Source organism: Pagrus major, chromosome 15 (assembly GCF_040436345.1).
Source record: "Pagrus major chromosome 15, Pma_NU_1.0".
NCBI classification, from domain to species: domain Eukaryota; kingdom Metazoa; phylum Chordata; class Actinopteri; order Spariformes; family Sparidae; genus Pagrus; species Pagrus major.
In genome coordinates, this window is record NC_133229.1 from 30155039 (window position 1) to 30227127 (window position 72089).

Below are 72089 nucleotides of genomic sequence, written 5' to 3' on the forward strand. Positions count from 1 at the left end.
TGTGAACATCACGGTCTCAGTAGCTCAAGGTCTAACAGTGTTCGTTGGGTCATCACTGCTGTTAAAGTGAAAAACATTTAAATGTTCCTTCTATTGATGATAACTGAGGTCTGTAGATATTTTATAAGATTGTATCCAAAGTTTAAAAAACACATAAATAAAAAAGTAATCAGTCACAGTCTGAAAACCAGAAACAAGTGGAATTAACTTTTCTTTTTTCACGAGGATGAAAACACAGTCGCACAACTGCAACAGGTTTCTTGTACAGAACACTTGGGTTTGTTCAAGGCAGTTTTGTTTGTACAGCACATTTCAAACACACAGGCTGTTTTATAATCGCTCTGTTCAGACAAACGAGGGTGCACCCAAAAAAGATCTAATAGATTAAACTTTCTGAGATCCTTTCACTACCCTAATTGTTTTCCAGTTGCACTTTGGCAGGGTACAGCACTCAAAAGCTGAATTATTGTCAACAATTTTAATTTTTTGTCCCATGACTGAAAAAATCTGGACACAACAGTGTCTGAAGAGCAAACCCAACATCCCAACATCTCTTTACAGAAGAACTGCACAACCACAGTTCCCCCCCAAAAGTTGGGACTGTGTAAAAAAAACCTTAAGTAAGAATGTGATCATTTGTTAATTTGACGTATACCCAATTGAAAAAGACGATGTATTTAATGTTTGAACTCATCAACTGCACTCCCGGACAAATCTGGACAGTCTTCACCTACTTTAAAATCGGTCACCCTCTTATTATATTTATATTTGTATAGTTTTATTATGTCCTTTAAGTATTTTTAATGCTGTTGGTTGTTTTGCATCTACAGACCGCAGCAAATTCCTCGTATGTGTGAACTTACTTGGCAATAAAAGCGATTCTGATTCTGCAGAGATTTTTGTAAATGTATGTTTATCCTGAAACACCTGTACATCACATACATCTCTACCTGCTCAGACTCTGACCTCGCCGTGGAAGAAGTATCGTATCGACCCCCTGAGGATCGATACGGGACGACCAGTATAACTAATCAAACACACTAAAATAATACCACCTGTACCGACTGGCTGCTTATCTGTCGGCTCACGTGCCGGAGGAAAGAGCCGAGCCGGTCTATCTGATGACCTTTTGACTTTTCAACTTAAACAACATGCATGAAAGAGCCATGACACACTCAAACAGGACGTAAACAAAGTTCTTGTGTGTGTGGCCGTGTGAAGTCCAAGAACACACACACAAAAATATAAAGTACAGGTGTTACATTTCTTATGTTCACTTCTCATTAAAGGACAAGCACAAATGCACAACTTCCACCTGATCACCCAGTTTCCTTTTTCTTCTGTCATATGAGGAACACGTAGCTGCTGGCTTTATTTGTTTTATTCGAGATAACTTCTGTTCATTCAGTTCTGACAGTCTGATGTGTTTTAACCTGCACGTTGTGTCTCTGCTCAAGCTTGTCTACCCAACACAGCCTGTTCAAGACAGCTGTTTTACTCCTAAATATACCGTGTGTGTATTTCACATCAATGATTTAATGTGTTACTCCTGGACCATCGTTGCAACTTACCAATCACATTTTTTGTAATGCCGTAGTTTTGTAACTCGGGGAAAAATCGACCTGAAAAATACACACAAGTTATCTTCAACACATGGTTAATGTTGTGAAAGGGTGTATTTTAGCCCAAATCATGTTTTTCTAAACCTAACCAAGTGTTGTTATTCCCTTAACTTAACCAAGTGTTGTTCCCTGAACCAAGCCAAGCGTTGAGCCTTACCTTGATTAATTTCAATTATGTACCTTAGTAAAGTTGGTAGCGTTAAATATAAATGATGAGTCATTCAGTACCGTGTTGCACTTTAAAAACTGTTTTCCCAGTAAATCTAAGTGCTGTATCGTGGGCAACTGGACTTGTTTGGCAGGCTGTTAAAAGCAGAGTTTATAATCCTGCCAACTCTCCTCCAGTTAGTGAGAACTGAGGAAGCCTCTTTGATGAGGGATGAAACGTCTTCAACAAACTGAAACAAGTCCAGTTCCCTACGATGCAACACTGAGAGTTTCCACGACCTGATGACTGAGAACTTTCAACATGTTTTCCCAGTAATTTCACAAGGAGTTGGTCAGTTTAACTAAACAAGCTGCTTGTAATGACTCATAAAGCTTTTAGCCTTCTTAAATGACAGGTCTTTCTCCAGAAATCATGCACATTATTCACAATAACATCAATCTTCCCATGCTCACATTGATAACCTTAAAAGGACACTGAAACATAATCAGGTTTTTATCCCTGGTTATGTCTTTTTTTCCTTCCCTTTCTTAATCTCTGTGTCGTTCTTTCTTTCATTCAACGGCACACAAATAGCACTCTTCAGTCTACACTTACTGTGCATCGATCTTTACGGTCACTGACCCTTCATTGCGAGGGGTCACAGATCTGTTTTTGTGTTTTCACAGATTGTTCAGCACTGTGAATCCTCTGAGTCTCGCCCAATAAACAGTCAAAAATGAAACAAATTGTCCTCAAATGACTTTGTTTAACCTCTTTCAGATCTCAGAGGCTCTGATTTGTTTTCGTGACCTTACTATCACTGCATGGGAGTGTGTCTGTTCTTGCATCCTCATTGCATCATTACGGTCCAGTCGTTCTGTGGATGCAGCCCGCCTCCATTAATGTTTGACCGGTGTGAGGCTGCGAGCTGCACGTGACTCCAGCTGCACATTGATGAAACGATACCGTGAATGTGAACGCCTCCTTATTTTGTATGACTAATGCTTCAGGTAAGACAGGATTGGCATCAGTTAAGGGTAAGTGATCGATACCAATGGTTCTCTACCTGATGCTGAAATTTGTGACTTTTAAAATTCACTTTGTTTGGTCGACTATATCTTTTCTAAGCGTTACAGTCTTAGTTGGAATACCTGGCATTTTAATCTGTGCAGTAATGGTGGACTGTGCCAAATAAAACACTTCAATGGGAAAGGCAAAGGAAGTTGTATTCCCGTCTGTAGCACGACCTTAAACAAAACACTAAAGACAAATAACACAAGTTTGTTCTTTGTGTTAATCAAACACAAAGTGCAATGATAAGAGACGTACGTCAGGCACGTGACTTTAACATCACTTTGTCACTGAAGGGTGAAAACATCGGATCTGTGTGGAGCGACGAGGAGACTGAAACCTTCCTTAAATTAATATATGAAACAAACAATATCTCTGCCACGTGTTCTCTAGTTTAAGGTTTCATGTCGTGAAATTTTTGCATTAAAATGTCTGTTTATTTTGTTGTTGTGCACTTGAATCATCCCAAGTGTTTCCAACAATGTTCAAATCAGAGGTATCCAGCTTTACTAAAGGTAACGGCGGGTTTCATTTCTTCCAGGAGAGAGTCAGAGAGCGAGGAAGGACGTAAAAACTTTCAAAACACTACCTCATCTGTGAACATCTGTGCCTCTCGGACAGATTTTTATTTGCCATTCTAGTTCATTTCTAGTTTTTTTGGTATAGAATAAGTTATAAGTATACTTTGTTTGGTTAAACTGGAGAGACGTCCCTTTAACAGTGCCAGAGGGGAAACACTGACGGTAAAATGACTTGGTATTTCCTTCATTCTTCACTGACATATCTTTTGAATTCACCACCGTCATTTGAGCAGACAGGAGAGGAGGAATGTAAACAGAAAAAAACTGAGAAAAGGAAATGAGAGTGTGTCGTGCAATAAAAACGAAAAATGGTGAATTCATTGCAGAAACAGATTACCTCCATACGACTGCAGAGGGAATGAAAAACAGGGAGATGTAGAGAGAGAGAGAGAGAGAGAGAGAGAGAGAGAGAGAGAGAGAGAGAGAGAGAGAGACTGTTTACGGTGATCCATCAGGAAATTACAGGTATTACAGGAATGTGGATCCAGGAGCCAGCAGGTGGAGATGAGCTGGATGCCTGAGGGCAGGTTGATGTTCGGGATGAAGGTGACTTTGAAAAGCTGATATGGGATCACATTTTCCATTTTCTACAATAAACCCCACAGTGAGCGCACGAGGAGCACGATCTTTAACAAGTCCTGCAGGTCAGATTCACCTCTGAGGATCAAACTGGAATCTGTGAGGATTATCCGACATGCTGTTACAAAATGAAAAGCAAGCGCATGTACAGTATGTTTTACAGAAAGTGTCCAAGTTCAGCCAGTCGGTCGATGTTTGGAAACATTTTACTAATCAGTCGACAGATTAAAATGATGGCAGTTTATGTGTCTGCAAACCACTTTTACTTTCAAATGTATGTGTAAAATATATGTTTCATATCATGTTGACATTACCTGAAAACGAGCTGAAATCATGTCGGTAGGCTGAGGGGCTGGTGAGGGCCAGAGACCAGTGTTCAAGACTATGCTCAACATTTGTAAGTGTGAAACCACTGAATGTTTTTGATGAGATGTCTGACTGCATTTCAATCTTTGTCAGTATGAAACCAAAGGATATGTTTGAAGAGATATCAGGACATTTTCCAGCCTTGTGTGCAGCAACAACACGGTTTAATTTTGATGAGATATCAGGGAAGTTTCATGTCGCGTTAGTAGCAACAAAACTAAATAATTTCAACGAGACATTGGGACATTTTAAGGTGTGTTTATGGAAACAAAACCAGAACCTCATGTTTCTGATGAGATATCAGACTCAGTGTTTCAACCTTTTGAAATGAAAAGCATGAAACTACCGGATAATTTTAAAAAGACAGCGGGACATTTTCCAGCAATCTTTGTGGCAACGAAACGGACAACTATTGATGAGATGTCAGGACAATTTCTAGCCGTGTTAATGGCAACAAAACCGGGCGTTTTAACCCAAAACATGATCTTTTCCTAACCCTAACCAAGTGTGTTTTTGTGCCTCAACCTAACCCGACCAGAGAATTGTAACAAAAAGTAATGTACATTTTTGACCTATTTTTGTTGTACTTGTTTCTTTTGTTACAATGATCAGCCATTGACATTTTAAGACATCAATAAAAAAGGCTCAAAACATTGGCATCCCTCCAGATATATCTGAACACACATTACAACTGTGCAGAACAGTTCGGTGTTACATTTATGAAATCTGCTCTGACCCTTGGATGTTATGTCACGGTACTCTTAAGTGCTTTGAGTAAAGACTCTCAGATAAAACCCAAAGTTAAGCTTGTACTTTAAGAGTTAAAACTATGATGAAGCAAGAATTTCGGGCTTTAGAAGGTCATTCTGGTCCAGCCTGAGGTCCTTCCTTTGTGCATGCCAGAGAAAGGGAGTGAGCATTCTTCCTGCTGAATATGAATCCAGCATGGACGGCAGCGAAGACAATTGACATGAGTCGGAGCGAAGCAAAGAAAAGCGGCTGCGGGCGATTCAGGCTTTCTCTGCTTTCGTCCTCATTCCAGATAAATGGAGGGGGTTTCTTACAACTTTGCAGAGTTGACTGTTAAAGTGTGTTTTTATCTGCAGGGGCTGCAGTCTGTGGAGTTTGAGGGTTAATTATTTATTTCAAGGTCGTGCAAATTGAGGGGAAATGTGCCAGATAATTCTCGATGCATTCGGTAGACTTGTGTGTGCAGGAGGGATGTGAACACAGAAGTGCAAGACTTGAAATGTTAGCGGTTGTATTTGCAGCTCTTGTATCCGTGGGCGGCATCAAGTAGGTCAACATAAACTGACTGAAGTGTCCTGTTGGCTCCTGGCGTGTCCACTCCAGTGGACAGATACTTGGAAGCCATTTTTAACTATTTAAGTTGAAAGTAACGTGTCCCAATCGGATCCCCGAGGCTTTGTCCACAGTTCCAGTTAATTATTATCCTCATATCTCGTTGGCATTTTGAGATGTGGCATCGTAAATTTGAAATGGTGGATGGAAGAGGAGATGCCCCAAGTACCTCAGAAAACTAATCAACTATACATTTATCCAGATTTTAATGACATTTTACTTGTACATGTTTTTGGGTAAAGGTTCAGATTAAACATTAAATAGTCTTCAGATTCTGTCTCAACATTGGTCCATGTTATCTATAGGTCAAATAGGCAGAATATACCCTTTGGTACATAACGTCCACTGGGGTAGACAGATGTATTTCCAGTCAAAGGAAAAATCTTCAAATCTGATTAAAAGCAGGCTATTTCTAAAATCTGTTATTTAGTTTAAAAAATATTGTTTCTACCTGTCTGGTTTTCTGAGAATTAAAAGGAAAGGTCTTGATATTAGCTTTAGTTGTAGTCTGTATGGGCAAATAAATGTGATTAGGAGACTAGTATTGCAATGGCTGTCATGCTAAAGTTCAGCATAATGTACATATCCACAGTACCAATTCAACACAGACCTTAAAACTTGCTGATACTTTCTGAATGTGCTGTTTCCTCGTGTCTACAGTGTCTTGTTATTACTCCTGTTCTCAAAAATAATCAAAATACATTGCACAAAAAAGTCGACCACTGATTGTAAATATTAAGCTAAGTCTGACGTTATTTCCTGCCGACGTTTCACAATAAAGGCTCTGACGCATTGCACTTCCTCCTGTAAGGCTTGTGTAACAGGCGGAGGACGTGTTTGTTTTTGTATTAAATGTATGAGCAGCGCAGTGAATGATCACATTATATTCACAGTAATATAGACGTTAAAGCACATTCGTAAACAAAGCCCCGTCTCCAATAAAGGCCCGGTTTCCCCTTTTTGCTGAGGCCCCGCCCCCTCATTACATGTTCACATACATATATGATTAAGTGAAGTGTTTGTAAACATTAGTCTGTTTTACTCTTGTGTTTGCAAACATTACTTATGTAATCTCACCTTCATCAAAAACAATGAATACCTTTAGATTTGTTATGTTTATAAGTTGACCTGCCAATCAAATTGCAGGTAGGCGGTTCTTATTTTTGTGCAGAGTGCGTGTTTGGATTAATAATTCAATATAAAATGTTAATTTGATATTGCTAGAGCTGAAAACAATAAAGACAAGATACATTAAACAACTTCTGTGGTGTTGACTCTTACTTTTATTATCTTTTATTTCATGTGTATATTAAATATCACTGAATATTTTAGTGTTTGTGTTACCACAGTGGTACTTTTTTGGTATTCTTGTTAGTTCAAATCAATCCAGAATGCATTCACTATCCATAACATACATGAACTACTAGAGCTGCTTTTTAAAGGCCCAATTTGTAAATAATTCCCAACTCATCTATTACTGACGACACCACAGGGTCAGTGTTTTGACTTTCTTACACATTGGCTCTTTTAATCTCTGAATGATGATTGTTTTCATGTATGTTTTTTTTGTGTGTTTTGTAAAGTATCTTATAAAAATGTAGAAGAAAAGGCTCAGGAGTCATGTGTATATTTTAGCACAAATATATAGAAATTTATTTCTGAAAAGGAAACATATGACTGACATGGGCACATGTCAGCAACACACACCTTCAAGTGAAACAAAATGCTGGGGTACACACACTTCTTCTTTACCGTGAGAAAGAACAAAGTTTCAGAATAGATAAAAAATAAATCGCAATTCCAGCCACACATACTGTACACTCATCACATCATTGCACTTGTGAGAGCAAGCGAGTAAAAACATTCGATCATTGCATCATTCCACCTCTCGACATACCCGAACCACAGAATTTCTCAAAATGTCTTCCCAGTTCGACACAACCAATCACATGCAGAGTCCTTTCTTGTGACACACCTGTTGATAGCAGCTCGGTTCCTCAGCAAACTTACATCAAAAATTACATCAGCCAAACATTTTTTTTCATCAGATAAAACATGTGCAATTTACATGGAGGGAAAGAAAGGGCTGCATGACTCAACTTTAGAAAAAATGAAGGCCATTTTTTGAATCATGTTAAATTATTTCCTCCTTTTTGAAGGTGCAAAAAGTTAGTGTGCATTTTATCATTTAGAAAAGGAATCAGCTGGGTTTTCTCATGAAGCATTTTGTTGCCATGCACTCCCCCGTCCTTTCCCCTTCAATATGAAGGACTTTAATCAGCTCCACTTCCACGTCTTCACTTTACAGACGTCACATTGAGAGGGAACATCTCAATCAGTGCATATTTCACAAACAGTCTGTATTTAGTGGACAGGCACTCTGAGAAGGCACATTTATATTTTTACAGAAGAGGAATATATCAAACATGATGGATTCCCCCCCCCATTTCTCCCTCGTCCTCCAGCCATAGACCATCTAGTCTCTCAGGCAAAAAGCAGGTCAGTTGAACACATTAGTTACTTTTCTGTGTGGTTTGTGCACTTCCTCTGCTAAAAAAAAAAGCTGAGGTTGTTTGCTTCAGTTTAGTTTCTGGCTGAGAGCCTGCCTCGGATCAGACCCACAGCTGGATTCGTACTGAATGCCCTGTCAGTGTCTCTTATCTTATTTCAGTACCATTTCAACATCCTGATGTTTTCACCAATAAGGCACAGCGTTATCAATCTGACCCCAGCTCTGCCAGCCGGGAAAGAGTCCGTTGGACATGCGTGGGCTGCCGAACTGATCGAACTCCACCTCCAGCAGCTTATTCACACTCCCGTTTTTGTGTTCTGAGAGCTTCTTCTGCTCAGCAGAATTTGGGGGTATCAGACCATTCAGGTCCTCTCCGTTCCAGCCGACGTGTTTGAGAGCATAGTTCTTGCCGTCATTATTGTCCCAGAAGGTCTGGTCCTGGGTTTTGAAGCAGATGCAGAACTCAACCCGATTCTGAGGCGGGATGTTCGTGGGCAGCTCCAGGACGAACGCAAAGGTGTCATTGTCCTGGCAGCTGTAGACGTTGTTCATGAAGGTGCACTCGACGTCGGTGAAGCTCGCCCACGAGTCAAAAGTCGCGCGCAGCGTCACCGACTTCTCAAACCCAATGTTTCGGACCTTGATGGTGCCGGTCAGCGAGCGCTCCTGAAGTGAGCAGTTCTCCAAGCAGACTGAATTCTGAATCAGGCGGTTCCGGAAATCCAGGTAGTCAGCTGAGGGCTGTTTAAAGTCCAGCACCAGGCTGCGCGTCGAGCTGATCTTTAGGTCCATCGTGGCTGTTTCCAGGTCCGTCATGTCAAACTGCAGCTCCTCCATGATCCCCCCGCGGTGCTTGTTCCGATACGGCTCATCGTCGAACTTGGAGAAGACGTGGATGGCGGTGAGCGACATGCCCTTCGTGTCTGCGAACACCACCTTCTTCTTGCTGACTTTGTTGCTGTTCCAGCCCATGCAGCCGTCGTCATCCGCCGCTTTCTGCTGGTTGCTGAGGCAGGGCCGCAGGGGTTTGTAGAGCTGCTGGCTGTGGCTGCGGGCGGTGGATTGGTTGACCCGGTTCTTGGCCCTCTGCAGCTCCTCGTAGGAGCTGAGGAAGCCTCGGAGAGGAGGTGGAGAGTGGCTGATGTAGAATCTCATCGCGACGTCCATCGGCATCACTGGGCCAGGCATTGCTGATGGGCTGAAGGACCTGAGCACACTGAGGGAGGGGAAGAGAAGAAGGGAGGTGGGGTGAGAGAGGAGGAGGAGGCAGGAAAGTGAGAGAAAATTCGAGGGAGGTGGAAAGAAAAAGAGACAGGAGGATATTAGAACTGTGGCGAATGTACGCAGTTTATAAAAAACACTAATGACACAGCAAGATCTGACAAACTACGCCTTCTGTTTTAAAACAGCTCGACTGTGCAAAAATAAATTAAACACTTCTTTGAATCTAAATCATTTACAGTAAAACAAGTGATACAAGTGATATATCATGTAATAGTCTTTACGTTTCTGCACGACATGCGTCACTTTTGCAGGAACTAAACCAAACTCTCTGTGTGATTCTTACCTTGCAGCACTCATGGGGTAGAGAAAACAAACAGCTCCGAGGGGGAAAAGAAACGAGCTCTGTAAAAGTGTTCAGTCCCTCTGACTTTTAGAAACTGTGTTGGAACAGCTTTCTCTAACAGTGCATGCTGCCGTCACTCCCCCCTTCTCTTCCTCCTCTCTCTTGCTCTCTTCCTGACTCTCAGTGCTGGGGTTGCTCAGCACTCAGGGATTTCAACTGCCACATAGAGACCATTTGCATACGCTGTCATATGGTTTCCTCACGCAGCCAATGAAAAGTCTGTGGAATTCCTCGCCGGCCAATCAGCGAGAATTTGAACTGGCCGACAGCCAGCTGATAGGGGAGTGTCGCCTCATGGCTGGGATGCCTCGGCCTGTTGCTTCAGCTGCTATTTGAGAAACATGATGGACCCCTACTGGCGCTGCAGATAATCTCCACATTACTCACTGCAGAGTGTTGCATAAATCCTCCGGCTGGTCTGTGACATGACCGGGACCCCCGTCACATACCAGGCAACGCTATATTTATCACAGTGACTCTGTGGAAAGGAAAAGTGTGATCCACTGTAAGATTAAGTAAAACAAGTTCCTGAAGCAAACCAGACTCATGAACTGAAACACTTTCTAATAACCATCATTAATAACTGATACATTAATATTAATTAAACTTTAGTTAATAGTTTTTTGACTGTTAACAAACAATGAAATGCTTTATGATACATTAATACATGATTAATAAAACAATTCACTATTACTGAAAGTTTATTAAACTTTATAACAACAGTTATTATAAAGTGTGCAAAGGAATTCTTTAAATTTATCTAAATCAGATGCATGCAAACAAACTTTGATTTTAAAAATCTACTTTGAAAAAGGTTGTTCCTTTGCACAGATCCATATATTTTGTTTTCTTTAACCATTTTATATGATTTGATAACATTTTATTGTAGAGTCATTCTGCCAGCTCCAACAAGAAGTAATAAAACAAGCTCACACAAACCATTTTAATCACCCAAATTTAAATATTTACTTAAAGTGGCTACAATGAACTTTCATTCTGTGCTGATTCTGGCGCCGCCTGTGGATGAAAAAAGGTATAAACACCACGTCATTAATGTATCCTGTCGTAGATATCTTGATCTGACAAGCTCGGCATTTTGTTTTGGGAGCAAGTGAAGGAAGGACATAAGGTATTTTTAATACCGTTGTTTGAATAAATGTAAAATGACGATGGTGCCGATTGTCTTGGTTGATTATATCGGTCATATCGAGGCGTCAGTATTAAATTAATCTCATTTCATAACCAGGATAAATTCACAGATTTGTCTTTGAGGGAATGAATTATATTTATTCAACAGAAATTCCAGAAATCACAGTTTCTCAATGCCAATGTGGTTTATTAGTGTTACATCACGATGCTTCATGAATTGATCTGATGTGATTTGTCTGGTGGCACTTCAACACCTCTTAGTATAAATAAAATAATTGAGTTGTCACTTTGGACACAGACTTCTCCTCCCTTATCTTCGTGTTACAGGGACGTCAACACAGATCAGATCAAAAATACATTCGATATGAGAAAACACAAGACTTTGATACTTTGATTAGAAGTTTTAAAAGACGTCTCGTGAAACAAATTGAAGCTCGAACATTAAAAGCTTTGGTTTAAACGTAAGAATCCCCCCTCTCGGCCTCAGTTGTTGCCGTTTTTGACTTCCACATGTTGACAGAGATGCTATTTTTAAAGCTTCATTGATTTTCAGCCGTCGGTTAAACATTATCCAGAAAAAGGATCTCAAATGGGACTGAGTCGACTTTATTTGGAGGACAGAGGCAGATTAAGTGTAGTTAAGTCTCTCTTACTCCTTTTAATTTGTGTCCCTAAAAACGATTAAGTCGTCCACTGACCCTCTCCAGGGATCCAACTTGTCAACTAAAGAAAAGTACAAAGAAATAAATAAAAGAGAGACATCCGAAGGTACATACATTTCTCCAAAATATAACATCAGGCTCCTTCGACTCGTCTCCTTTTAATAAAAGACAAAAACTTGTTCCAGACAAGCAGATATGACTTTTTATGGTTGTGACCACATTTTTTGATGATTTCTTAACGAGGCACTCAGCCTCGTTAAGAAATCATCAAAAAATGTGGTCTGCCTGCTGCTTCCAGCAACAAAATGGTGACAGTGAGTCTTTCTTTTGAAAATCTGAACTCTAATTGATTTCAGGCTCTTGGAGTGAAGTTTTTCTGTATATAAGAGCTCGACACGATCTTCTCTCTGACCTCTGGGAGCCTTCAGGTCATGAGTCCTCTTGTGGCTCCGATCACTGAAGGGTTTTCCCCCTCAGCGATGCCTCTGTGTACCTCTGAATCATCTGCAGGGAGACTTTAGACTCAGAGAACCGAACATGCCGCTTTCACATGCTCGTAAAGACAACACGCAGTGTTTATCAGCATCGTCTGGTCGCGTCGATCAATCGCAACACGGACTCGGGATTGGATCAGAATGTTTGTAGCAGCATTTACAAACCAGTTAACCCAGCAGGGAAGATGAATGCTTTAAACAGCAAACCATAACACATTTTAAAAACTCTCATAGCACATTCATAAACAAAGAAAAATTAAAGGAACAGGTCACCCAAAAATAATGAAAAGTCAGTCGATTACTCTTCGTAGTCCACAAAACATACAGCTCGTCCAGTGTAAGATTTTGGCTTTCAAACGGATGTAAACAATATCTTTTTAAATCAATGTGACATCTCAGTGCTCCTGGAGACTTGGATTATGCCGGACATACTGTATTGTAAGTTTTTTTTATACTCTATAGGTCAAATATGAGAGCAACTTATTATGTAAGTCATGTTTATGTTTCTTTTTAAGTCAAGTATCTGTGGTAATTATGACGGCAGCAAAGGAGGAAGTCAGGTGAAGTCGAGAGCCACAAATCAGACAAACAAGTCCAGGAGGCCGCTGTTCGCGTCCAATGTAAAAGCGACGTCAGCGTTGAGGTATTTTATCTCACCGAGGTAGTAAAGTATGTGACGTCGGTGCGGTTTTAACTAAAGTTGTATAAGTAAAGTAGTTATTTTAAACCAAGATATGTTTTTCTTAACCTAACCAAGTAGACTTGTTGCCTAAACCTAATCAAACTGCAAGTTTTTTTTATTTTAGAGTCGACTGTTCCTTTAATTAAATATTATGGTTTATAAAGAAACCTTACTTCAGAGTTTACATTAGAAACATAAGTCATATGGTTAAAAAATTACATAATTAAATCAAATAATTGATTAAATAAGATGGTTTCATATACAATTTGATTCTTCCAACTTTTATTTTTACCTCCAGCAAAGAAGTTTGTTGTCCGTCTGCTTCTGGCTGAAATTTGCAACAACATGTTGTGTTCGCTGCAAAGCTCGTCAGTTCATTTCAGTAACGATTCAATGAAAGAGATTTCCAATATTGGCAGTTCAGTCTTTGTACTATCATGCAGTGTTCATGTGATCGTGCTAAAGTGAGAAGCTGAGGATATCAACCCAGAAAACGAAGGTTAAACAAACTCTAATCATCTAAAACTAACAAACAGGAGTGCTGATTGAGCGTCTGTCAATACGCTGGGCTGCGACGGTGATTGTTTCCATTATCACTTAATGATTTCATTTGTTTAGAGGTGAATTAGTGATGAAGGGTTGAGTCTGTCCAGAGACCAGATGGATGTCAGTAAACAGTAAAGATTTCAGTTTATAATCCGGATTTTTGAGAGACTGTTTTGGGGATTTTGCCTTGAAAATGTTCTTAATTAATTAGCTGATTAATTTATTCTAAACTGAGTTTTTTATCAGAGGTCACAGGGGGACCAGAGTCCCTGCATGCACCGGGCAAAAGGCTGATAAGCAGCCAGCTGCCAGGTCATGTGAGGCAAAACATTAATCATTAATATTCATAATGACAACAATCCTAAAATTAACATTTAATATGTTGTATAAAAGCCACTAAACATAAGATTTAGATTAAGATAAGAACATTTATTGCAGTTTTGTGTCTCTCTGTTGGAGCTTTTCACATTTCATGTCATCTCTTTCTCTCTCTTGCCATTTATTTATAAATCAGTGACCTTCACCGGCACATCTGTGCTGCTTGTGTACATATTGCTAAATCTAAAATTCAGAGCCAACAAACATGAAACAGGCGAGATAAACCGTAAAAAGGTAAAAGATTATCAGCAGGAGCATTTGTTCACCTCCGTTACATCATTGCGACATGAAAAGTTCACTCTGTTGAACAAAAACTATTTTCATCATGAGAAAGGTTTTCACTTTTCACAAGTACTGCATATTTTTATGTTTTTATGTACTTGTACTTAACTTGATGGTGATGATACTCTACTTTATATTTCTACTCATTTGCGACCCGCTCACGATGGCATCCTTTTAATATTTGTCTATATATAATTAATCTTTTATGTATAATTAACATTAAGGACGTTTAATATCAGACACTTTTACTCAAGTACTATTAATACGGCTTACCAAAGTAATGTTTTAACACAACATCTTTACTTTAAGTCAGGTACTTTGACCTTTGGGTACTTTACGGCAAAGCTCCACTTTGTTTGACCTTTGTGGGAAGAATCTAACTTTGGGAATCCACCACAGAAAAAAGACCGTTCCTGTGCAAACATCAAGCATGACAGTACGTCTTCTCCTTTTCAGTCTGTTCGGAAATGACAGCATTACAACAGAAACCTGACATGATCAGAGGTTGTGACACGTTTAGTAACACACACACACACCCACACACACACACAGACCTTATCACACTGTTGGCTCTTGTGCTCCTTGTTGGTTGCCAGTTGGGACACTCACCCATTCACATAATAACCCCTCGATGGCCCGCAGACAAAAGAGATCAGGAGAGGCTATCGGACGATATGAGTGGGTGACCGCTGTCACATGACTCGGATTTCTCTTAAGATGTTGACAGCTTAGAGGTTTTACGTGACTCTATATTTTCTCACCGACACCTGAGAGAGTGTAATATCGGGCATACGTGCACGCTGGCCAGAACAAAAATAGCCACGATTCCTCTCATCTGTCATATCATTTCATTTATTCAGGTCATTACACTCACGGCGGTTACCATGTAGTAGTCAGCGGTCCAATGGACACGTGCCGAACGCTCCATTATGATTTATTCATAATTCATCATGATTATCAATGAAAAATATTCAATATGGAGACAGACGAGGATTCTCCAAAAGAGTTAAATGCATATTGTAACTAAATGTAATGCTCGTGCCTCTCTGTGGCTGCAGGTGTGCACAGTGATCAAAATCAACAACCAGTATCTGTGAAACACTTTGGTCAGTATTGCAAAAGTCAAGCCTGATCAATAATGCACGACTTTCTCCCTCATCTGCAGCTGTGATGAAACAGAGTGAAGAGAATAAACACAAGATGAGATTTATCTGATCTCTGATTTAAAGCCGGAGCGTGACTGAGAGTCCTGCAGAGAAAGTGACTGAGATGAGTGTTTTCAGCAGCCAGAGAGGAAAGACTGAATGTTGAGGATGTGAGTTTAAAGGTTTAATCAAGAAAAATTAAACTTATTGTTTTAAACTATGTACATTTATCGTGCAATACCTTTTTTTTATATACTGCACTGTCACTGTTTACCTGCCTGATCCAAGAGCCTTTCATTCATCACATAGATCGACGCTGCGTTATTATATTTATCTTGCTTTATCTTGTTGTCTATCGCTGCTGGTCTCTGAGCGTTTACCAACATAATTTCGTTGTACGCCTCTAATGAAAAGAAGAAGAAGAAGTTTTTGGATGTTGAGGGGAAGACGAGTGGCGTTCGAATGACGGTCAGCTCATGTAATGTGAATGTGAGATGACACATGTTGTAAAAATGTTGATATGATTCGTATCTGTGGTTTTTGCAGAAACGTAAAAATGTCAACATTTTATTCTGGTGTCAGGGCTGTTGTGTTACATTTCAAACAGACTCACAACTTTTAATGGTTACAGTGTTTTTCCAGTGAAAGTGTTGAATTTTCAGGTTTATTCTCACTTTGAAGAATCATCCCGTGTCTACATTTCCAGGCGTTACCTGCCAGGCAACAAGTGCTTCTTGTTTTCCTCTCCTCCTCCTCCCCTCCACTGTTTTCTCTCCAGGTGTCAGCGACCTAATTGGCTTCCAGCTGTGCAGTCTGGCCCTGCTGCTCATTGGCCAGCTCCACCTCAGAGGGAACCAATCAACACCCGGTGCTTCCAGTAAAACGAGCTCACCTTCAGAGTTTAACCTCTTTGTTCTCCGCTGCTCCTTGTCTGCCTGTTTTCAGCGAGAGAGATTAATCCGGTTGTTTTGTTACATGAATTTCAGTTTGTTTGGAGAAAATAAAATAAATCACCTTTATTGCCACTTCCACTTTGACTCCTTCACCTCTTTGATCGTCATGTTACTGTCTGTTGAGTTTATTTCAACAAATGGGGTCGAAACAGGATAGCTGCTAACGTTTAAGGGTGATTCCTCACTCTGTATAGTTATCCACCATGTTGTCCCGGTGCAAAGGCTACTATTAAATACTGTATATCTTTACAGGGTTTGTGCTGCTGGTCGCTAGACTGTGAGTTTTTGTGTCACATGGAGGTCACAGTTTCTTACATGCTTAGCGTCTGGGTTTAATCCAGGTCCTTGATGTAGGGTTGGCAGTGATGCCTGGTCACTGGCGGGAAAGACTCTTGTATCAAGAGCTATAAATACAACTTGAATCCAGCGGTATCTCCAGCAGCGTGTGAATGCTTCAGCCAGAGAGAGAATGAATGACCTCTTTACCTTAATCCATCTGTCGCTAAGAGAAGGTTAACTTTACTGACTGATCTTTTCTGTGACTTCTGGGGCCTAAAGATCAAATGAGAAGTGATGTTTGGAGCTGCCAATGTACAAATGTTTAGTTTTCCAGTATTTAACGCTGCTTAAGAATGAGTTTAATAGACACGCTGGCTTCAAAGCAGCCGAGAGACACAGAGAGTGAGCTTTGATACAATGCATCAGATGTGATAAAAGATACTGTGTACGTATTCTCCTCAGTGTGTGGTCAGTGGATCAGAGGTGACTTCATGCACTTATAACAATGCAGCTGTCGACACTTCTCATATCAGCACTCCTGAAATAGAGACAGACTTTAGTGCAGAGATGTACGCAGGCACATCGAACGGGTCGGATCGCAACGTCCTCGACATCAGCGGATCGCAGAGTGAGACGAGGTGTTGATCGTCAGCTTTACATGACAGAAATATCACTGGAAGACCTTTTGAGGGACACTTTCACAGCTCAGCCTCCAAACAATCCAAACTAATTATTATTATTATTGGAGAGTCTAATTAGGTCTAAGTAATCAAACCTGTGTGAGCTCCTGTCCAAGCAGTTTGGTTGGAAAGTAATAAAAACTTCATTCAGACGATAATTTGGCAGCAAAACAAAACAACCACGATGAGACACTGATACACTGTGAACTGTGAGTCAGGGAGAATGAGAGAAGGGAAAATGTTGACACCGAAGATCAATGGACAGAGTCCTCGTCGATACGCATTGACCACAGAGGGGTTTTTTTGCTCGTGGACCTTGTGGCTGAAGGGCAGCTGTCAAACTATTGCACCACTGTGTGAGATATGAACACTGGTCTGTCCTGAGCAGGAGTCAAAGTAGACAAACACTGAACGCCTGTATAAGCTACAGACTCCTGCACAGGTCGAAGCAGGCTGTTGACAGTGCAGCAGAGTGACAGCACATTGTGATGGTATGTGTCCACAGGGCTGTTTGTGGATGCAAGGGCACATGATGCCTCCGAGCTCTGCACGCCGAGGTGCGTCCACCACCAGAAACTCAAGACAAACTATAAAATCTAACCGTTATTGAGTTAATATAACGACAGCTTCAGCAACCGTATGGGGTTAGGGTTATTGTCTTATTTATCGTATAAAAAGTTTACAGGAAATACGACCACGTTGATCTGGTTTGAAACATCAGGCAGTCGGCCTCTGAGCGACGTTCATTCAGTAACGTCCAGCCAATAAATGTCTGTGTGGTTGTCGGAGGATGATGCCTGCGTTCGATAAACGTGCAAAGTTTGGACGCATCGTGATCCCTCGCTTCCAAAAAACGCCGCTGTGGGCACGCACCCTCGGGTCAGAGGTAGAAAATTTACACTTGAGTAAACTTTTGCAACTTGTGCAAACATTTTTGTTTGATTTGAGATTGTGTTTATAATTCAGCACTTTAATTCCATACCAGGGTTCACTGATAACAGAATGGGCCCATTTATATCTGCTATGCGTATTAGTATAAATATGCAGAATAAGACCACGTATCATTCAGTATCGATCGGCTCGCCCCTTGTCCTGATATAAATAATAAATCAAGAGGAAACTAGTTGTTATTTGGATTAATTCCACCCCAAAAACACAGTTTAAAACCACTGATGTCTACAATAAGGAAGATGTCACTAAAAGAAATCAGATGAAATGGTATCCTTTGTAATTATATAATGAATATCAAAAATGGTGCAAGCAAAAACAAAAAAAGGACTTTGTTGAGCTTCATCACCTTTGGACGCTCAGGCATTAAAGTCATTATCAACTTAATGTTGTTATTATCAGCAGGTTGCAGCCCAGGTGACGCAGGTGATGCAGGTGATGCAGGTGACACAGGTAAACACAGGCAGTCAGCCCAAACACTTCTCACTGTCTGAGTGTTTGTGTTGAGGTTGGTGAGACGAAGGTTGTGGGTGTGTCTGAGGCAAACCTGCTGATCAACATGATGGTACATGCAGTCTGTGCTCAGGAATGATTCTCCCTGATGTTTTATCAGCTCTATAAATGTTTGCTCGTCGTCACGGTTGGAGCTGATTGTTCTGAGTGGAATCTGGGTTGAAAGCCGACCTAACGTTACCCCGGACACGCCCCCCCGTGACACTGCACAACACGCTGCGCTGCGTTCTTGTGGCCCGCAGGACGCAGGACAGTATGTTTCATGATGCCTGGAGTTGAATCTGTTGGTGTATGCAAAATAATCAACAATTTTCATATTGTACGAGGTCTTCTGTGAGGTTATTCAAAGAATCTGTGAAGCCATCAAACCTAATTAGTCACATGAATCATCAGTGTGTAATCTGTCTCCCTCCATCAACCAACAAACACGGAAGCATCAGAAGAATTTAATTCAAGTCTCAGATCTGAAAAGGTTTAATCAGCTGGAATAACTGAAAACAACTGCACAGGTGTTCAGAGGGAAACGACGTGAGTTCCCAGCAGTCTCACTCTGCTGCTCACACACAGCAGCTGTCTTTAAAAGTCAGGATCAACTTTTCATTATAACTGCACGCTGCCCTTTTGCAAAGTGAAAGCAACACGAGGAGAGAATCACAACCATGCAGCCGTCACATGATTTTTTTTTTTTTTTTGGCATGGCCCGGCAGCTTCCAGAGGCTGCGGCTGACTCGGGTCGTTACTGTAGGCTTCGAGAAACATGGCTCGTACTGAAATAGAAAAGGAGATCTGAGCTCTGCCAGAGCTTCTAAGACTCGCAGCAGAAAACTGCAGAGAGAATGAAGTCTGCATAAAGAGTGGACAGAGCCACTGTTACATCAGTCTTTACATCAGGGTTTCTGAAGAGCCAGTGTGAACCAGCTCCTTGGGTAGCACCGGCCGTCACGGTTGCTGAGACATACCCACATGGCTGGAAGCTACCGAGCTAGCTGTGTTCACGTCTCATGTCATTTACCGAGGTTTATTTGCTCCATGTAGCCAGAAAACTTTTTGTCAGCACTCACCAGAGACTCTGTTCTCTCTCTGTTCTCCAGGCTCACTGCTGCAGACAGGTCGAGAGGTGAGAGTGAAGATAAATCAACTTTTTATAAATTAACTCTGTACTCTCCACGACTGCGGGTGTTTGTTCCTCCAGAAGCTCCGGACTCTGCCCACAGCTGTCTGCCAGTTAACAGCGTTGCTTGTTAATCCTGAACACCAGTGACTGTACCTTTTTATTTTCCAGGCTGTTAGTCCAATTAACTGCAACCTGCCCATCCGACAGCTTGCCAGTAGCTGTCACTCAAAGCGACCACACCCCTGATCATTTTTGTCATGAGCGTGTAAATTACATATAGAGATCGAAACGTATTTATTTCTGCTGTGAAGATTAGAGAATATTAAAGAGAATGTTGTTTTCAACATTGCTTTTGGACCAGTCCTCAAGTGGTCATTTGAGGAGCTGCAGGTTTTGGTACTTCCACGTCGGGGTGTGAGGTTTCTACTTGAACTGTAGTTTAGTCGCTCGCAGTAAAACATTAAACGTTAGAGAGAACGTCTGAGGTTCTCTGGTGTGAAGGAAGGTGAAGGTCTCTGTCTCTGATGAAGCTAAGGTGTGTGTCCTGCTTTGACCCTCATCCTGACACACAGAGGCATTGTTGGGAAATGAGGACAACCCTACACAAACACACACACACACACACACAAACTGGCAGTGTCCTCGGTGGGCAAAGCCGGTCCTGAAATAGCCAGGTGTCCGTGTGCAGACTCTGATCTGACTGATGTTGGCTGATGCTGCAGTTTGTGTAAATATCCTGACAGCAGCGTGAGCAGCCAGCCAGCCAGCCAGCCAGCCAGGACACAGTCACTTCAGTCCAACACAGAAGGACAACACAAGGTCAACAAGACACGCTGGACTCATGTGTTGTCAGACGGGATGTGATGGGGATGTTTGCAGGTGGGGGTATTTTGCTGAAAGTGATATTCCTTGAACACATTTTGTAGAGTTTCACCCCGAACACTGATCCTTTCAGGGCGCTTAATGCTGAAATAGCATGTTAAGTGCAAAATATCAGCAATAAATGCTCAGTTGCACTCAAAACTGAATTAATTCAGCTGATCTGAGCTGAGTCGAGGTTTGACAGAGTAGGCCTTCAGCTATTGATGTCCTAAAATGGCCTCCGTACAGAGAATACACCTTTTGATTCGGTTCAGCCACCGCTGGGACAGACATAACATTTCTGTCCACTGGAGCTAAATCTAAGACTCACACAGTTTTTACTGTGCAACATGAACTATATTAACCATTTTACACACATATAGACATTAATTTTTTTACTTTTTTTCACCACATTACAAAGTCCACATTTTAAAGCTGTAGTTGAGGGTTATTTTTTTAGTTTAATTTACATATTAAGACTGTGATGTAATAATTTTTTTAGTCTTTCTTGAAGCAAAGAAATGTAGAATGATTTTCTACTTCAAACTATGAGGTGTATATTTTCCTCCCTAACACACAATGATGACAATCTAAACTCTTTCAGACCAACATTGAAGAAAAATGAACTATGTTGTACGATTCCTCTTCATTTCTTCCAGTGTGAGACTGAACACAGTCATTACATCAGTCTCCTGCTCAGACGGTGTCGTGGGATGGGAGTGGTTCGTCTGTTTTAAAAGTTAATCAGTCACACAGGTGGCACTGAGAATATGGCCAGGGTAAGTCACCTGCTTCACGTCTCAACCTTTGTATGAAGACGGCAGGTTGTGATGTAAAAGGCAGCAGCTGTGTGAAACGCCAGCGAACACGCTGCGATCAGGTGGACGGTCACGGTTCAACAGGACAAACCCATCAGCCAACTGAGATAAGACAGCTGATGAAATGTGGACGCAAACCAGCTGAACTCACCTTCTTTTACAAAGCTGTGACAGACAGTAGACCACTGCTGGGAGTTAACTGCTTATATTTAATAAAATATTTTCAAATATCTTTTGTCTTGTGAAGAAAATAAAACAAAATGTCACTTTTCTTCGAGCGTCATCTTTTATTTCTTACTGCTAGTTGCAGCTTTGATGATGAGGAGTGAGTCTGTGACCGCAGGACATTAGATCTGAATTCAAAAACATTCATGAGGACGACAAGAATATGTTTACTTCACACTCCTGACTGTTCGTCCGTTAGTTCTCGTGTTCACTCCTACAAGTCATGTTGTGTTTTTGCTGCAGCGGTGACCTCTAGTGGTTCAAACCTGCTCAAGTGGCTGTTGTGCAAAATGTTTACGTCTGTTTAAAGTTAAATAGTGTCACTCCAGCATCACTTTATACTTCATAACATTCAAAATGTTTGGCAAATGGAATATGAGCAGCCAAGGAGGCAAATGACAGCAGTCGTCCCAGCTGATGTACATCATGAAGCATTTATTGTCATATACAGGACAGTGTACAACAAACTGCTCGACACAGACTGCCCGGCTTATATCACCACTTACACACCAGGTAAGTGTGTGCAAGACTCAAGGAGATCTCAATTTAACATTACAGTCACTTCTGAGTCTTACATCATGCACCAGAGTTAGCCAATATTCTGCTACCATCTGAATCTGGATCAGTTTTTAAATAAAAAGTCCTGAAGTCACAAAGTGCCGACCCATTCCAACTCTCTCACTGCAGCACTTACCAGCTGATGTCAGCTAAATCCTCCAGGGTTCAGGGCTTTGGACCTAAAGGAGGAGGACACATCAGACTTTGACTGACTTTTTGCAATTCTTAACACTTTCCAGCAGAGGACAGCAGACACTCGCTGAACTGATGCAGCCGCTGGGTAATTTAAACCAGGGCTGGTGCACATGAACACAGGAGGGAGGAGAGCCTGCAGTGTGAAGTCTTTCCAGATGAAACAAGCAGCAACAGCTGATTTCACTGAGGGGAAACATCTCGACAGAGCACGAACACATCTGTGATGACAGAAGTTCGTAAAATTCAAATGGAAAAATATCAGACCACAAGTCTGTAATTTGCCTTTAAATGTCAAACAGAAAGGTCAGAATGATTCAACATGAACTCTCCGTGAGTGAAACTGCAAAAAAAGACGTCCTCTGCAGAAGAATGACGGCCTCGTCTCTGCACACAGACGGCACTCATCAAAGACGAATGTGATGTGTTGCTTACGCAGAAGCAATTAGCGTGGGCGGATGATTGGCTGTACCGAGCGCTGGACCTCGACATGTGAGACCGATGGTTCTTCTTTGACTTGTTTTTTCATCTTAACCAGGAAGTCTGAACAGAACCTTCAGCACCACGGTGACAGAATGATAAACTGCTGTATGAATGTTTAAATGTGACAAAGAAAAGTGTCAAGAAAACATTCAAATTGAGCTTTAGCTCAAAAAGTCCTTATTATTCAAGAATGACTGGTGACAGAGAGGTTGTGGGTTCAATTTCTGTCACTAAAAGACATGTTGTTCAACCCTTCAAGCTCCACTTTCGTCTGCAAACAGCGAATTTGTGTCTTTAACTTTATTGAAGGATAAAAACCGAATGAGAAATCTGTTTCCCCGAAAGATTTCACGACTTCGTCTGCAGCTCAGTGCAAACTTGGGTTTGTTTGTCAGTGTGTGTGAAGGTGTGTGTGTGTCCACGATGACCAAAGAGAGGGAAAAAATGAAGATGGTAGAGAAAAGCTGGGGAAGAAAAGCCGAGCTGAACCGAGGTGGAGGAGCTGCCAAACCCTCGCTGTGCCCGAGTCCTCACGGGCAGACAGCCAGCGTCCAACATGGGGGGTCTTAGTGTCCGAATCTATGGAAGACCTGACCCATGCTGCTTCCTGCTGCGTGTGTGTGTGTGTGTGTGTGTGTGTGTGTTAAGGACAATCAAGCCACCGTGGAGATGTGAAGTGGGAGAGGTGATTATGATGTGGGTATTCCAGTTTTAAAGTGCAGGAACAGCCGATCCACCTGATTGCTTTTCTACCAGTTCTGCTCTTACGTGACCTTTTTGGATCGTCTCCATCTGCAGCTCCACCACAGATCTTTCCCCAGCGACCAGGAACCTTTTGGAGGAAGTCAGTGTGTTTTCCCTGCAGAAAACAGGGTCTGAATTAAGTTTTTATCTCAACATCTAACAGTGCAGTGAGAGATTCCCTGTTTTATTCCCTGGTCCTCAAACACACAGGGAAAGTGAGTGGGTCATGTTTCTCTAGAAACGTGTGACAAACATTTAAATGACTGTATTTCAGTGTTGTTGTTAAAGATTGCCTCAGATTTAAAGTCATTTAAATGCTCTCACAGTTTGGATGCTAATGGCAGTAATCTGCAGAGCTGGAGACTTCAGATTTTATCCACTAATAATAAGAACGTGCTCCTCAACGTGACGTACTCGAGTGCCCGACTGCCCGAAAAAGTAAAGTTACTCCTTCGCTCCTAAAAGCTAACATGTTGGTGTTTAATTATGCAAATTTAATCTTAATAGCCTTTAAATAACCCTATAAAAACCAGTAGACAAAATGTAGAGGTCTAAAAGTCAGCCCTGTGTGTGTGTGTGTGTGTGTGTGTGTGTGTGTGTGTGTGCGTGTGTGTGTGTGTGAACCAGTACAGACACACACACTTGTGCACACAGGTTCAAACAACCCCTTTTAACAAATTGCAGACTACTGACTACACATCCTGCCAAATTACCATAGATCCAACTACAACACACACACACACACACACACACACACACACACACACACACACACACACACACACACACACACACACACTCCACCTCTTGGGCTGTTGGCATGGTAACCACTGAGAGGTGTCCAAGCTCTCCAGATTCCCCGATTCTTTCGCTCTTTTTCTGTCTTTGGGAGTCGTTCCAGCACAAAGTTAGACGTTCTATTTTTAAAGTTGAGTCCGATCGCTGACTTGAATACCGAGCGCACTCGCAAACAGGACGAGTGTCTCAAACAAAGACCACAGAGATGTTCCCAAAACCTCAAACTGTAAGGGCCACCCCACCGCCACAGGCTTCTCCTGTGATGATCCCAGAGAGCTGCACTGCTCCGGGCTTTTCTTTTTTTTCTTGCACCACCAGTTTTGGGGTCGGACTCAGCTCCTCTCTGATTTACCACGTTGGAGAAGCTTCAGGGACGCTGCCTCCATCTTCAGATCCTAAATCACCATCAGGTGCTAAAATTAGGTTTCCCTTCAGAGTGCTCCAACCAAAGATGCTTCACTCTCTGAGAGAAATGGTCCCTGAGCTGCTCCCGTCCTCCTCGTGTCTCACATGTTTCATACTGTAAACTGTATCTGCAGTAAAGGTGAACTTTTAACAAACACAGGCGGCAGAGCGGGCGGCTTGTTTAAAGGTTATAACTGTAGGTATATGTGACTGAATCACTCACCAGTCTGTTCCGTGTGCAACAAATCTGTCTTGACCTTTTGTTGCTGTTTTTCTTTGTGACAGCTGAGAGTTTTTCTATTTCACAGAGCAGCTGCAGTATTCACCAGGAACGCTGGTGCTGAGGACTCTTCATACCGGTTATTCATTTCCCTTTACTCCCGTTTCTGCCAGTCTTCTTCTCCTCATCTAAAATACACTATCCTGCTTCGATCTGAACGAATCAATAACTGACTGGACAATGACAACAGGGATGAGAAAAGATGAATGAGTGTGAGACAGAGAAACAGAGAGTGAAAACACAGGACGAGAGAACACATGAGGTCACTCTGATCATCCATTATCTATAACTTTATGAGACAGAATGATGAAATATCAGATGTGGCTACGACACGTCACTAGAAACAGAAATACCAGTGATTTCCTGCGGTGCAGCACGGCTGATGTGCACGCCTCTCTTGCTCTGTGATCTTTAGCCGTTATCTGTGTCACTACAACAGCAACAACCTCTGAGCCTGAAACCTGCACACTGAAAATGACTTGTTACTCTGACCCTAACCTGGCTGTTAGCAAACAAGTTCCTTCACAACACTATTTTGCAGGGGCGCCGTCGCTGCATCCTGGATTTCGTGCCACAGCCAAGAGTGACTGTGATTAGTTTAAAGAAATGCAAACATGGCAGAGCAATTTCTTTCCCCTATATGAGAATTGGTTCAGACTGTTTTCCAGCGCTGGAGATAAACGCTATGACAGACTAATTTCATTGTTGCGGAAGAAGCAACATCCTGATTATCCAGGAGCAAGTAAAACATTTTAGAAATTCAGAAAAATTCATCTTAAAGACGATGAGAGAGCAGAGAAATGTGCTTCTGAGGTGAACATTAGATAAATGACGTGGTACGACTAGAAAAACATCTCTTTATTTTAAGCATTTTGTTTTTTTATTGCAGAATTCCAGAAACTTTGTTAAAACGTCTTTAAAAATGTAAAAAAAAAAAAAAAAAAGAAAGAAAAATGCTGCACAGGTCTAACTGCCACAAATCACATCAAACAGATTGTTTTTACAAAAAGTTTCACAAAGTTTATAGAAAATATTAGTTACACGTCACAAGAATAAGGATCAACAACACGTCTATTCAGCTAATTATCAATACGATCATTGTCACCGTCGTCAGTGGTGATCGCTGACTGATTGTTGTCAGTTTTAACATTTCTACAACACAAACTACAACAACAAGCTTAATATGACACACAGCAACACGTCCCACAGCTAAATATGATTAATCAAAACAAACTGAAACCAAATATCATGCTTGATTTCCTCCGCTGTGAGTTCACGTCAGCAGATTGTCAGCGTGTCTGACGACTGTGAGCGATGTTAATAATGAATGTGGCTTTCATTCAGGATTGATGGGCTCGATTTAACAGTTTTATATCAATCAGATTGCCAGGTTTTTAATTTTCAGTCGCAAATTAGATGCCAGGGGGCCACAAATGTTTCCTAATTAATAAAAAGTTCACCTTCTATTTGACATTGTGATAAACTTCTTGACTTTCTCATTTTGTAAAGAATAAGCTGCCTGGTGCTTCTGTAATAAAGCAGCTGTGCGTGGGCTGTTTCAGATTGTGAACACGCTCCATCATACACCGAACAAACGTTTCCCATCAACCCTCAAAAAACTTGACGAAGAAGGAGCAGACGGAGTTCCAGCCCTCGCTGCAGTAGCTCTGCACCGGGTCCATGTCGTTCACCACTCCGTCCTCGTCAAACCCAGTCCTCTCCTCCATCCTCTTCTTCTCCTCTTCCTCCTCCTCCTCCTTCTTCTTCCTCCTCTCTGCCTTCCCTCCGTCGGAGCTCTTACTGGCCGGCGCTCCTTTCTTCTTCCCTCCTTCCTTGCCTCCCTTCCTGTCCTCCTCTCCGCTGCGCTGGGCGAGCTTCATGTGGGCCTCGGTCGGAGCCTTCTTGCAGGTTTTGGCCTTCAGGACTTTCTCTCCCTCGCAGGCGTTCTGCCTCTTCTTCAGCTTCCCCACCAGCTGCTTCCAGTACTGGCTGGACTTCACCCCGTAGGCCTGGCAAAGGTCTGGTTTACCGGCGTAACGACACCAGTACCTGGAGAAGAAAACAGCAAAAATGGCGACATAACGATTATAATTAGCCAGTAAGGATTCGATCTTCTCTTAAAAGATTTATCACTGTTTATCAGACTTGTCCTGCAGAAAACTTTTAACGACCCAGACGTTGCATCTACAACCTTCACAGGATCAATCAGGCGAGACAGAGCTGTTGGTTCTTCTCTCACCTCTGCGAGTCTCCCAGTGTCTCAGTGCTGCAGTTCACCAGCAGGCTCACCAGGCCTTCACCAGACGTCTGCCAGATGCAGCGATGGCCCTCCTTGGTGCTCAGCTCTCCAGAGCCGGGCACTGAGCGGTTTCTGGGTCTCTTCGCTGGTTGGGCCGACGGCGGGGGCTGGCGGGGTTTGTCGGGTTTTGCCTGACCAGGCTGTCGCTTCGCCTCACTGAGGACGGGGAGGCAGAGGAGGAGGAGGAAGACGAAACTGCACGGCAGGACGCTCATGGTGGCTGAGAAAGGAGAAAGCCGACATTTTAGCCTCTTCTAGCTGGTAGTTTTAGTCATGAGGCACATTTACTGACATTGCAGACAATCCAGCACTGAACTCCTACTGCAGAGGCAGCTGGTTTCCCGATCACATGATCATAGCTGAAGGGTAATTTTCAGGGTGAAGCACATCATTCAAAATCATATAATCATCTTAATGATATAATAAAACCAAAGACAATAACATTACAGGTGCACATACAAGGCAAAGTCACCCTGGTCAGGATTTTATACCTGTGACACAATAATGGTCGTCCAATCCCAACAAGCAATGTCACAACAGCTGATCGACATGTGTAATATGTCCTGCAGCCGTCCTGTCTCAGATTTGCATTGCGGTTCATCTAACTAGTTTCTGTGCAGTGACATTTCTGCATTTTCATGATGTTTTTATGAATAAAGGGTGACTCAAGTGTAGGTCAAGCTCTCAAAACTGTGGATCCTATATTTCCCATAATGCAACATTTTTTATAAGAGCCTACTTGCCTGAGAAATGGCCGTGTCTTTCAAAACCCACGACTGGTTACATCAGCAGGACCAAGACATTTTATGACAACCTTGGACAAGATGTATTTTGGGGTTTTAATTCCACATTTTATTAAATGAAAATGAGTTTCAGGGACTTGTTACATTTTGGGGGCTGCAGGGGTTTTTCATCAGACTTTAGAAAGCTCCCTCAGGGCCACAGCAGGAATTATACAATAAAATTCTCTTTTACATTTTAACTGAACTTTTTCTTTTGCTTCACTTTCTCCAGTGATGTAACTTAACAAAATCCTCACCACGTAACAGGAGGTCAGAGCGATATGTCCACTGCATCGGCTGCAATCTTTAAATAACTCTGAGGGGAGGATTTTTTGGCCCTTTTCCTCGTGAGTAACCCCAGAGAGGCCGGACTGACACAGAGAGGCACGACGAGAGTGTTAAATGTTAAAGAAATGAACAATGGTCACAGAGCGGGGGTGTGAGTCTCCGTCAGAGACTTATTGAAACTCAGCCAAGCGTCAGAAACACTCCCCCAAGAAGAGTCCAGACCGGACGTGTCGCTATCAGACAACAAGCAGGGAGGAGGCGAGGAGGCGAGGATTACAGCTGAACTCACAGATAATGATTTATTTCTCTTTTAGAAAAAGGTTTCTGGACAGGTGACAAAATATGGAGAAAAGTCAAAGAAAGAAATGCAGCCAAAGATAGAGCGTTATTATCTCGTGAGGCCTCGGCCCGCTCAGCCGTCCTCCTGGATCCAGGCCCTTCACAAATATTCAACATAATTTACTCGTATCAGATATTCTGTCACATTTGTAAATCTACTGCATGTCTGTCCGTCCTGGGAGAGGGCTCCCTCCTCTGTGGCTCCTCCTGAGGTTTCATCCTTCAACTTTTTCTCGCTCCACAATAATGAAACTAATCAAGTCAATTTAAATGTCCCCTTGTCTCTTAATTTTGCCCGCAGTCTGTTTTCTCAGCTCAGTTACTGTTTTTTAATTAATTTGTTTGCAGTCTAAGCAATTAAGAGTCCTTATTAATGAAAGAATCCACATTCTGCGTCTCGCCGGGCCCGCGGGTCAGTGTATAAACACCAAACAGATTGCTTTCCCCGAACCAACATACTGACTAACGAGGTGTGAGCGAACAACAGAACAGGTTTGTTCGGTGCCATAATTAATCACATTAATAACATTAAATCAAAAGAACACGGAGCTCCAGAGCTTTGTGCACTTTCTGTTTCATTTGAAGCCAAAGTGTTCCCTGAACAAATCAGTGCCATCTTTGTTCACACTCGGAGCCAAAAGACCGAACAACAAACTGATCGCAGAGGATTTTTTTCTGCTCGTTTTTTCAAAACCATGATGACATTTTCAGCTTTTTCTAATCCGGCGGTGAATATCCCGAAGCTTCAGCTCCCACTGTGCATGATAAAAATGTTTTTCTATCACATGGTGAGTTATTGTGAATTATACCAATGCCACCAGGAATACTCCGTCCTGATTGGCGGAGGAGTGTGTGCTCTGTAACACTGTGTCTACAGCTGCAGCATAACTAAAGCAGCTCAGCAGCATCAGTCCTCGGCTGGCGTCCACGCCAGAGTCCGACCGATGACTGATTTTTGGGGTTGATACTGATATTTCTTACTGAGTTATCTACTGTCCGTTTATAAAGTCATAAAGGTATAAAGTTACTCTACAGCTTTGTAAATTAAAGGTAGACTTCAGATAGTTATGTTTGTTTCTGTCTCTACTTGGTCAGAAAAACACTGTGGTTTCTTATCGATGAAGAAGTCCTGCAGAGGATCCACAGACCGGCTTTTAATCTGATCTCTACAGGAAGCCAAGAGAGATTTCTGTGCATTCGAGAAATATTTGTGTGCATTGAATAATGGAGAGCCGGTGTGGTGGCTTTATTCTGAGCTAGCTGCAGTTCTTTGTCAGGGTTAGTAACGATGCTATCAATGTGTTCATGTAAGTCTGGTGTCTTTATAACATGTACTGGCTTCATCGGTTCACAAGCTTGTGACAAAGACATGTAATGCAGGGAATTTAATGATTATAATCATCCCATGCATCTTTTTCTGCATCATAATGTCTAAAAGAAAAGTTTACGTATCAGCAAACTGATACTTTGACACTGATACATCTGAGAGAGGACGATAATATCGGTCAACTGATATATCGGTCGGGCAAGTTTACACAAGATGTGTTCAGACGAGGTACTGCATGTAGGTCTTCCACATATTGGCAGTAAAATGTAAGAAAATAGTTGTTGGTGGAGACCAAACCGGAGGAACAAGGAGAGAATGAGAAACAATCTTTGATGGGAAAATCATGTCGCTCCGTGTCTGCTGAATGTGTAAATATGTGCGTTGGTGCCAACCTGATAAGTTGGACATTTTTATGATTAACTACCATATTTAATCAAATTGAAGATATCAATCGTATATTTACTCACTTTTTTTAAATCACAAAATATAGAAAAACTTCATGCTGCTTGCATTAAAATGTAAGATGTAGTTATTGTAAACACCAAACAGCAGCTTCATGGATATGACGAGCTCGGTTTACAGGAACTGTAAGAAACTTTCCAGTTTTGAAATCAGGTTTCATCACAGGTGAACTTTATAAATTACATGAACACCAGCCGGCTCCAGAACCTGAACAACACAGTGTCAGCTGAAACTGGGTCTGCATGTTTTTTCCACTCTAAAACACTATACGAGCTAACAGCAACACAAACAGTGCGACCTTATATTCATATCTAACACGTTTTGTAGACTCTTTCCCTTTGAAACCCACAGTCCAGCAGCAACAAACAACTTGATAAAACAATAACCGTGTTATTAATACATGTAAATTACTACAGGTTGTTACACAGAGGAGCTTTAATGTGTTTATCACTTATATAATAATATAGTTGTTGGATAGATCTGGGTAGATTGTGAATATACCTCCGGGAGTCAATAATGTTTGATTTTTAATCTAGAATATCACACCATAACTTTGGTGTGAATCTGCTAAATCTGCAAAATAACTAGTGAAAAATGTTGTTCTGTAGTTAAAGAGTAGGATAATTGCCTGAATTGTAGCGGAGGACAGTAGTATAGTGCATAGTTAATGTGTCTGTAGTCTTTACTATAAAAATATTTTGTGTATAATTAAACTAGGGAATCTGATGTACTGCAGCGTTCAGTCTGGCTCAGTGAATCAGTTCCCAAAGTGCATTTTCTTGCAACAATATTGAGAAACGACAAAACAAGCTGCATCTGTTAAAAGAGGAAAGTCTGCTTATTTCAGTGTTAAACCTTTTTCACTTTAAAAACTTCACATGTATTTAACTTTATATGTGATCGTGTCTATTTTTTTTCCCTCTCAAATTTGAAATGTTTTGAGTCCTGCCTTTAAAAAACATTCAGGATTTCTTTTTACGAGTTTAAGTTCTGACATAAGAAATAAAAAACGACAGATGAAACTGATCTCTTCTGACGGTGCAGGTCACTGCAGCATTTCACCAGGAGATAGCTGGAGATGGAAAAACAAAGACGCACTGCAGCAAAACAAAAATAATCCCCCCTCCAAGCACCCCCGCCCCCCCCGCCACCAATCCACCAAACACACCCCTCATCAATAAGTCATGACAGAAAAACAAAAAAAAAACAATTGTCTCCAACACTCTAATATTTGCTTTGACAGTTGTAGAAGAGGCAGAAATACAGAGCAGTTCAGTGTTGGAGGTTTGTTGTTGAGTTGTGAGCAGAGGCCCGGTGTTCTTACCATGTGACGCTCCACGGCTCTGAGTCGCTGTGAGAATGTGGGGGCCGCCAGCACTCGGATAAAAGAGGGGAGAAGACGAGGATAAAGGAGGAGGAGGAGGAGGTGGAGGAGGTGGAGGGGTTCAGGGAATGAGGAGGACTTTACGGAGAACTGCCCACCCAAAAAAACCGAGGACACCTCCCACATTCAGCCCTCCTGACAAAACCCCCGATGTACGACAATGGACACACTTGCCAAAGGGTTCTCACTGCGACGGTGACGACACCTCCAGGGTTTTCTACGGTAAACAACACAGCTCGTAAACAAAAACTTCTTTAGATATAGACAGTGTAGAAATACTTCAACTGCAGCAGCTCGTTTAGTTCTTATCTCCGTCATCGAGGTTGTTGTTGAAGTGAAAGCACCAAAAACAAAATCAGCATTTAATGGCAGAAAGACGCCGAGATAAAAATTTGGCAGTTAACGTTTCTGTATGTCGACAATACGACTGATGACTGTCATGTTGGCAGGCAGGGATGTTGGTGACAGCTAGTTGAGAAGGCTGCCAAGCCAGAGACCACTGTTCAAGACTGTGTTTAATGTTTTTCATTGAGTGTGAAACCACTGGAGACGTCGTGACAAAACCGCCTGACTTTAAAGAGAAATTGCGACATTTCCAACTGTGTTTGTGGTAATAAATTGGGATATTTTGTGATGAAATGTCGGACTGTGTTTTAAACATTTGTAAATTTGACACCACTGGATATTTTTGACACGACATTGGGACATCTCCAGCCTCTGAAAAGACGTGTGGACATTTCCACGCTGCCACGCCAGAGACCGCTGTTCAAGATGGCGTTTTTTCAACATTCATTCGTTGTGAAACCCCTGGATATTTTTTTTACAAGTTGTCCGGACAATTTCCTGCCGTGTTTGTGTTGACAAAACTAAGATTTCCTGAGCCAAAAGGAGATCTTTCCCGAACCCTTACCTGGTGTTATTTCTGCCTAAACTAACCAGTCACAACAACAAGAAACCTAAACTTGCAACAAAAAGACAAAGTGGTTTTGCACAAATATAAATTGCCAACATTCATTCTGGTGATTTGGTTGTCAAGAGTCATCTGACAGCTGTAAGCAAATAAGCAGTATCACAATAAATAACACCTCTCCGCTCATCAGACACAGTGTTCTTGGTGGTATAAAGTAGTCTGGTGTTTGTTAATAGGAAGCACTCAGTTGTAAATAAGCATCAGGACAAAACAGACATTAAAGATTTAAACCCAGTGAAGCCACTCGAGACTCCAACTCACAGTCAAAGAGCAGACGGAGCAGACAGGAGCGGCTGGTTTCATCTAAACAATGGAAAATGACTGAAGGGACGACAGATAACACGATATCACAGCCCTCATTACACATCACACCTCATACACCGGCGTGCCCCGCTTTAGTCCCGTGTAGGTGAGACTCTCAGCCCAGGAAGTGATGATATAAAATGAAGAAGTGTGCAGAAAACCTAATTTAAGCTTGCTGTTCATTCTCGTCCCTTTCTGCTGTCTGAAACCTCACAGAGCAGCTCGGTGACGAACATCTGCAGGTTTTTCAGGTTCAATCAGTCCCTGGCTTTTTACCATTTTGTGGACAGAAAGCAGAATCTTTTTTTAAAGGATGGTTAATCATGCACACTTGATGTGTTTTTGTTTTATTGTGTGCTGCAAGAAGACCTTCACAGGTTTGTAGAGAAAAGAGGTGAAGACTTCACATAATAGAGGAATGAATGATGGGGCAGAAACACAAATAAGCAGCTGCTGTTTTAAGATGATGATTTATGTTTCCCCGACTGTCTCGATGTAAATTTAAATTTAAAAAAATAAATAAATAAATAAACCTTGTGTTTTCATGATAAACATCTCCTTGCTTTTCTGTGTGAAACAGCTCCGTGTTTTATCCATGCCATTTTTACACACACACTCGAAGCAAAATGTATTTTTTTTCAGACATCTACACTAGTTTATACCGTACATATTATGGCAGTTGTGCAAGCAGCTTAGTACAACCATATTTACGTTAGAAACTGAGGTGAAGTAGTATAAAATCCACAGATTTGGCAGGAGGAGGATGAGTTTGGTTGGGACAGAAAAGCACAGGACCTCACTCAGGAGATACAAGAAGTCATCAGTGAGTTCATTCAACTTATGTAACACAGCCGACCTAAACTTTGCCACACAATGTTTCTTGTACGTTACTGAAGTAGTTTAATTATCTAAACCTCATCAAGTAGTTTTGCTGCTGAAACCCAGAGGTGCGGGGAACAGTGATATATGTTGTTTTGGGAATCACTGGCAACCTATTGAGTTGTTTCTGTATGTTTAAATGACCATATTTGAGTTTAAGTAGCTCCAAGCTACATGTTGAGACGATTCACAGGCTGTGGTAAATGTGGAAACACTCCAGAATCTGTGATGAACTCCTGCTGAGCCTTTACAGCTCAAATCTGCAGCTGGTTTCAAATCAGATAAACAAAAACACTGCAAACTAAAATCTGGTGAGCTCCTCATTTACATGTTTCCCCCCCAAAAAATCAATAATGCATGACCTGTCACATGAACGAGCATCACAACTCAAAGTCACTTTTTCTCTGCTTGTATCGGCCCAAGTCTCTCTCTCTCTCTCTGTATTTATAACAGTTAGTAACTCGTCCCTCTCTGATATGAATGAGGAGAATCTTCTCTGTCCTCCAGGACAAAGACTCGTGCAGAAATCTGGGTCACAGCTTAACCCCCTGCTGACACCATGTCATCGCTGCCCAGCTCCTTCTCATTCAGCTCGGGGCTCGCTGGAGATCCGAGTGCGGCTCTTTTCGCTGCAGACGCTGCCAAAAAATCTGCTTGGCGAGAGAAGGTTGCTCCGAAAAAACCAGCCAACGACTGCAAACGTGTCGTTCCGCCCAGTCCGGGCCAATCAGGAACAAATATGTCACCTTGTTTTCAGCTGCGAGTGCACGTCGCTCTTACGCCAAGCTGCATCAATCTGAACGGCAGAACAAAGCGCGAGAGGATCATTTACTGAAGATTTGTCAGAAGCAGATCAGCGATGTCGGTGTTTGTGTGCGACTCATGGAGAGGAAATAAATGACGTGTGGAGACGAGGGAGACGTTTTTCATCCTCTTTTCAAACGGACTTCTTTGTTTTCGCACCGGGGAAAGTTTCTGCTTCTGCAAACCAGTTTTTATCTTAACTTTACAAGTTTGTACACACTGTAGCAGACAAATAGAAGCCAATACTTTAATTAGTACAATCAAACCCTTTTCACACTGGACAGAAAACCCACTAACATCTCACTAACTAACAAGATAACATCTGGCTTTTGTCCTTTAGTTGGAAAGGGTCATTGCTGCCAGCAGTGATGGAAACATGACACCTGGGAAAAGACACATTTTCGCCTCTTCTCCGGCAAGATGCTACGACGTGCGTTGAAGTTAAGGATGTTGGAGCGTTAATACTCGCAGATTTCATCATTGAAGGGAGACAAAGACTCTCTCAGCAATATCCATGTTACGTTAGCCAGCTAGTTAGCTACTGAGACATCATAACCCTCGGTTTGAAGTGTCTGTTAGGAGGGCCATGTAACATTAACACTTCATCCTTTATCCCAGAAGAATCAGGACATCCTACCCCTAAAAGTGAACATGCAAAATGGACAGGTAGGCTACATGGTACGGGGAGGGGGGTATTGATATTGGGATAGAGGGGTAGAGCCTGGTTATGGTGTAAAAACTGACCAGTTAAGAGGAATTCAAACACTTCGGCTTTTACTGAAAGCATCAGTATTTGTTTTTAGGAAATATTCTCATCCCATCTTTGTGTCGACCAGATGAATCTCCCGTATGTCCTTGGTCGCCACCAGCTTCATCAAATATCCAGCTGTTTAGCTGCTAAACGTGTCTGTCCAGTTTTGCAGACCTGTACCCTCCCCACGCTGACAAAGCTCAATCCTGGAACCAACCCAGACCTGAACAGAGCCCTTGTTATGACGAGCGACCATGAGCAACCCAAACCAGAATAAAGGCAAAGATTCTTTATGGGTGCAGAGCAGCTCCTGGAAAAGAAATAAACTGTTAAAAATACAGACAGAACAACGTATTGATGCGTGCAAGCTGTACAGCCAGTGTTGTCGAGATCACGTTCACTTGTGTTTCCACTAACTCACTGAATGTATTGTGGTATAAGTCTGAGTGACTGTGTGTGTTTGCCAAATGTCACAATTCACTGGAGAGCAGATATGCAGCTGGGACTCTGTTGCCTCCTACTGGTGGTTTCTAGAAACAAACACAGTGAAGAGAGCTGAGAGGAAGAAGAGGACACACTTCAGCTCTTCATCTGAAAGGTTAACAGTCTGATGTGCACAAACTCAACTAACATGTAGAACAAGAACAAACATACCAAAGCTTTCAAACCACATTTAATATTTTTTGCAAACTTCTACACATTTATTCATGCCGCAAAACGAGTTAAATATTCAAAATTCCAGTCTTCTCAGTATATCTTTGTGTCCCTGTGTTGAAATTCAACCTCTGCATCTGACAGATCTTATATATTTTAGCAGGGATAGAAGTTATTCTTAATATATCAGTAATGTGCAGATATTCTTAACATCACGCAGATTCAGGCTCGATTTCAACTCCTACTTCTCAACACATTTCCTCAACTGGAGAGTAAAAATGTCTCCTGTAGGACCGAAAACGGTGTCTGCAGGGTCACTATCTCATGTCCCAGTGTGTGTGTGTGTGTGTGTGTGTGTGTGTGTGAGCTGGTGATCGGAGTCCTTGAAAGCAAACAGAGGCGTTTTTCAACGGTCGTTGAGAGGCGGCCGCAATCAGCGCTCCATCGGCACTGTCACCTCCTCTGCCGTGATTACTGCAGTGATTATGACACCTCGAGTGTGTGTGTGTGTGTGTGTGTGTGTGTGTGTGTGTGTGTGTGAGTGTGTGTGTCTGAGAGAGACAAAAGGGCGGTAGATAGAGGGTGAAATTGAAGGAGAATGGGATGAGAGAGTGAAAAAAAAATAGCTGGATGTCATTGAAAAGCCATTAAAAGCTGAGAGAGTTGTTCTCTGTTGGCATGTTTAAAGGACGTCACATGTCTGAGCTGGAATGAGGATCGTTGAGCTGGAGATGTTTGAATTCATTACAAGCCTCTCGTCTGTGTTTTATTTTCATACGCAGCTATTCTGTTTCAGTAATTCAGTCATTTTTTGTCATGCAGTGCCAGTAAGTGCAGGAAGTGGCATGAGGTTTATGCGGAGCAGTGAGAGCTGGAGGCGAAAACCAACAGAATGACAGGAATACATGTTGGTAATGAACATTTCTACAAGTCACAGATATGCTGAAACATTTCTTTGGTTTCAATTTTCCTTTTTTTTTTGTTGGGACGACACTTTGCTCTTTGTCTGGTTGGGTTTAGGCACAAAAACCAGCTGGTTTTCAACTCCATCACTCCACACGGTACAATCATCACTCCAACAAACTTTATTTATTTATTATCCTCAAATCAAATGTGATTCAAAGCTCTTTACAGGTGATTGATTGGATTTAGACTAATTATTAATCCATTACCACACTTTTTTAACCACTTTGGGACAGGTAACAGTCATAGTCCTGGTCAGTGTTGCTGTAAATCACCTCTGTAGTGTATCCCCCCATTGTCAAACTGACCTCAGTTGGTTTCAGAGGCTGTGTTCAGTCCCCCTGTTCACTCTCGGGTCTGTGGTAACTCCCCCCTGTGATCCAAAGTCTTGGTCCAGGTGAACTCTCGGGCCACTGGCTCCATGGTTAACTGAGCCATGAGCTGATTAGCCAAAGATAGCTAGCACCTAGCAGCAGTTGCTGGTTACTCTGGATGATAGGCTGGCCCGTATCTTACCTAGCTACCTTTTAAATTCTGGCTATATTCTACAGATTGCACCTTTTTAAAATAATTACCTCATTCAGGACCTTTGTCATTAAGGTTTAAAGGTCTCTCGTGTGAAAATCCACCCCGACCTCCTCCCGTTGATCTACAACATCACATGAATTCCTCTTTTGCTAGCATCAGAAACGTACGTAAAGAGATGTTTTGGGCCATGTTTTGCTGAAACGACCGATGTTACCACTGTTTGGGTGGAAGTTCTTATCTGTGAGATCATCACATGCAGGAAAACATACGTAACAGACCTCCTGTTAGTCAGCTGTAAATGATGCTTCTTCAACAAACAGAATTAAATCGTGTGGACAGCATGTAGATGTGGAGGATGCAGACGAACACGGGGTTTAAATGCAGGGCGATGACCTGTTGATTTATTGTCTGGACGGAGCTCTGGTGCAGACGGCATTTTAACACCAGCTGTTTAAAGAGCTCTAAATGTAAATGGAAAGAAAGGCAGAGAGAGTTGATGTGTGTGGGTGTCGAGATGGAAAGAAGGAGGAGGAGAGAGCCTGTTCTCGTTAATACTAACCCCTGGTGCTACTTGATCGAGAGATAATTGTAGCGTTTTGAAATATTACCACTGCTGAGATTGTTTGTTATTAGTGGAGAGCTCAGAAATAGAAACGGACTGGGAGTTATTTTACTACCAGATAGGGAGAAATGTTCAGAGTGATGATGTTATCTGCACCAGCAAGAGTATTAAATATTATATTTCTCAGTCATTTCAGAGATTTAAAATCCTGAGGGACATTTAAAGATCATATTTTTAATTTAGAGAAGACAAAATAGTACTTTTTTTTTTTTTAAATCCATCTGTTTTCAGGATTTGAACATTTCAATCAAGGGCAGCTGGTGAGTGCAGTAAAGACGAGGCTCCACGAGAGGCAGTTCGAGCCTGGAGGTCTTCCTCAGAGGAGGTCAAGGCTCCGCTCACATGTTCGCTAAATCAACAGCGGCGATTTGTCCTATTGTTCACTTCCATTGTATGCAGGCGAAGTGCTAAAAGAGACAATCACATCTGATTTTCATTCATCATTCGCCTGCATTCATGTCTGTGTGACCGTAGCCTAACCCGCAGTCAATGTGAAACCTGAACTGTAATGATAGACCTACTGAAACACACAGTGACCTGCAGGCAGCTCGATAATCCAAACATTATATATCTTTATCAAATGAAATAAGAAAGTTATTTTTTGTAGCTGACCAGTTTCAGAAGCCTTTTTTATTTCATATCAACGTTTTCATTCATCGTCTTGTCCTATATATATTATTATTATTATATCAATATATATAGATGATAATATATATATATAGATTATATATAGATTATATAGAGAGCAGGTCAGCAGTACTTATTTGACATTTATGTTTTAATTGATATGGAATAGAGTTTTATAATAATAATAATAACAAATTATTTCTGAATATTGCTGTGAAACTTCTCCATGTACCTTCACAGAATTCAAGGCTTTGACTTCTGAATAAAATATAATTAATTTTTTTATTGTCTCTGTCTTCTTTGCTTACAAAAGTGAGGTTGAGTCATCAAATTCAGTAATTTAAAGCTCCTCAGTTTAAATCACGTTGGTTAAGGTTGATTGATGAATTTGTAAGAAAGTTGATTTTTGAGTCTCATTCTCAACTCGATGCTTTGGGATCCTGCTCTTACTGCACCTCGCTGGGCGAGCTTTTTGCTACTTGCATCTTGCTTTGTACTGTTTAAACCACAATCAGTAGACAGTATATAGTAATTATGAGACGAATGTTGCCTCAGGTTGCATCATCTTCTGTGTTAAGTGTGTTAGAATCGCCTCCAAACATATAAAATACCTGATCAGGCTCCACTGGAGGAGCTCGCCACAGACAGACACACAGACAGAAACCTTTTCATCCTGTGCTCTTTGTAATAATACGTGTTGGAGTTGAAGTGTGATGCGAGTGTGCTTGTTAACACACAGACGTGTGTGTGTGGCAGATGTTCTGCAGTTCTGCAGCTACAGTCGTGACATTTAGTTTTCTGTCCTGTTCCCCGACGGACGGACAGACAACGTGAACACACGGTGACCTTCATGTCGTACAGAAACTCATTCCCTCTCTGCAGATCGACTGAGTAAAAGGACAGGGTGAAGACACAGATGTGGAAAAAGGTTTCACTCAGGGACAACAACAGATGAGCCTCACATATCTATATCTTCAGTAGACAGTACTGGTGTGATATAAAGCAGTTTATCGTCTGCGTCTGCTTTATATTCATCTGCATACTCTCATTGATGATTGGTGTTTGAAGGGATTCATTTCTGGACCCTGCCTGATGGCGTCAGGTGACTTGGGGCAGCAGAGCGTGACGAGGTGCAGCTCTGATGTGAAAACTCTCGGGTGTGTTTGTGTTTACTATGATGGATGTCATGGTGTGGGCTGTACGAGGACAACAGAGGCATTCATCTCCTGACTGTGAGCAGAAAGACAAGCCAAAGCTCTCCGAAGCTCCTTTATAAACCTGTAAACTGGTTCATGAACATGGAGCTTCATCAAGTGAATTCAACTAATTAGCTAACTTCAACTATATCTCAGGCTAATTGTTTTATTCATGCTCTATTCTATTGACACCAATTGACAATTAAGTGCATTTCAATAAAGTAGTTGAGTTTTTGAGGCATGAAAAACAATTAGGCCTATTTTACTGAAACAGACGTGTCTGAGTGGACTCCCCCCTAATTAAAGCAGCTTCACGTTCACATCAGCCGCCTGCTGCAGCAGGTGGTGGAGGAGAAGTTTGGTGGTGGTGCTACTGGATATTTTTAAGGACACCTGGAGACAAACTAGGGTGTTTTTAAGGAGAGCTGTGGACGTATCCAGCTGTGTTGTTGGACCATCTCCATCCATGATTGTTTTGACAAAAACAGATATTAAGATGCTTTCCTAACCAAGTGGTGTTTGTGCCTAAACCTCACCAGAGCATAAGCAAAGCATTGTGACAAGCAACATAAAGAAACGTTCAGTTTTAACATATCTGTGGTTTTTGCAGAAGCGTACATTTATTCTGGTGATTGGGTTGCTGTTGTAGTCTTAATTACACCTGGCCAGGGTCTTTTTACCTAAAGATGACGCTTAAATAAAGTGTGACCATGAATCTCTGTGCCAAATGTCACATCAATCCATGTTATAATAGTCGAGGTGTGTCAGTCTGGACCAGAGCGGTGGACAGACTGACATTTGGACTGACGCTGCCTGCATGGCTAACAATTAAACATGACACAAAGCCCGACACCCGGGAGAGAGGTAACCTTTTTCCCCACTTTTCCCTCCTTACAGAGTCGGTGCACACTCTCGTTAAGAGACGCTCTGTTCTCGGTTGTTAGATTTTAATTGATCACTTGTTGTAGGAGGAGGGACCACGCTGACACCAGAAGCTTGGATAAACGATGCAAATCAACAGAATCTCAATCATGGGTTGTGTCTCAGTGTCTTTCACCCTGAGGGTGATTTGTTAAAAACCTTTTTTGTCGTGTCCTTACCTGACTTGAATCTGATTCTCTGCTCTCGTATCACACATCGTCTCCTGGCTTTGCAGACCTCAACCTGTCCACAATTTGTTCCCCACACCTGACCTGTCATCTGCTCACACACCTGCTCTCAGGAGATCATTAGTCTAAGGGTATATATATGTATGTATACATATATATATATATATATATATATATAGGTCAGCCTGTCATTTGCCACACTCCTGTAGATCTGTTCAGCCTTTTCCCTGCTTTCTGCTTGTATCTGTCTTCTTTTGTAACCTGCTGCAATATTTCTGATGTCTGTTATCTGATCATTTACCAGGTCGATAATGTGATGGTTTGGCGTATGTGCTTGGTTAAGTCTGGGAAAAAGCTTACGGTCAAACTGCACGACCGACCGATCCATCCACCACCCAACACTCGCTTAACGTTTCAAGAATCTTCTTCAGTTTCTTCTACAGGTTTAAAATATGACTAAAAACACTCCGAACACACGAACACTCGTCTCTCTCGGTCGCAGACACCAGAACAGAAACGCTGTGATGATGCACTCTCAGTCTGAGCAGCTGAACCTGCAGGAGACACCTGTGGGGTTCAGGCGGGTCGTCCTCTCTGTGGGTCGGGGCGCCTCCACCCTGTTTCAACTCCACCACTGAGTGAAGATGAAAGGAGCGAGCAGAGAGAGAAATACTGAACCAAACACGAGAAGAAGAAAACCCAGAACCTCGTCTCTAATTTAAGTTTTTACTTATCATCAAGTATTTCTAAGATGTAGGTGTTTAAGTCCACATTTCTGTTCTGGGAAAGTATTAGTGCATATTTATTTAGATCTTTCTTTTAAAACACAAAATATAGGAAAACTAAATTCAACTGGAAGCTTCACGGTGACATTATCTTCTTTAAAGGCCGCAAAAAAACAAATGTTTTAGTTTATCTTAGACTTAGTTGCTATTCTTTTTACACAGGGGTTTGTTCATACGTATAGCATTCATAACCTGATTTCTAGAACATTTTATTCCTAATAGTATAACGAAAAATGCACTTTTTTAATGGTTGCTGACACTGGTGGACTTAAAACATAACATCTCAGAAAACTTAAGAAGATATCTTAATGTGATGAACTGGGGAAGTTAAAAACAGAATTTATTATCTCAGTCGCTTCATTCCTGGGTGGCTGATGTAGACGTGACACTTGTGAGAATAACTGCAGGTAAAAAAAATCTTCTCTCAAATAATTTATTGTGCTTTAAAAACCTAACTGATGACATGACTGATTCTTGGCCTACTTTTCCCTCAGAGGTCAGTAAGGAAGCATGAAGTATTAACCAGCTTATGAGCTGTTACTGTTCTCTTGCAACATATTAAAAAAACTCTGCTTTCACACTAATTCCTTATTAATGATTTTAATTTACTCACTTCTAATCCCAGAAACAATAAAAGGCGAGTGGTGAGACGATGGGGCCGCCGAGAGCTTTCTGCACCGCAGCCTCGGTGCCAAATGCTTTTGTTGTGCACCAAATCTTTATTAACGCCCTCGACCGTCCTTTGCAGAAGAAACTATCAACCTTGTTGCAAACTTAAAGCATTTTAGCCCAATAACTACACATCACGTGTACCAGGGGGCTTCAACTCAGCGACACACTACCACAAAAAAACACTGTTGATTCACATACGCAATTTCTCCAGTGGTTCCTGAGGTGGAGGGGATTGATCGATAAGTTATAAAGCGATTCATTGAGGCTCATGAGAATGTTTGTGGGATAATAATACAGATAACTGGACAATATGTTCAAGTCTTACTAGCTTAACTAGCTACTAGACTAGCTCGCCATTATGCTTGAGGAATCATGGGTAGACTATCACTGATATTGTGTAAATTAAATGTTTGGGGGAGGTTTTGCTAAATTCATGTTTGCTAATAACACATTGGATTCATGCTAATGTGACTTTACATTTACCTTTCGGAAAAAATAAAAACATATCAAACAATAATTTGGCAACTTGTCGTTTCATTTAATTCCAGGAAAAATGTGAAAATTGGTTTAGTTGTGACATTAGTTTTGATATTCTTTTCAAAACAGGTCATCTTTCAGTCAGCTAACATTCAGACATCTTTATTTTGGGGGGGAAATTTACCATTATTGACTGTTCCAACACATCAGAATTGAAAAATTGCACTCTCTGAAAAAATTGACAAACTCTGCTGAAAGAAAACTGGATCAAGAAGCAAAGAAACGTGCAGAGAATAATATATTCAGACAAACAGGTTGCTGCAGCAATCATTGCATTGTTTAAACCTTCAGGGGAAAAGAAGCAGATGCCATATTTTAAATGTTTGTAAATCAGGTTTAATGTCAGAAAAACCTCTTTCCTGTTCCTTAAAATCATCATTTCATGTCCAACCTCACTGTGTCACCTACGTCTAACAACTACATCTGCTTCAGTTTAAATAAGTGCAAATAAACAGCAGTCCAACAGTCACATAGGAAAAGTTCTATGACGTGTGATTTTGCAGCCCAGGTGCCAGAATAAAGTGTTTAGAAAACATTTCTGCAAACCACTGAAACATTCAAATTTGAACATGTCAAAGACCACGTACCGTACTGACATTCATAATGCGTCATCACGTTCACAGTCGAGGTTTGTTACATGACTCGGGATGATGGTGGAGACTTTCCTGCCGTGTTTGTGGCGACAGAAACAGGTACTTTAAAGTCAAACCAAGATGTTTTTCTAACCCTAACCAAGTGGTGTTTGTGCATGAACCTAACCAGAGCGTCGAAAACAACCTAAAAGAACGTGAAGTTACGACATGAAGATGTTGTAACTAATGTCGTTTTGCAGAAATGTGCGTTGCCAATGTTTATCTTGGCGATTGGGTCGGATATACTGGCATTTCATCTGAAGCTTTGCTGTACAGTCGAGTCTCTCATGTGTTTCTCCAGATTTTAAAAAGCAGCTTGGTTATGAAGTCCTCCATTATTTCAAATTAATTGAAACATTTCGGAGGACAAGTTTGATTACAGTTAGGTCGAAGTTTCATGTTTTTATTTTGAAGACAACACGGCCCAACTTCCTGTTTTGGCTGTCTGTCCTATCCATCCTGGTGGACTTGTCCTGGTATTACGGCGTCACGCTCAAGCCGCGCCACTGAGGTGAACGGCGTGATCGTTTCCAAGGAGATTTCTGGGTCGTCCTCGAGCTGGACGGTAGCGGGAAGCAGCAGCAGTCTGTTGTGGCTCTGGGAGGCGTTGGAGATGATCGACTCCTCGTCAAACTGAGCGCTCATGTCCTCCAGGCGGTCGGACCCGATGTTAATGGAGCGAGGGTGTTGCTGCGGCTGTGCGGGGACCAGCGCCTCCTTGTGGAGCGTCGTGTCGTGGTGGTAAGAGACGAGCTCGTCGCTGAAGTTCACAGCTTCCACCGTGTTGTTTGTGCAGATTTGGTTGCAACCCAGAATGGTGGCGAAGGCCCGCCGGAATTCTGCGTTGAAGGCGTAAATGACCGGGTTGAGGGAGGAGTTGGCCCAGCCGAACCAGACGAAGACGGTGAAGGTGGTGTCGCTGACGCAGGGCGGGTCGCAGAACGGCACCGTGCAGTTGAGGACGAAGAACGGCAGCCAGCAGCAGACGAACACCCCCATGATGATGGAGAGGGTCTTCAGGACTTTGGTCTCCTTCTTAAACGACGACTTCAACGAGGTTTCATCATTGGATCTGTGCTGCTGGTGCTGGTTCCGGTTCACACCGTGGCCTTGATTCTGTGCTTGCTCCGCTGCCCTCTCCAAGGACGCGATCCGACGGATCTGGGTCTGAGCGATCCTGTAGATCCGGGTGTAGGTGGCGATCATGATCACCACCGGGATGTAGAAGCTGATGAAGGAGGAGGAGATGGCGTAGGTTCTGTTCAGGTTGGCGACACAGCTCCTGGTGTCGGCGCTGGCGTTGAGGTTGCTGCTGTTCGTGAAGTTAAGCGCCACCACCTCCTCCACCACCTCCTCTTCCTGCTCCTCCCCGGCCTGGTGCCAGTTGAGCTGCACCGGGATGAAGGAGATCAGGATGGAAAGCGTCCACGCCACCCCGATCATGACAAACGCCACCCGGTGAGTCATCTTCCGCTCGTACTTGAACGGGCTGGCGATGGCCCAGTAGCGGTCCACGCTGATTATGCACAGGTTCAAGATGGAGGCGGTGGAGCACATGATGTCGAAGGCGATCCAGACCCCGCAAAACCGCCCGAACAGCCACGTGCCTGTCACCTCGGTGATGGCCTCCCAGGGCATCACCAGCACCGCCACGAACAGGTCGGACACGGCCAGAGAGATGACGAAGAAGTTGGTGACTTTGGAGCGCAGGTGGCGGAACCTGATGACCGCGGCGCACACCAGCGTGTTCCCGAGCAGCGTGGACACGATGAGCAGGAAGAGGACGCAGCCGACGAGGACGCGCAGCCCGCCGCTGCCTCCACCGCCGCCGCCGCCGTCCTCCTCCTCCTCCTCGTCCTCCTCCTCCTCTCCGCTCGTCCCGTCCAGCTCCGACAGAACTTGGGTGAAATTACTCCAGGTCGTGTAGTTTTCCATATTTTCCACAGAGAGAGTGATTAAACCCTGCTGCTCCTCTTCTCCTCCTCACAAACCATCCTGAAGAAAAAGGAGACTGGAGATCCTCACAGAAGAAAAATCAAAACCCAGAGAGCGCAGCGCGAGTTAATCCTCCGAAATAAAGATAAAACGATATAAATGCGATATTAAATTAAAAGCGGTGGTGTGAATAAATCCTGTCCCAGTTCAGTGTCTCCACAGGGGGGTTGGAAAAGGTCTCTGTCCCGGTCTCCTGTCCCAGCGTGACTCATAGCGGACTCACCTCTCTCGCTGTGACGCGCTCACACTCTCGGTCAGGTGGAAGCCGCTGCAGGGCTCGTTACCTCCTCGGCACAGGTAATAGATTACTGTCGTGCAAGTCAGCGAGGAGCGCAATCAGCAAAACGGCTTCAAATGATGAGTCCGTGTCTGACTGATCAGTCTGAGATGATGTTAAATCGGGACTCATGTCCGAGGAGGAAAACTTGGTGTGTGCGTAATTTGCGCGCAGCTGCTTTTGTGCGTTTCTTGCATTAAGAGGAAGATTCATATGTTAGTGAGGATATTTGTTCATGTGTAGATGTGATCATAATGTCAGGAGGTTTGTGTTCAGTGACATCAGGCCACTAACAGATATGTGTCAGGATCTGCAGGATAAACAGACAGACAGAAAGAAAGAAAAGTGTCATGTATCGTCATCAGCAGCTGTCTGGAAGAGATAGACATCCTTCTTTAAATCTTCATTATGACACTCTGTCCTCTGTGCTGCTGGGATTTAATCCAATTTTACACAACAAATAGACTAGAATCACAATAAGATGATGAAAATTGGTTTTCAGTCAACATCAATGATCCTGTTTTCTGCTTTTCACTGACAGAGAACAAACTGAACACGTCCATGTCCCTGAAGGCAGCACTTTCTCATTAATCATAATATTTTATTTCACAAACAGGATCGATGTCCTGCTGACCTCCACCTGTCCTCAAAAGCGGAGAAGAAAAATAGTGCATTTATTATTTACACACACTGAAACACATCCACCGCCTCTGAACAGTCACATCATCACATTTATTTTCTGTCCCTCAAGTCTTTTTGACAATAGATGCATTTTCATTTAAAAGACCACGACAGATGTAGATTTATCTTTTAGCTTAAAATGTTACAACCGAATGGCTAAAATGGGGAAATCGATGTGACCCGATCTAACCGGTCTCATTTCTAATGTGCAGAAAGTACATCGTGTGTTTCTATCAGCAGTCGTGTTTCCAGAACATGTCGGGCGGATTTTAAGCAAACTTGTGAAAGTTTGCAAAAAAATCAAAAATGTGAATCTGGTGCGTTTCCATAAACTGTTTTGAGTGAATGAACTCGGCTACGTGAAGCGTAACATGGTCAGAGGATGACGAGCTGTAGGCTACGTGGCTACAGAAGTAATCAGAGGATAGAGGGAAACAAACCAGGAGACAAGATGGAGAGACGTCTTCAGGAGTTACTCTCAACAGGGCGAGTTGTCGTTTGTGGATGAGGCCGAGGAACTGTTTGGTCTCCTCATCGGTCCACATGTGCCGACTGCTTACAGACATGTTATCGCAGACAGTGGAAACAGCTGATCAGTCATGTGAGTTCAATATTTATTTTACACATTAACTCTGATTTCTGAATTTCAAATTTTGCTGTTTCCATAAATTTTCTGACACGATATTCTTCAAAGTGCTTCATGGAAACACGGCTTGTGTGTCAGTGCTCTGTAGTCGTGTTGTTGGTGTGTTTGTGATGCTGCTGATTGGCTTCATGTGTGTTTAATCAAGCCCTCGATGGCCGACCGGGTGCACCTGTAGAGTAACACATATATACAGGGTGACACACCACGCGTGGCTCATTCTGCACTGAGGAAAGTCCAGCATGGACAGAAACATTAGCACATTTCTTCATTGTCTCTGCAGCCCTGCAGGATATGAAATAGTGAACATAAACTGTGGGTGATTCCCTCAAAGGCTTGTGGCCATTAAAGGCTCAAAATGTCTGCGAGTGCGCCCTCGTGCACCCGACGAATCGACAGTGAAACAGCTTGAGGATCGAGCCTCTGCTTGACTGAAAAGAAATTCAATCCAATTTCTAATCAAACAGTTTTTAATGAGACTGATCTCTCTGTGAGGTCAAGTGCTGCTTGTACAGTATTGATCCATTAATGAATAATATGACTTTTGAACTGTGTCTGTGGGTTGAGAGGACGCCCTCTGCTGGTGGGAGCAGTTTTATCCAAAAGTGAAAAGAAGTGAGATTCTTCTGTCGGATCAAAAGAGGCGAGCACACGGTATGTTCTGTATCCGTCTCAGCTGGTTCGGAGCGAGGGCCATTTCATTAAAAGGCACTACAACACGTACTTAAACACATCAGCTTTGAATGTGATTCTGTCTGCAGCTCCAGGAGAGTTTAACACGAACTGAACCACTGAAACATGTTTGCTGTCCGTTGATACAGAATGAAGAGGTGAAGGCTTCCTGTCACAAGATGATTCAATCCATCGAAGGGTTAGAGTTAGGGTTGGGTTGACACTTTTTTAAGTATTCATTGAAAAAAATCTGACAGGAAAATTGTTAATTGGTTCGTCGTTCAGCTGCGGTTGTCAGAGATGTATTTAGTGCGAGTCATCCTCTTCAAGTCAAGGCCGGAGCGAGCGCTGCAGAAAAGCAGCTGAGGCTTCTTTCTTTTCAAGAACCAAACTGAAAACGGCTTTTACTTTTTGTGGCTTCCCAAAAATATGTCCTCACATTCACACATCACATACACCTGTGATCAGGGAGCCACATACGTTTAACTGTGAATTTTGCAGCTCAATTAAGTTTTGTGAAAAACCTTTAATTTAAGTTGTGAATGATTTGAATCGACTTCGGCTGCAAAACTGTCCAGAATCCTCAAGCAGGTTGAGTTTTCACTGAACAACCTCCTCTTGATTCATTCCCTTTTTAATGCCAAAGAAAATGAGCTGTTATAAAACACACACATGTAACCACCAGATGGCGCCACCTGTCAACTGTTGGCTTGATGCTCCAACACAACTTAGTTATTCACATTTATTCACAAGTTCATATTTGTCCCTTAAACTTTGAGTGTAGATTGTCTGATAAACGTGTGGAACAGAAGACAAAGGAAAGGAAGATGAAATACAGATTTCATTGTCCTGCATTGTAAGAGCACTGATACATTCAGACCTCTGCCGGCCCATATGGTGTGAAAGTGAACACAATGATTTGGAAAGTGGGTCGCAGGAATGTAGAGTAATTATAAACTGCTTTAATATGTCTGTTGGTAACCTTTCTGTGAGGTCTCTGCAGCTCCACTGAACTCTTTACATTGTAGTTTTGAGATATTTGCTGTCTGGTTCAGTCTCCAGTGTTCCAGCAGCAGCAGGCTCTGATGAATCCATTACTGACCCGTTAGCTGGTGAAGAAGAAAGTGCAAGAACGTTTAGAAGCTAAAGAGACGGATATTTTTCTCTGGAGTTGGTGGAGACCAAACCAAAGATGAAGAAGATTCTCAGCATTCATTCATTCAACCTTTTATTTAAATCTCAAAAAATCATTGAGGGCAAGCCTTCATTTCCAATGATGTCGAGAGCACACATAAAAAACAGAATAGGTGCAAAAATGTGATAACAAATCAATGTGACACAAACTCGACTCCAACAGGATCGTAGTGTTCGGTGCATAATTTAGCAGTTGTTTGATGAGATAAAGTCAGAGCTGTTCGTCTGTCTTTAGCCCCCTGCAGGCCAAACATCTCTGTATGTAGAGCATGCCTTGGTCCTCTTCCTGAGTAACTGGTGGGACTGAAGGCTCAACAACAAAAATGGAAAATCACACCTCGCAGTAGTTTTTACTGACATGACGGAGCTGTTGAATCTCACTGAACGCTCAGACGAACAGTTTCTTTCCAGCTCTTTCAGTCTGCCTTCTGTTTCTGTGGATTTAAACTTTTGAGCTTGTTGAGTACTTTTATACTGTTCTTCGCTATCGTCTGCCTCAGTGTGTATCTGTGAGTGAAAATTAATGTGTTTTGTTTTCATTCATTTCGAGCACTTTAAACAGGCTTATTGATGGCAGTAGGTAGAGACATTAAACTGTTGTACAACCAGTTCGCCACGATAAATGTCAGCTAAGTGCATTTCTGCAAAACTACAGATAAGTCCAAACTGTTTGTGTCGGTTCAACACTGTGCCGACGCTCTGCTTAGCTCTGGTAGGGACAAAAACCAAATACTTACAGAGAACATCACGGTTTGATTTAATATACCTCTTTTGCTCAGCATGATCAAATCTGGAAAATGTCCCGAGGTCTTTTGTTAAAAACACCTGGTTCTGTTGTCACAAACACGGCTGGAGATGGTTCAAGGTCTCCTTTATAAACACCGCTTTTGGATGTCTTGTGTTGTCACGCTGACAAATGAGAAATGAACTGAGCCCGTTTGGCACCATCATCCCCTCCACCGTTTGATGTGTCTCCTAACAAACATGTAACGTGAACGTGATGTCACATTTTGTCAGATCTTTGTGTCTGTGGCTTGCAGAAATGTTAACTGCTAACATTATATCCTGGTGACTGATTGATAACTTGTTTATTTCTGCATACGACAATTAAGCCTTTGAATCACTGCAATAAATCTGCAGTCTGATGAGAAGACTGATCCTCTCCCGTGCAGCTGTAACGGGTTAAAACATGCAAAACAGTTTGACCCTTATCACCCGTGCATCGTCATGAGTTCACTCTCAGGTTTCATCTCATTTAAACTACCTAAACTGAGAGTGAACACATCTGAGGGGGAATCAGTAACTGAAGCTACTGTAATCTACTACTGGCAGGACGTCAGCTTCACTTCTCCTCCCGAGGATTGAAAACATTGATTACAATGTTGCCCTCGAGCCTGATAATTAATCTGTCCTCGCATGAACCTCCATAAAAACCTCTCGCTCACAGAAACCTGTGTGTCGGTGTTTATTGGCCTGTTTGCATGTTTCAGTGTGCTCCTCTTTGTGCGTGTTGTTGAGGTCATGTGTGTGTCTGAACAATGTGTGTGTGTGTGTGTGTGTGTGTGTGTGTGTGTGTGTGTGTGTGTCTGACATTCCTAAACTTTCCTTTTTTTTAACATCCATTCCTTGTGGTTGCTACTGTACACTTTGTTTTTACATGTGCTAATTTAACGTGTGTGTGTGTGTGTGTGTGTGTTGGCGTGCACCTTGCGGCGAGGTGAAGGCAGAGTCATCTCTGACGCAGGCGGGCCGTTGGGCGCGACCGCGACCCGTCTCCTCCTCACCTGCAGATCCGATGACGCCGAGGTGAAGAGTTGAAACTGTAATCACTGTTTTGGTTCGACTGTTGAGGAGCAGCGACGGCTGATTAGTGTGTGTGTGGGGGATGTTTGTGTAAGTGTGTGTGTGCATCTGTGTTTGTACACTTGTCTTTGTGTATATTATTTTGAGTTTCTTTGAATAAGTGTGGTTTTTGTCTTTGCACGTGTAGGTGGATGTGCAGTGTGTCTGCAGTGATGGAAGTAACGGAGTACATATATACATATGTACTGTACAATTTGGGGTACGCTCACTCGACAGTGAACAACTTTATATGCTTTAACTTATCATTCGGAAGTTAATCCTGATGCCACAGTGTGACGGCTGTAGAAAAATGATCCACGTATAGAAAGGAGATAAAGTCTGTTCCCCCGTTGATATGTGTCTCCTCTCACCACCAACCGGCATCTTTCTACAAAACCTGCCAACTTATTAACACAACCAGCTATTTTACTCTGAAATCAGAGTTTCTAGAGCAAACTGGGTAGCTGCTAGCGGTAGCCATGTTGCTAACGCTGCCAACAGCTACGTATAATAGCACAGGGAAACGCTATGAGGGGGGAAAAGTTGTGTGTTTCTGTGACTTTATACGTCCACTCCACACTGCTGCATTTTGTTCATTTTACCTGATGTGTTTGCTAATTTTAGTTGCTTTACAGATTGCATGCTGCGTCAGAGCCAAAGTAGAAGCATTTTAAAATAATAAATGAGTTTATTTTACAGGAAATCAGACAGAGAAAAAAAAAATACACTGATTCCAACAACAAAAGAAATCTGAAAACTGAAAATAAACCAAGTATTTTTCTTATTTTCTTTTACTTGTACTTTTTTAATCCTGGAATAAATTTATTTACAGAAATATACTTTTGATAGTTAAGAATATTTAATATAAATTATTTTAATTTGTACGGGTGACAAAAGAATATTTTAACACGGTATCATTACTTTTTCTTACTTTTAAGTGACTTTTTGAAAACACAGCTCATCTCTGTGTGTTTGTATTCATGCATGTGGGAAACTATGTGTGATACCAAAGAATAAAACAACCGTTTCCTCTTCACAGCGTTGCTGCTCTGACTGAATAAACTCTACAGAAGTGTTTCGAGCTCCTTCCACAAACCTGCTTGTATACCTGCTATTAGATTAAAGGCCTGCGTGTGTGTTGTGTGTGTCTGTGTGTGTGTGTTGTGTGTGTGTGTTTTATGCGGTGAGGTTGAACTTGCACGAACCCGCCATGCAGTGAACTCGACGGAGCGGCTTCATCTAAAAGGTGACGTCTCTGCCTGTCGGAGGAGTCGCGCTAACATAAACAGAGCGTCACGGCTGGCAGGGCGCGGCTCACCTGCGAGCTCCACTCCGTAATTAAAAAGGAAGGAAAAGAGAAACTGGATTCAAAGTGTGTAAACTATAAAGACCTCGGAAGAGATGGATTACACTGTGGAGAAAATTGGATGGTCTAATAAAAAACAAACCTGTAGTTACTTTAATTTGCAGGACTGCTTCACTTTAAATCGCTGCTCAACATTGCTGAAACCGTTAATACAAAATAGTGAGTGGGAGACAAGTGCCAGGCAAAGCAATAAAAGAAAGTCGACGCTGACCCGCTGCTGAACTCTGGAGGGATAATGACCCTGGAGAACAAGTGTGTGTGTGTGTGTGTTACTGTGGCGGCCATGCTTGTGTTAGATCTTATCCCAGTTTTCAGGGTTCATGTATTTGAGAGTTAAGAGCTTTTATCGGCCATGTTGGCACTGACTTTTATAAACACTTTGCTGTCAGGATATTTTTAGTCTTTTGTGTTCAAGTGAAAAGTGAATTTAGGAGCCTGCGACCTGTCGAGTCGTGTGTGTGATCCGTCTTCTCGTCCGAAAAAACATGGAAATCCCTCAACTGGAGATTCACAAGGAGGCTTCGAACCGACAGTGACAATAACACATCACTAGAATTCACTGCTGAAAAATCACCACTTTCAGTTCATATTTTTTGCATTTGATACCGAGTTTGACTTGAATTTGTACCCTGTGGTTAGAAAACACCTCTTTGATAACCGCAGACAGACGGAGGGAGAGGTCCAGTCATAAATCCTTCTGTTTGACAGCAAACACATGGCAGGGTCACAAAGACACACACACACACACACACACACAGACACACATACAGGTGGTCTGTAGCCTCTGGCTGCTGCTGAGAAAGGAAGCAGTGTGTGCTCACCAGAGGTGGGAAGTAACAAAGTACAAATACTAGTAGAGTAGTAGTAGTTTCAGGTATCTACAGCTACTTTACTTGAGTATTTGAGTACGCAAACTAGATACTCTTTGCTGTAGCTATCTTTGGCTGTGAGGGATAGCTACAGTTAGCAAGTAGCTCAGCTAGCCGTGGAGCTGAGTGGCACTGTTAGCCGGTGGGATCCCTGTCTGAATCATGAACGTCAGATCAGGGGAGACACCACGGGCAACAGGTCTGGCTCACGTCTGGACATCAGACTGGGACTGAACTCAGCCTCTGAGAGTGACGGAGGTCAGTGTGAAGACAGAGGACACAGTACAGAGGCGATTTACAGCGGCTCTGACCAGGACTATGACTCCGGGGACGAGAAGACACGGCAGGCGGGGACAGGAGAGGACAGAGAGAGAGAGTCGGACATCATCAGCGTGTAGAGTCGGAATATTTTCACACGTTACTCTGTGAACTGAGGATTTATTTGGACCGAACCAGAGGTGACTGGAGACAAACCAACACTGTTCTGGTCAGTTTGTGTCCAGTTTGAATGAAGTGTGTGTGACGATGAGCTAAAGAGGCGATTAAGCTCGTCTTAGTTCAGTCAAAGAGAGAAACTTGAATTCAGACGGTGGACGGTTGTATTTTTCTGTTTAGAAGGAAAATAGGTGTCAAATATTTCCTTTCTGGACATTTAGTGAGTTTATTTTGTCGACTTATTAGACTCCGTAGTGAACCGGCTGCTTTTACATCTCCCAGCTGAAACTACAGGGCTGTCAGACTATAACCTCTGGAGCTACAGAGTGGTGTGGGGAGGCTAGCAGGTTAGCATGCTAACTTCAGTAGACATCTCTGCAACACAGCACAGAGACATCTTTGACATAAATACACTGTTGTTTCTTCACATTCTGTTGATAAAATTTGTTTTTTGAAGATTTTAAACAAAAATTCTGTCCACATCTCACAAATTGTTCCTTTCAAACATTTATTGAATGAAACTGCATCATGTATTTTGATTCCTCTTTAGTTTAAGAACATGTTGATGTTCTCTTCACTATCTCTTCAGTCTTTTTGTTGTGAACACCACAGGTCCTTGGCTTCTTACTGCGACTAGCAGGGACTAACTTACAGTCAACATGGAGGCCGTGGACTGTAAGTTTAGACACGGCTGCTCCAGACAAAAAACTGAGTGAGACGGACACCTGAGATAGAGACCAAATGAGGAAGACGGAGAGCGAGCGGTCTGAGTTAAGTGTCCGACTGGAGGCTCCACAGTGAGAAGAGCTTTTAGGTCTGACAGTGACGCTGAGTGAACGTCTGAGTAACAGGAAGATGAGGAAACCTCAGTCATAAATATTTACAGTAAGAAGAGACAGGAGCCATTTTGAAGCTGTGATTGTGTTTGTGTCATGGATTATTAAAGAAAGAGTGGAGGGTCAAAGAAAGTGCAACGGTGTCGCTGAGAAAGAAAAAAGCCATCAGGAGGACAAGTTGTAGTATCAGCTACAGGTAGTCTGTTTGTCAGAGCAAAACCAGGATATTTTTAATAAGATGTTGGGACATCTCCAGACATGTTTATGGCATCAAAACTGGGATATTTTGAACAAGGTGTTGGGAAATCTCTTAAGCTCAACCATGACCTTCTCCTAAACCTTTCCGAAGGATTTTTGCACCTAAACCTAACCAGAAGCCCAGTGATTGAATTGAAATTGAGCCTAAATAACCCAAAAGGTTCCCAACATTTAATCTGGATATTGGGTTGTTTCTGGAGAGTTATCGTGTGTCCACACTGGGGAACAGGATCCTGAAGTGTCACAATGCTGCTAGTCTGTGGGCTTACATACAAAGTAAAGGGTGTGGATGTGTCGCACACATTATGTCTCACTTAGTGTGTTGCTTTTAAGTGTCTGTGAGCATTAGCTTTATGAAACTATGCTGTTAAAATGTCAACATAACGACCGGTAGCAAAAACTCCATGTAGCTCCAGTCGGTGCCTCGGTCCTGGATGGCTGTGAAGGTTAAACAGACGGAGCTGCTCTCCCTTTATCTCTCTCTAAAAGCTTCCAGCAGCCAGCAGCTCTGAGAGGATCAGAGCTTTCAGACCACTTGTTGCTAATAGAGGGATATTTGCCCTAACGGGAACAGAGAGGGAGAGTATCCCCAGGTCACTGCACTCAGCAACAACACTGACACAAAGACACACAGACAGTCTGCTCTGCTTTTACAGCAGGGACAGACGGATACACTGTAAAAAAATGTCAGTGTGAAGCCGTCATGTAAGCTCGGTTCAGGTTCAGGTCAGATTCAGCTCCGGCTGCTGCTCTGGTAGCAAACATGCAACATGCTTGAGAATTTGTAGTCACTGATGTCACAGCAAGGTGTTTCCCATCACCTGTCAAAGCTTAAACACCTGCACCTACGATGACATCACTGGAGGGGGGCGTGGTTAGATGTTTCAGTCCAGAGAACAGCAGGTGAATCAGCAACAAAGTTTTTTGTGTGTTTCCTCTTTGGTTGATGTTATTATATGTATGATGAGCTTATTCTACACCATGACTAGAAAGTATGCCAATGTCGGTTTTCTGGAAGGAGTCACAACTTGCTCTCAGACTTGTGAGAAGGTTATCATCTCTTTTTTCCAATTTTTCAAAACATTTCTGGAGCTTCACAGCAAAACAGCGTTGCAGCATTCTCCTAAACAACTGAAGTAGCTGGAGACTTGTGTTAAAACAGAAAAAACAACCGAAAAAACATAAAATGGCTCCATACAGCTCGTCCGGCGTAATCCAAGTCTGTGGAAGATCCCTGAGATCCCACACTGATTTAACAAGACGTTATTCACACTCTTTTCTGAGCAAATTGTATTCACTCTGGCTGCGAAGCTAAAAGCGTTAGCTGCACCCCATCTGAAGTGGGTACCACAAGCTTGACCAAGCATCGAGGGTTCAAATAACCCTGTGATCTGTGTCATATCATGTCAACATTACATGTATATGAGAAGACTTAAATGTTGGGAGGCGTTGAGACACTTTCCAGCTGTGGTTGAGGTGCCAAACACAGGAATTTTAAGCCAAAATGAGATCTTTGTCTAACAGTAACCAAGCGGTTTTGTGCCTTAACTTAATCAAACCATAAGCCCAGTGTCGTCACGACATAAAATATTAACTTCAAACCTAAAGAAACATAAAGTTGCTACTTTATCCCGGTTTGCAGAGAGGTTCGATGCCAGCATTTATTCTGGCAACTGCGTTCTTACATCTGTCCGTCTGTAGTAATGTTATTGTAATTTGCACACATGAAGTCAAAAGAGGCGGCAGAAAGACAAAAAAGGCCACGTTGAAATAAAATTTCCATCGAACGGGGCGAGTTCATTGGTTGGGTGACTGTCAGTTCATGTCCTTTTTTGTTTTCATGTCGGTTCTTTGTTATCTGAAAAGGCTGCTGAATTATGACGGCCAACCAAAACAATTTGAAGCCGATGAAAGGAAGCTATTAAAACAGAACCGGGGCTGACCGGGCTCGGCTGGCCTGGGTTAAGTTCTTGGGTGGAGGAACAGTGAGGGCAACAACAACACGTTACGTGAAAAATAAAACAGATAAAAAACGGAACACTGATCGAGTTAAACGTCCTGTGTTGTCAGCTAAGCTCCGGCTTTGGGAAAACACCAGCAAATTATCCGGAACAACACTCCGGCTGTGTTTGTTGTCATTCCGGAGCCAGTTATGCCTGGCGCTGCTTCGCTGTAACCCCGTCGCGGTGACACCTATCTCGGCGTTAAACAAATACAGCGAGGTCCTGACCCCTCCGTGTTTGGATTCGCAGGCTGGGAGCCCAGACAGCCGCGCAGCGCTGCGACGCACGTATCAACACAGACCTCCGTACAGGAATGCGGGCAGCCGCGGCCCGTTTGACTCGGCCGCGGACCCCACCGTGACCCGGTGTGTATGTGTGCGTGTTCATGTTCACTCGTAAATCTCTGTTTGGGTCTCTAACACAACACACAGATCAGACTGCCTCCACACACACACTGACAGCACTGCAAACACACACTCACGCACACTCGTGTTTTTGTTTGAATTACTTTAATTGATAATTTTATGATCATGTGTGTATTTAATGATTTTCTTTGCCTTATGATTATGAATGTGTGTATTTGTGTGTATGATTGTGTGAATGTACCGTGTCTTCATCTGCATGTGCACGAGCGGCAAACCATCCCTCATTTTCCCAAAGCCTTTAATTGTGTGTTATCTCTTTCTGTGCGTGTGTGTGTGTGTGTGTGTGTGGTGAAGTGCAGGATAAGTAGCAGAGCTTGATTGTTTGTTGTCGCTCTTCAAACCGTAGCTGACTGCTACCATTAGCCTCTTTGAACTCTTTGATTGTCGAGCCAAACACACACACACACACACAAGTTAAAACAGTTGGCAGGTGTAGTTCAGAAGACAGAAAATAGTTCCTACATGAAACCGCTCACAACGAGCTCTGTGGATCATCTTGTGTAAGTGGGTCATGATTTTCACACTGACATTTTTTGGCACTTTGAGCTCCACAAAGCCGAGTGCCATCTGCCTCCACTAACCTGGAGAGGACGCAGACATCTTCATGGCCGATATCTTAAAAACCTGACAACCAAAATATCTAGATTGGTTTAATACCACGACAGGTAATACATGAAAATATGCATTTGTGATTTGGGGTGAACTGTCCCTTTTTTAAAATACATTTCAAATGGGTTGCACATTAATTTTTTTAGTGTGTATTTGGTGTATTTTGTGTGCGACACCTCTACTTGACAAGTTATTTATGCGTCGGCACGAGCTGTGGTGACAGAAGCCGCCCTGTCATTTGTCAGTTGAGTCACACATTAGTTTTGCCTCACCAGTAACATAACACACATCCACGTGCACATTCATTGGCTTAGGCCTACATGGTGATGTGCTAAGATACATATGCATGTAAATGTAAAAACTTTTAAAAAATCAACTTTGCAAAATGTTTCCGAGGAAGGAAATGTATTCAGCATGTTTGTTTGTTAGACCTCAGGGAAATGCACAATGAATTGTGGTGTCAGCTTAAACATTTTTCAGGTTACATAGCTTTCTGAGACCAAAATGCATCCTGGGTTCAAATCGATGTTCTTACATCACACTTCACTTTTGAGATGATTTTGAAATGCAGCTCAATATATTACGCTTCCATTTCATGTGGGCGGTCATCAAAAATCCTAGCGTTTTAATTACCTCTTACTTACCAAAAATAATAACCACAATATATATTTCATTTTATTTTATTTTCACACAATTTGAAACATACCCAAAAAAGGTAAAGGGTAAAACATAATAATAATATAATAAAACATAATAAACATAATACAATGCAGGAAGAGGCAGAAAGTTATAGAAGTCACACAAAACACAAAACTACCAGAAAATTATATAACAAATAAACATAACATAAAGGTAATGGTAAACTCATAGTAAAACCACATATTAAACAACAACAATAATAACAACGATATTATCAATATGAAAGCAGAAAATGTGATTATATTGAATAAAACATGGATGTATGGATAATTACACAAAGTAAAAAAGTAGTTACAAGAGAGCAGTTAAATATTTTTAAAGAGGAACTGTATTTTGCCAGAACAAGAGAAGTCATTCCATAATTTCAAATTGAAAATGAACCATTAAGTAAGAATGTTGTAAGAATCTGGACTGTTGGAAACTGATCGGGCTGCGATTCCAACAAAAAGTTTCCGAAGGACCACAATTTTATTGTTTTGGTTGTTTTTTTAGGAAAAGTACCAGTCGAAACTATATAACAAGGGTTGTGTCATCTGCAAACATTTGAAGAGATAGTATGTTTGAGACATTAGACAAATTATAAACATAGTGAAGGAATAATAATGGTCTGAGATAGGACCCCTGATGAACCCCACAGAGTAGACCCCACACAAACATCTTTTTCTTTTGTTGGAGAGCCAGTTTTTAACTATTTTTACACGTGTCATGAAAACCATATGTAACAGCTTCTCCGATGAAATATGACATTGAACTGTATTTATGAACACCACGTCTGTCTGAGAGAGAGACTGGGAGACCGTAGTAACTATGACAACAATAGTCGTTCTAATAGATCCAATCAGGTGACTTCACTGTCGACCTCGTTCTAACGCCAGTAATCTGATGTCATCCGCGGGATTTGTGTTGTATTTTGGAACCACCCCAACAACTTCAGCCTCTTGACTTCTGCCTTCATCTGCTGGATTTCAGTCTTCAACTGCTGGTTTTCTGCCCTCACCTGCTGGTTTTCTCCCCTCACCTGTTGGTTTTCTGCCCTCACCTGCTGGTTTTCTGCCCTCACCTGCTGCTTTTCTGCCTTCACCTGTTGGTTTTCTGCCTTCACCTTCTGGTTTTCTGCCTTCACCTTCTGGTTTTCTGCCTTCACCTGCTGGTTTTCAGTCTTCAACTGCTGGTTTTCAGTCTTAACCTGTTGGTTTTCTGTCTTCACCTGCTGGTTTTCTGCCTTCACCTCCTGGTTTTCAGTCTTCACCTGCTGGTTTTCTGCCTTCACCTGCTGGTTTTCAGTCTTCACCTGTTGGTTTTCAGTCTTCACCTGCTGGTTTTCAGTCTTAACCTGTTGGTTTTCTGCCATCACCTGCTGGTTTTCTGCCTTCACCTCCTGGTTTTCAGTCTTCAACTGCTGGTTTTCAGTCTTCACCTCCTGGTTTTCAGTCTTCAACTGCTGGTTTTCTGCCTTCACCTGTTGGTTTTCTGCCTTCACCTGCTGGACTTCCACCTTTACCTGCTGGATTTCTGCCTTCACCTGCTGGTTTTCAGTCTTCATCTGCTGGTTTTCTGCCTTCACCTGCTGGATATCAGTCTTCAACTGCTGGTTTTCTGTCTTCACCTGTTGGTTTTCCGTCTTCACCTGTTGGTTTTCTGCCTTCACCTTCTTGTTTTGCTCCTTCACCTGCTGGTTTTCCTCCTTCACCTGCTGGTTTTCCGCCTTCACCTGTTGGTTTTCTGCCTTCATTTGTTGGTTTTCCGCCTTCACCTGTTGGTTTTCCGCCTTCACCTGCTGGTTTTCCGCCTTCACCTGTTGGTTTTCCGCCTTCACCTGTTGGTTTTCTGCCTTCACTTGTTGGTTTTCCGCCTTCACCTGTTGGTTTTCAGTCTTCACCTGCTCGTTTTCTACGCTCAGGGTTGTGATATTTTTCTTTAAGACAGTATAAGCTCGTGCCATTTTGTCTATCTGGACTTTCAGATGGCTGGGATCCCTCTCCAAGTTTTCATTGGTTAAGGAAAGGTTGGAGACATGTTTCATGTATTCGTCAGCTTCCTCTGAAAAGTTCATCTGCTCGCTCAGCTTGGCGGAAATGACAGAGGTAACTACAATGTAAAAAACAGAGGTGTTGGTCTGGAGGAAGTTGTTCCAAGGCAACTTTAAATCAATTATGCAATCCATGAAAGACATGAAAAAGACAACACCTCCTGCCTCGTGTGAAGGCAGGAAAACAATGAAAATATATTTTAAAATGTGCTTAAATACTTAAAGCACAGACATGAGATTTATATCCATCTTCTCATCTCTCTCTTTCAAAAGGAAATAAAATCCTTTAATGCTTTGCTTAAAATAACTGTTGGGTTTATACTCACAGTAGATACGGAGAGCCATGATGATCAACAGTATTCCCCAACACACTGCTACTGGTGAAAAAGACTGAACGATGGGAGGAATCTTCTTATCTGACTTATCTTCTGAAAACAGGAATTCATTTGATCACCGTAAAGATGGGATTTAACAGTCAAATGTGCTTTTTGTAGATTTTAGTACAACTTGTTCATATTTGCAGCCTCCATTATTACCACATAGTCAGTCACATATTTATTATGATTGATGTGCAACACAATCTGTTTCTGTATGATTAATCAAATTAAATTAGTTCATTGTGTCCGTAAAGTACCTGAAGTGGGTGGCATGTAGTGCACGGTGCATACGTCTGTGTTATCGTAGACATTATCTTCCTCAAGCTCATCTGAAAGAGTTAATAGTCAATATCAAATACAAAAAAATGAAAAGCAATATCTACACTGAGGCATATTTACAGTAGCAATTCAGTGTTAAGCAGACTGGATAAAAATTGAAATGCAAAAGATGGAATTAATGATCAATTGTAATTATTTGCTGCTATTTTGGAATCAAGCAACAGAAACCTGTTTGAAGTTGTGAAATAATATTGATAATGATATTGAGCAAAGGAACCAAGACTTTTCCACAGTGAACAATATTACCATTACTGCCATTACAAGATGTTCTGTAACTTACAAATTTCCTGACCACAATGAAAAACGGACTCAATAGGTATCACACAAAAATAGAAAACCCTTACGTCCACGCAGTAAAACAAAAACCCACCAATCAAATGGACTGAATGTTATAATAAGGCCAGTGAAAAGTAAAACAGATTGGCTTTTAAAAAATATTAAATAGTACATCTATATCTTCATTTTTTTATATGTTTACAATAAATATTAACACTTTAACATGAAAAAGTTAAAGGGAAATTAAATAATGGCGTCAAAATGCGTTTTTCTCACTTTCTAAGCAAGACAGAATAACTTCTAGATGTGACATAAATACATTAATACAACACCAAATTTAGATTTGGTTGCAGTAAAGTGGAGGTAAACATTTTGAATATGTGATTTCTATAAAACATTCTGCTACAACTATTTACATGAATACATGTTGCAAATCATCGGTAGAGTTTCTAGGATGTCAAGTAAAAATTTCAACCCAATCCAATGAAAAATCAACAGTTTGTGAGGCTTAAATCTGCTCATATGGGAAACTAAAGCACTATTAATGTTTTTCACAATATTTTTCAGGAATCTCAAAGCTTTTGGTAAAGTTTAGGGAAAGATAGTGATCATGGTTAACTATTTAAAAAGTCAGCTCTTCTGCCTCACTTCAACCAAAGTTTTTCAGCTGCCTAAACTCAACCACACATGGGACACAGTACGCAATTGAATAAAAGGATAATTACATTGTAAATAATCACGTTGTAATAAATCTTACCTGCAGTCATATAAACATTAGGATCTATAAAGGCAACTGCGGGCTCTTTGGATGTTTTCCTCATCTTGCTCACAGCAGACGGTCCACCAGCTGTAACTGGAGAGTAGGTGTTTTATTCCTCAAATGGAGGAAAGTCTGCCGTGTTTGGGTTTTATAATGTACTTCTGCTTTTGAGCTTGTGAAGGTGGTGTTAGGTTGTGTAAGTAATGCTGTGTTATAGGCGTGTTTTCACACCCGAAACTCTGTTCCTCAGTTTCATGCTGCTGCAGGCCACTTTTAACCAAAAATGCATCTTATTATAATCAACAACACTCAGTCTGAGTGACAACTTGTGTTCCTTTTCATTCTTATTTGTACTACTACTACTACTAATAATAATAATAATAATAATAATAATAATAATAATAATAATACATTTATTTTATATAGCGCTTCTCAAAGTACTCAAAGACACTTTACAGGTTAAAAAGTAGAATACAAAAAAATAAAAAAGACACGGAAGTTATACATTAAAAGCAGTTTTAAAAATGTGAGTTTTGGTGATTGTTTTGATGGTTGTGGGGTCTCTACAGTCTCTGATGTGTATGGGGAGGGAGGTGGGGGGTCCTGGTTGTGGAGGGCTTTGTGAGTGAGGAGGAGAATTTTGAATTGGATCCGTTGTGGGACAGGGAGCCAGTGGAGTTTCTGGTGGGCGGGGGTGATGTGGTCACGGGTGCAGGTGTAGGTGAGCAGGTGAGCAGCAGAGTTCTGGATGGTGTGCAGTAGAGGATGCTGTTGCAATAGTCAATTCTGGACATGATGAAGGTGTGGATCAGGGTTTCTGCAGCAGAGATGGAGAGTGATGGGCAGAGATGGGCTATGTTTTTGAGGTGGAAGAAGGCAGTTCTGGTGATTTGATTAATGTGTTGTTGAAAGGAGAGGTTGTTGTCAAAGATGACTCAGAGGTTGCGACTGTGTGAGGAGGGAGACAGGGTAGAGTTGTCTATGGTGAGGCAGAAGTTGTGAGTGACAAATCAGACATGGTCATCATCAGCCCCAAATCCCTCATCAAAACCACAGTTCAGCTGGAGGAAGTTAGATTGCATCCAGGATTTTGTTTCAGTGAGGCAGTTGGTGAGTGTGGAGTGAGTGGCAGTGGCGATGGATTTGGTGGAGATGTAGAGTTGGACGTCATCAGCGTAACAGTGGAAGTGGAGACCATGACGGCGTATGATGTTGCCAAGGGGAAGCATGTAGAGGATGAAAAGGAGTGGACCAAGCACGGAACCCTGGGGGACGCCTTGGGACAGAGGAGGAGGGGAGGAGGTGCAGTTGTTGATATGGATGAACTGTTGTCTGTTTGTGAGATATGATTTTAACCAGGAGAGGGCAGTGCCGGTGATGTTGAGGGAGGATTCAAGGTTGGAGAGATGAATGGAGTGGTTGATGGTGTCAAAAGCTGCAGTGAGGTCCAAGGAGGATGAGGATGCTGAGGAGGCCGGAGTCTGCGGAGAGGAGGAGGTCGTTAGTCACTTTAAGAAGGGCTGTTTCTGTGCTGTGTTGAGAACGGAAGCCGGATTGTAAAGGTTTGAACAGGTCGGTGGAGATGAGTCAGGTTTTAAGTTGAGTGGCAACGGTGAGTTCCAGTATTTCTGATAAGAAAGGGAGGTTGGAGATGGGCCGGAAATTTGTCATAATGTCAGGGTGGAGTCCAGGTTTTTTGAGAATGGGGGAGTGATTGAGGGACTGAACCAGAGCTGAGGGAGGAGGTGATTATTTTTGGGATGAGGGAGGAGATGGCTGGAAGACAGTTCTTGACCAGGTTGGATGGGATTGGATCCAGTGGGGCTTTTTTTGAAGTTTCAGGAATATTGAAGAAAATGCAATTTGCTTAGATACTTTGCAGGTTTCTGTCATGGTTTAATTTCATGCATTTGTATTCCTTAGTGACTTTTTACCAACAAGAAAACAAACTTGTTCTTGTGCTGGTGTTGCTTCCTCTTTATACTGATAAAGATAGATTGATTGCAAAAAGACTCGAGGCATGAAGTTCCTCTGTAAAACACACCCACCTGATACTTCCCTTATAACTTGGGCTTCTTGTCCTTCTGTTCTGTTCTAGTTTTGGGTTCTTACCCTATAAAATATTTGTTCACTGCCCTCCTGATGTCACAGCTGTACTCATTCACTGCAGCCATAGTAAGTGGACCTCATTTGCATCTTTTCCTTGTGTCTTACTCTCTCACCAAGGATACATGGAAAGACTCAAGGAAACCAAGCCAGATTTAGTTGCAGATGACTTCTACATCATGACATTCAGCTGAAAGTCTTCGAGGAAGGCTGCTTTTGTGTGTCCTCACTCCTGGCTCCTCAGATGATCTCTACTCGCTCCTCGCAGAACAGAAATAAGAGCTTCTGGACAAACAGGTGCTGGTTCAGGAGAGGAGCGAGGACCTTGAGCAAGACTAGGGATGTATCTATGATTTGTCAGTGTTTCATGGTGAAACCATTGCATTCCTCCCCATCTTTACACACAGTGTATATATTTGCTGCAGCAGCTCTCATATCTGAGGCCTGAAAGTCACTTCTAAATCTAAACTATGTTTGAAATGTTTCTGCTGAAAGAACTGAATGCTTCAAGACACTCCTCTTCTGAAATGTTTCCAGGATATGACACCGCCGTAACCAGAGGACGCAGGTGGTGAGAATGCCAAAGGTTTAATATTTACACCAGAGTCACAGAACTGTCAGTCACAACCCACACCTATACATAGAGGTCCAATCAGGCACAATAAGTGAAAACACCTGTGTGGGTGGACCGTGCGTGTGTAGGAGCTTGAACTCAAACACGTCCACACATACTGTAGAGTCACTAATGCATGAGGACACAACAGCACAAACACACACACACACACACACTCCTGCAGGAGGCTTTAATGTGCCGTTGGCTGGGTGTGGTGCCCCGACAGAGTTCATGAATTAACTGAACTCTTGAACTGTACTCTGGTATGTGGCAGACAGTCAGTCAGACAACCAGTCAGTCGAAGTGCGCAGGAAAAATCTCTGTCTTAACAAGTCTGCGACTCAGTCCTAAAATTTTATTCTGAAGGATGAAAAATACATTTCAGTAGAAGTCAGCTAATGTAGAGAACAAAAGGGTTTCATGTTAATTATCTATATTTTGCATACATACATTTTGGAAATTGCTGAAAATAATTTAGTTTAGGGTTTGTGGCAATTAAAAAAAAAACATTCTTGCAACAGAGAACAAAGTCACTGACATCCTTCCTTCAGTCTTTTGTTCAAACTGTGATTTTATCAGTCAGTGAGACAACCAGTAAGTCATCAGTCAGTTGGTTTGTTCCTCGGCCCTGTTCTCTTTTTATTTCTCGCTCTATTCATACATCTTTCCAGCTCCCCTACATCCCTTCATCTCTCCCATGCTTTCCTTATTTAACCCCTTAAGGGAAACACACCTGCTGCATCATGTAGGGTTGCATCCTTTGACGTCCATAGGGACGGTAAAGCAAAGGTAAATTCAGTAGTCGAGGGAGGTACTGTGATGTAATTTCTGCTTTTTTGACTGTTGAAATGTGTTGATAATGGAAAACAGTGATGGAAAGGCATCAACACACCATGATGCATTTTTCTTTAAGGATTATGTGAACAACATATTCCATTTAGATAATCTAGATTAAACCGTATTCTCAAAATAGCAATTTCTGACTAAGACATGTGGGATATGCTGTTGTTACTCAAGTTTAAAGAGCAGCCTTTGGACAGTGCATCCAGAATATGCCTCTTAATTGGGGTACTCATCAATATTTGTCATTCAAGACTGCTTAAAGAACATCTGTCAGATGGGTCCCATCAATGTATCTAATGACTTGCAGGATGTGGTGCACCATTTTAAATCCACTTCTTATGCACCAAAACTGGTTAGCAATAATGCAATACTCACCGCAACTACCTAACCTGCATCTTCAGAAGTGCAGATGCGCGTACAGTGACATCCTGAGGTTGTGTGGTTCTCTCTATCATCGAATACAATGTTGTGAAAGATCTGCAGGACAGTCCCAACATTCATGCTGCAAAGTCTCATCCAGTCCCTCCACGTAGTCCACGGTGGCATTAGCTGCCTGTGGCGTAAGTTATATGCATCAGAGTCTGTTCTCATGCATAAAAGAGAAAAGCTCAAAGAACACGGTTTTGCAAAACCTGGAGACGGGAGTTAACGAGGGTACACCAGAGTATGCACAGCTGCATATCAACGGGAATGTTAGTGGCATGAAAACAGCTTAGTTGAAGATCAGAATACTTTGTTCATGTAAACGTAGTCAGTGATTCACCTTCAGGTCATAGTGTTCTTCACTGAACTAGTTTGTGACCACATCTAACGGTAAAAGTGTTAATTTATCACGTGGCACACATGAACATCTCTCTAAAGGTCTTCATGATGCTACACTGTGTGTAGTACATGCATAGACACATGTTTACTGTTGTGTAGTCAATAAACCACAGAGGAATTTGACAGAAGAAGATCCTTACTTTCACCTTTTTCCAGAAATAATTGTCAGACGAAGCCCATCAAGATTTGTTAGTCCAGTAAAATAGTTTTGGAAAAGTTATTTTGCTCCAACACTGATTTTTAAATTTGCTCATTTGGTGGCTCCTTGTAAATCCTGGAGCAGCTGTGAGTATTTCCAGGTGAGGGTTACATGATTGTTAATATAATGTTTAGCTGTGGCTGAAGAACAGACCAGGTAGTCCATGTAAAATCTCTAGAACACTCCAAGAAGGTCAGAGGTCATGGTCAGCCTGAGGGGAGACAGTCTTGGTCAAGGACACTGCAGCGGGGCAGACAGGGATTTGAACTTGTGACCCTCAGGCTGAAGGTTCAGACTCTCCGCTCACATAAACATGAAGGTGAACTCCAAAGTGTCCAAAGTGAACGCAGGGTTTTGCCTTCCTGTGTCTGGCCTTGTTTCTGTCTGTCTCTGAACTCTGCAGGCGGTTTTTAGCTCGTCCTCCTCCAGGCTGACGGCTGGAATGCTGACATAACAGATGTTGTCTGACAAAACCAATAATTATCTGCTGTACGGCTGTATGTCCATACCCACTCTTCCTCCTCCCTCTCCACATCCTCCTCCACCTCCTCCGACTGCTTCACCATCTACATTTCCTCCAGCTGGTCTCTGGCTCCGCTGTGAAAATGACATTTATCTTATATCCTAACTTCCAGCTAAAGCTTCTGCAAGCTGGTTCACCAAAATACCTCCATAATGCATCACTTCCTTCTCGAGGTATTTGGTCGTGGGATTACTTTTTTGTTTTATTCGGCAGAGTTTTAACATATCTTGCTGAGATTGAATGGAATTTGAGTTGTGCACAGCAAAAATTCAAATCAAATCGAAAATGTCAATGACTCTGCAGAAACTGTGTCCCTGTGACTGTGAATAATCCCAACACACTGTCAGTAGTTATTATGAGGACTATTTCTTTGACACAAGAAGTCATGAAATTGATTGGAAACTGTCTTTACAATGCTAAACTTTGAGGAAATGAACTGCTTATAAATTATGTGCAATTTAAGTTTGCTGTGCCACTTTCACTAACCTCATGAACGATCTGCACCAAGGCAGCGACCAGGGTTCAAGTCTCATAATAAGCTAACCCCAAAGCTAACCAAGTAGTTTTGGTGCCTTTTATTTTGAAAGTGTAAGTGCACGCTTCACTTTTGCTATTGCTAACTTGACCTTGGAGTTGTTTTCATGTGTAGGCGAGGCCGATCTTTAGCATGACGCAGTGGATTGGTGGATGGTTTGATGGAGATGTTCAGATGGTTCATTCATGAGGCTTTAATCCAGAAAACCAAGGACTAGTTAGAAACACGACTCAATCCCTATCTAATGTCAGCAGTGACAGTTACAGGAAAGCAGTTGTTTCCAGTGAAACCATGATGTCTTCCTGAACCTAACCGAGAAGTTTTTGTTGTTTTGATGCCTTTATTTTGAAAGTGTAAGGGTATGATGCTTTGACATAGTCGGACAAAATGGATCCGACACGGTGGAAGAGTGGTGTCATTTCTTGTTGCCACCTGAACTTTGTTTTTTTCAACGCGGAGGAATAAACAAAACTAAATCAAGCTTACTGATCAGCACTAGTTTCAGCAGTGACTCACGTTTCTCTGTGTTCGTGTCATCGCCGCTACGTGACCAGATTTCCCCGAAAGTCTTGTTATAAATAAACCTGACCTGACTTTGTTTGTCGAGGTGGGCGGATCGCTGTAACGCACCGCTGGCCCGAGTCAGTTAGTTAATTTTTCTCTAAGGACCGCTCTTTTACCTCATTATAATAATTAAGTGCTCTCCCAACGACCTGAAACAACCGTTTAGAGAAATCATTATTGATGTGTATCTTTTGTTCCTCAACCAGAACACGAGCGACACGAGTCCAGAGAGGTGAGGAGGTCGGGTTCAGGCAACGTGTGAGGGGCTACAAAATGCTGCCAAATGATTGTTGTCTTTTTAAATATATTTTCATATTTTGTAATAGAGAATGAACTGAAATTAAGAATAATCCTTTTCTCTAAACTGAAAATGATTATTTTAATGCTCCACGTCCATTCCTCTAATCAAAGTAAATGCCTTTGACTCTGTTTATTCATTTTAGCTGCTCTACATTTAGATTAACCTTCTTTTGTCTTGAACAAATTGCATGACAACAAAGCAAACAGGTGATCCACTGTGACCTACTTTCTTTCGGTAAACCTCCTTCTTGAACGAAACTCTTTGTGGCACTAATGAGCAAGTGAGCAGCTCCACAGAGATCACAACACAGCACCAGACATTTCAGGAAAATCCAGAAAAGTTCTTGCTTCTTACAGTCGATCACCAAAAAGGATCATGCACACACTGTGTTTAATTCATTCAACAGACAACTGCCGCGATTATTTGTGTTTTTGTGCCTGCCAAGTGTGAAACCTATTTCTTTTAAGAGGTCACAAAGCAAAAAAGTGTAGCTTTCATCCATAATTTAAAATCTGAATCAATCTTAAATTTGTATGTCTTTTGGCACCACAGGTACAGAATCTACACAACATGATGTCACTGATATTTCAGCCTCTCATCAGAAAAACATTATTTTAACTTACTAAAGTATTTAAGTTAATGGAGGTACATGCTGTAATTGAAGTTTTGTAGTTACTTGAACACCAACAATGTTTTCCTGAACCTAACAAAGTAGTTTCAGTGCCTCAACCTAGTGCATTGATGCCTGTCAGCAGCCGTGGTTACATGAACAATATTTCTTTAATCCGATTGAAATCAATCTGATTAGAAATTCCAACTAAACTGTTTAAATAAGATCAGATAAGATGTGTTTACACGCCTCAAAGCATTTAAGCATTTCCAAGACGTTCAACAATCCTTAAATCTTTAAAGATCTCAAACTAAAAGTTGTATTAGCCAGAGAACAGCTTTGTTTTGCTCCCCCCCATGTTTTCTGTCCCTCCTGGAAGCGATGTCATTTAGGTACGGTAGGATATGTTCCTCAAGGAACCCATGTTACTATTAATAACATTAATGATTATGTAAGATTGCAAACAACCCATTTTGTACGTGTCCTCACTTTAGATTTTGTGAAGCTGTCGGTGTTTTGCAAGTTGTAGGCGAAAATGGAGACATCAATCTTTGGACTAAAACAGACTGAAAACACATATTCAGAAGCTAAATATTGGTTACTTTGGATGGATGATTCTAATTTTGCAATGCGACAAAGCTCAGTGAACATATCTGGCAGAGTGTATCTGCTTGCTCAGGATGAATGAACTGCTGGTGGTGCTCCACAGCTGCCAGAGTTTAACTTCGGTCCGTTTTTATTCCTGAAGTCACACAATGAAGCCTGAAAGGTCCCTGACACTGACTCAGCACATAAATGGCAACGTAAACTTTCAATTACAAGCACGAAAAAGAAAAACCACCGAGATTGCAGCGTTGTGGTTTTTCCTGTGACAGCAGCAGCGATGAAAATAAACTTAAAGAAAACACAAGCTGGAGGTAAAATATCTGGACACACACGCACCGGCTGGCCGGGGAACTGATGTAGGCCACCGAACGCTTTATCCAAGTCACCATCTGACCCCGTTCTCTCCCTCATTTTGCAAATTGGTGTCTCTTATCGTGCCCAAGAACTGCCTTTGAACCAGAAAACAAGCAAATAAGAGGAGGAGGCAGGAGAGCTGTGCAGTGGAAAGGTTTTTATAGCTCAGAGGGAGAGAAAAAATAGATTTGATGAGACGGATAAAGAGATACACATCATGAATCACCGTCTGTTTTGGGATGTTTTCTTTAGTTTCCCCTCTTGTGTCCATCACTCATTCACAAGTCCAACAAATGCAAAGTGACAATGAACAAAGAAAACTACATTGAGGACTGCCTGTCCCACCTGTCCTCCTCTAGATTTTGACTACCTTTGCTGTCTGGACTTTTCTCTGCCTGCCATTGTTGCTCACCTTTTTTGGATTTTGTATGTTCTGTATATTTATCATCAGCTTCATTTAAGTTCACTTTTGTTTCGTAGTCCACAAAACATTTCTGGAGCTTCACAGCAAAACAGAGTTGCAGCATTCTGCTAAGCAACTGAAGCAGCTGGAGACTTGATTTAAAATGTTTAAAAAAAAACACAATAAAACATGAAATGGCTCCATACAGCTCGTCCAGAACAATCCAAGTCATTAGACACTTGACTGGGAATCCTGCTGTGTTTGGAGGACTGAAACTGCAAAAATCAAAAAGAAATAAAGAAATCCAAGGCTCAATAAATGAATTACTTTGCCAATAAATGCAAAATAATGTTGAAAATAAATATAGGAATTAATTTACACAATGCTTTGCTTCTGTATTTATTTACATTTGTATTAATTCACCTAATTATTTCCTTTCATTACATTCATGTATATATTTACCTTTTCATTTCCCCCATATTTCCTTCCACAAACGTATATATTTATGTATTTTCTTCTGTCATTCAAAGCCCAATACCTGATATATCACTATAGCAGGGAAAAATATAAATCAATATACATGTTTTTCACATTTTCAGTAGTCACTGCAGACTCAAAGAGTTAGAATGAGTGTGTTGTGTTGAATTGGGGCCCAGCTACAACATGGACATACTCTGGCCTCTCCAGCCCATAGTGGGAGCTAGCGAGTGTGTTAGACTTCATTGTTGCGTCAGTTGTATAATGCACAGCGATGACTGTTGTGTTGTCTTATGTCGAGTTGCGACCCCTCTTTGGTTCCCATGCACCCTCCCATCAGCTGACCGGTGGCTGACCTGCGCAGGCGGTGGCACCGGAGTGAACTCTGGTTCAAAACGTCGCAGCGTTCACAGTGACTGAACGTCCATCAGATAACGACCTTGGCAGAGCTACGAGGCCCTGCAGCGGACATAATTAGACCAGGCTCTTTGTGTCCTGTTAATTTTCTGCCACATAGCTTCACCCCATTCTCTGCCTGTCAATGAAGGCGGCAGGTGGAGGCTGGAAATGCCGCGTGA

At 42.1% G+C, this 72089-nt stretch overlaps 4 protein-coding genes across 4 annotated transcripts; all 4 read right to left on the minus strand.

Annotated features, from left to right (window-relative positions):
- Positions 1-7354: 7354 nt before the first annotated feature.
- Positions 7355-10033, minus strand: LOC141009233 (protein phosphatase 1 regulatory subunit 3C-B-like). The gene is made up of 2 exons (XM_073481723.1): positions 9809-10033; positions 7355-9457 (listed from the first exon to the last, which is right to left on the minus strand). Exons 1-2 carry the CDS (start codon positions 9820-9822, stop codon positions 8425-8427), a joined length of 1047 nt encoding a protein of 348 aa, XP_073337824.1. The 5' UTR covers positions 9823-10033; the 3' UTR covers positions 7355-8424.
- A 16628-nt stretch (positions 10034-26661) lies between these two features.
- Positions 26662-27571, minus strand: fgfbp3 (fibroblast growth factor binding protein 3). Its single transcript, XM_073481294.1, has 2 exons — positions 27297-27571; positions 26662-27106 (listed from the first exon to the last, which is right to left on the minus strand). Exons 1-2 carry the CDS (start codon positions 27569-27571, stop codon positions 26662-26664), a joined length of 720 nt encoding a protein of 239 aa, XP_073337395.1.
- Positions 27572-44420: 16849 nt separating this feature from the next.
- Positions 44421-45905, minus strand: LOC141009614 (D(1)-like dopamine receptor). The gene has a single exon (XM_073482291.1). It carries the CDS (start codon positions 45903-45905, stop codon positions 44421-44423), a length of 1485 nt encoding a protein of 494 aa, XP_073338392.1.
- A 13579-nt stretch (positions 45906-59484) lies between these two features.
- Positions 59485-60797, minus strand: LOC141009073 (uncharacterized). The gene has a single exon (XM_073481482.1). It carries the CDS (start codon positions 60795-60797, stop codon positions 59640-59642), a length of 1158 nt encoding a protein of 385 aa, XP_073337583.1. The 3' UTR covers positions 59485-59639.
- Positions 60798-72089: the final 11292 nt, after the last annotated feature.

Coding starts and splice junctions, on each gene's coding strand:
- fgfbp3 (XM_073481294.1), bottom strand. CDS start 27,571: ATGAGCGTCCTGCCGTGCAGTTTCGTCTTCCTCCTCCTCCTCTGCCTC. Junction 27,107..27,296: donor ACACTGGGAGACTCGCAGAG/GTGAGAGAAGAA, acceptor TTTCTTCTCCAG/GTACTGGTGTCGTTACGCCG.
- LOC141009073 (XM_073481482.1), bottom strand. CDS start 60,797: ATGAAACATGTCTCCAACCTTTCCTTAACCAATGAAAACTTGGAGAGG.
- LOC141009614 (XM_073482291.1), bottom strand. CDS start 45,905: ATGGAAAACTACACGACCTGGAGTAATTTCACCCAAGTTCTGTCGGAG.